General features: G+C 40.5%; 2 protein-coding genes across 2 annotated transcripts; one reads left to right on the top strand and one right to left on the bottom strand.

The window, feature by feature from the left end:
- Positions 1–6,972: 6,972 nt before the first annotated feature.
- LOC117433427 (T-cell immunoglobulin and mucin domain-containing protein 2-like) lies at positions 6,973–24,742 on the top strand. Its single transcript, XM_059007925.1, has 5 exons — positions 6,973–7,005; positions 18,669–19,047; positions 22,044–22,304; positions 22,471–22,514; positions 23,282–24,742. The coding sequence occupies exons 1-5, from the start codon at positions 6,973–6,975 to the stop codon at positions 23,402–23,404; spliced, it is 840 nt and encodes a 279-aa protein (XP_058863908.1). The 3' UTR covers positions 23,405–24,742.
- Positions 24,743–34,756: 10,014 nt separating this feature from the next.
- LOC117402118 (T-cell immunoglobulin and mucin domain-containing protein 2-like) lies at positions 34,757–48,268 on the bottom strand. The gene is made up of 5 exons (XM_059007924.1): positions 48,244–48,268; positions 39,881–40,219; positions 36,450–36,806; positions 36,125–36,168; positions 34,757–35,258 (listed from the first exon to the last, which is right to left on the bottom strand). Exons 1-5 carry the CDS (start codon positions 48,266–48,268, stop codon positions 35,139–35,141), a joined length of 885 nt encoding a protein of 294 aa, XP_058863907.1. The 3' UTR covers positions 34,757–35,138.
- Positions 48,269–58,439: the final 10,171 nt, after the last annotated feature.

Raw genomic sequence — 58,439 nt, 5'->3', positions numbered from 1 at the left:
CTGAACAATAAACAGTAACATGTAATCATAAGAGCTGTCTGTTACATGCTGTTAGATCAGGACTTCACTAATACTGAGCATGGGAGCTGCTGTTTCCCATTACAACTGTACACAATTAAAGGTGCGATCACCAATTCCATACACAACACCTGCAAAATATATAAACATGCTGAGTTCATTGCAGTCATCAGCTGCATAGATGAACCATCCAGCAGAATGAGGCAACAAACAAGTGAGTACAGACTCGACACACCTGGCTGTAAGATTGCACACAGTTACTGGTACACCGGTACTGGTACTTGAGATGAAAAGGTTGAAAACCACTGGTCTAAATGGACCCTGCATAATAACTGAAGGCTCTGGACAAAACATCTTAGAAATGTCTTCATGGAGAAAGAACAACATGAATAAACAGTTTTTGTCTTTTGGTGCCAGTATAACATTGCTCTCATATTTCAAAACAAAAGTATCTATTTCTGAAACGTCTGCTCCAAAATGATTTGTACCCATAAGGAACATGACATGACAAAGAATACAATCTGCATGGTGTTATAAATATCTCTGCTTTCTGCATTAGAAGTGTTAGTTTGCAAGCTGTAAATTATAGTAGAAGTTAAAACTTACAAGAGACTAAGTCAAGTAGACAGAGTTTTGGCTGGTGCCTTAATTACTGTACCTGACTCGTTTGTTCTTTCAGTGCTAAAATGTAATTAAATGCTGCCTTTTGCAATTACAAATCCATTTCACCCAAGAAGAGTTTGTTGCAGTTTGAAATATTGTGGAGTCTTCCCTGACATTTCACATATTTTACACTGTTAGATACATAATTCTTACAAACATGTTAGTGTAAAATGCTGCACCCTGTACAGTTTGTAATATAATAGTGTTTGTCCAAAGCTGTTAGTGCTCTGTAGGGAAATCCCTAAACAGCAATGTGCCTCCTACTTTAATAGAGGTTGTGAAGCACTGCTCTGAGAGAATCACTTACCTGCTGTGAGGTGAGCGCTGTTTAAGATCAGTAGCAGTGCCAGAGCTTGCTCATTGCTCAGAGCCATTCTCCTCTCTCTCTCTCTCTGTTTCAGCACAAAGTCCAGCACTTGGGTTAAACTCTATTTGTGTTTGATGCTCTCAGCTCTGTGACTGCATGAAATGCATATTTCCTGTACTGTTAGTTTTATCAGAATGATCTATATGTGTATTTTACACGCCTGCATGGTGTACTGACCACCTCCAGTTCCCAGTGTTGATGAAAATACTAAAAATCTACATTTAATCTAAGTCTTTTAATTTGCTTTGGTTTAATTCTGGACTGGATTTAGAAAGTATATTTTCCAATAAGGATTTAACAGCTTTAATCTGTTACAGTTTGGAAAGTCTTTCATGATCTCATGAATTCACTATTTTTTGTTCTGTTAAGGTACTTTTTGACTGGGTCGTTTTCACAAATCTTGCTAGTTAGTTAAAGACTGTCTTCTTTATTTGAGAATTACTGGATGTCTTTCAGAGAACACAAATATAGAAATGTCAAATACAAAGCTGAAAGGACTGTTTTAAAATAAATAGGCTTCCATTTAGATGTACTGTAGTTGGTTTTGTTGGTAAAGTACTATATTTTCAACAGAAGTATTTTAATTCAGAACGATATGATTCTGAAAATATCACTTGCAGTACATACTTTTAAATCCGGTAGGTATTGTACCAGTATGTAAAAAGATTTAACAGTATCCAAAGTCGGTATCCAAAGTTGCAGCATATAGTGCTTGATAAGGCCCTAATGTTACAGTTCATTTGCAAATGAAAATGCACAAAAGCAACTAAAGATCACAGATTTAAAAATATACATCATTTTATCTAATGCACAATAGGCAGATTTGCGCATGTTAAAAAAAAAAAAAAAGCAGCGGGCTGTGACGGATAATCAAATAAATTGTAACATTGAAGAGAGATGAGCTTTGTATCAGAAAACTGGTGATGGAGTCAGAAATCGCCTGTAACGGGTAAGTGCACTCATTTGTTTCATATAATATAAAAAAAAAATATGGGAATTGATTTGTTTCTTAATACAAGGACGGTAAAACGCGTGAGTGTCGTATATCCGAGTGCTGTCAAGTTTGTTTTAAATACTAATAATTAACACACACAATAAATTGGTGCGTTGGTAATTCATGAAGATTTTCTTGTGTGTTGTTAAGCATTAAGAGGTGAAGGGGGTGTGATTAACATGAGATATTATATTAGCTCTCTCTGCTCTATCTCCATACAAGGTGTGAAACAAGTTCTTTATCTCAAGCTTCACACATTCTGCAGTACGCCTCAGCCACAGTGTGGTCAGCTTAAGCCTCACGTCATCTGCTTTAAACGTTTAGGATACACGTCATGTGATAATATTAGAATCAACCATCAGTTCCGTGTGAAAGTATATTTAAACTTGAATTTATCAACTTTGTGAGAGTTTGCAATGAATTGCTATGGAATAAACCCAGCATGATCCCTCTCCGTCTAGCTGCCCATATGAAAGCTCAGCAAAGTTCAAGAACAGTTTTGTGTGGTAAATGAGAGGCAAAGAGGGATTAAAAAGCATGGTGAAGCACCGTAAACTGCGGCAGTACTGTGCAAATTCATCACGGTTGAACATTTTCAGTTTCTAATCATCAGCCCTTTTAAAAGCTTTCCGTTGCTGTTTCTGACACAGGGAGTGTATCCAGAGTGTCTGTTTTGTTCAGAGCAGCACAGGGCACACAGCAATCTGATAGTGAACACTGTTTGCAAAGGGAGAGCATGTGGGGGGAGATTAAGCAGAATTGTATCGCTCAAAGAATGTATAAAATATAACAAACATATGATATTATTATTATTATTATTATTATTTTTTATTTCTTCGCAGACGCCCTTATCCAGGGTGACTTGCACTGTTATAACACCAATTGGAAGTTCTTTGCTATTTTCCATCTGGATATTCACCACTGCTGTACATGACCTGTGTGATCCCACATTCTACTGACATAGCTGCTAATTATGCTTCAGGATCGGAACCTGTGCTTGTATTTATTTCTGCATACAAACCATGAGCGTCTTATATCCGGTAAACAGTCTCTGTTTACCAATGAAATGGTTCTGCCCATCATCAATGGTGCTGTGCTGTGCAGGTGTGTCTGTGTGTGTGTGTGTGTGTGTGCAGTGTATGTGCTGTGCAGTGTGTGTGTGCTGCACCGCCCTTACGTATTGTGAGCCCTGGCGGTGAGATGAGGTTCAGAGCTCTGTAAGCACATCATGCAACATATTCACACCACGCATGTGTTGCTCTTTTGCATAGTGGTTGAGACGCTCGCTTGTGGTGTGTGTGGTTACTGGTTTACACCCAGGCTCTGTCATGTTTAACGTTGCAAATCAGGTTCAATAATGAAAGGAAATATTGATTTTGATGTAAGCTGTTTAACATTAACGCCCTTGTGAGCAGCCATGTTCTTACTGTCAGCGATGACTCTAGGGACCGTCTATCAATTACAATACTGTTAGTACTAGGGACTGTATCAATTACAACACTATTAGTACTAGGAACTGTATCAATTACAACACTGTTAGTACTAGGGACTGTCCATCAATTACAGCACTGTTAGTACTATGTACAGACAGCAGCTCATTCACAGATGACCACGTCTTCAATGTCATATCATTGCAGCCTCTACACTGTTATATACGTCACATCCGGACTGATTGTGAAGTCGGTGCAGAGTTGTAGGCTGTCCTGCCCATATCGCTTCAGTCCATTGGTTCCAGGCTGTCACCCCTGATCCCTATCACAGACAGCCCCTGCTGGGCTACAGTACATGATGCAGCAATGTCCACTGATCAGAGCTCCTTGCACTATTCCTGGATGCGCTATCATTTGGTAGGAACTCAGCAACTGGATGATAGTGAGATTTAGATCCACATGACTTCAAGGGCTGTATTTCAGAAACATGCATGCATTGATAAAAACAATGTTGTTGTTGTTATCTATTTATTTGCAGACTCCCTTATCCAGACGACTTACAGTTAATACAAAATATCACAATACAAAGTATCGCCTTACAAAATATCACAGTACAAAATTACAGAATGACATTACAGTTAAGCGCAGTTAGAAAGTACAATAAATCAGTTGAAAAATAAGATCAACTTCAATAAGCGCATGTAACAGGGCGAGCAGCCCTGTACGTATTATTTATTTGTTTATTTTTAGAACGGGGTCTCCCCCTCCGCCCTGCAGTGTTATTTTGTATTGGCTTTGTGTTTTATGATTTAGTTGTATTTATTGACGGTGAAGCGCTGTGTGTTTTATTGTTTTTATTTTTTAAAACCTGTTCTGAAATAAATTAAAAACCTTGTGCAGAAGGTGACCATCTCCTGAATTAAGTGGTCCAGTGGTTAAAGAAATGGGCTTATAACCAGGAGGTCCCCGGTTCAAATTCCTCCTCAGCCACTGACTCATTGTGTGACCCTGAGCAAGTCACTTAACCTCCTTGTGCTCCGTCTTTCGGGTGAGACGTAGTTGTAAGTGACTCTGCAGCTGATGCATAGTTCACACACCCTAGTCTCTGCGAGTCGCCTTGGATAAAGGCTTCTGCTAAATAAACAAATAATAATAATAATAATAAGATGGTCACCTGCATAAAAGCCTGCAGCTCTCTGCCCTCAGTGTGGGTGTATGAGGAGCGAGAGTGGAGAGAGCGAGGAGAGAGAAAAACAAAACTAAAAATTAAGTATACAGGAACAGTGAAGGCTACAGCCCAGCCTGACCTTTATTTATTATTTTGTGTTTGTGACTTGTTTTTGTTTACCTATTTTATTTTCGCTCTGTGAGCACGTTTTTTTTTGTTTAAACCTTTGATTTATTTTTGTAATTAAATTAAACGGCGCAGTGGTGTAGCGTGGGAGAATTGATGAAGGGAAAAGACGAGGCGAGAAGCAGAATTTTGGATGAGCTGGAGCTGACGGATAGCAGAGGCAGGGAGGCCGGCCAGGAGGGAGATGCAGTAATCAAGACGGGACAGTACCAGGGCCTGGACTAGGAGCTGTGTGGAGTAGTCGGTGAGGAAGGGGTGGATTCTGCATATGTTGCTGAGGAAGAAGCGACAGGAGCGTGCCAGAGTAAAGATGTTCTGAGAGTAGGAGAGGGAGGGGTCGAGGGTGACACCGAGGTTCATGGTTGTAAGGTGGTGTTTGAATTAGCTGAGGTAGTGTGTGATTAGTACCAGGCGAGTGTGGTTAAATTGAATAGAAGTTGATTTGCTATTTGATTGGTTTCCACACAGTTTAGCTGCTGTTTTCCCACCCAGCTGTTATATTAATCACGCAGGCTATTTGTGCACCAGCACGAAGAGCCTCACAACAAAAGAGCCGGGAGTCTAGCTGTGGGAGGCCTGCGCCGAGACGCTGTTCGAATAGATCCCAACCTAACGGCGCTCTGGAAGATGCCATCTACTAGTCAGGTCTGTACCCTCCACCCCACCGCTCCCACTGTACCTATTTGTCTCGCCTGTCTTGCTATGACTCTCTCACATCCCTGTTCTGCCCTCTCTCCGCTGCTGCTCCTCCAACCCCTCTATCCTCATCCCTCTGCCTTTCCCCCCCCCCCCCCCCCCTCCTGCACACTCTCTGGTGCACTCTGGAACTGTCACTCTTCTGCTAACAAGGCTGATTTCATCTCTGCCTTTGCCTCCCACCTCTCTCTCTCGATTTCCTTGCTCTCACTGAAACCTGGCTGTCCCCCGATAACACTGTAACTCCTGCCGCCCTGTCCTCTCTACGTCCTGTCCCATACCCCACGTCTCACTGGACGGGGAGGTGGGACTGGTCTTCTCTCTCCATACTTACTCTTTTGTGTCCCCTCCAACCTCTCCTCACTCTCCTACTCTCTCCTCTGCTAAATGTACTTATTTTCAATCTGTAATCCAAGACTCCACTAACAACCCACGTAAACTATTCTCTACATTCTCCTCCCTCCTAAACCCTCCCCCCTCCTCCTCCCTCCTCTATCTCCCCTGATGACTTTGCCTCCTTCTCTTCTAAAATCTCAGATAACCGCAAACTCTTTAACACTTCTCCCTCCCCTGCACCCCCTCCTGCTCCAACCCCTACACCCACTGCATCCCCTACTAACTCACCCTCCTTCTCCACCTTCTCTCCCCTCTCAGACTCTGACCTCTCCTCTGCTCCAAGGTCACAAACCCACGATGTGTGCCCTGGACCCCCTCCCCACTCACCTCTTTCAAGCTGCTGCTCCTGCTCTACTTCCCTTCATCTCCTCCCTTCTCAACACCTCTCTCCTTTCTTGTCTCTTTCCCTCTGCCTTCAAACAAGCCTCTATCACTCCCCTCCTCAAAAAACCTATCCTCGACCCCACCTCCCTCCAGAGCTACCGTCCTGTCTCCCTCCTACCCTTCCTCTCCAAAACCCTCGAGCGGGCTGTACACGGCCAGCTCTCTGCTTTCCTGTCCAACCACTCTCTGCTCGACCCTCTCCAATCTGGCTTCCGCTCTGCTCACTCCACTGAAACCGCCCTTCTGTCTGTCACCAACTCATTAAACTCTACCCGAGCTGTCTCTCTCTCTCTCTCTCTCTCTCTCTCTCTCTCTCTCCGTCCTAATTCTCCTCTACCTCTGCTGCCTTTTGGATTCAAGAGGAATAGAGATAGAGATCAGCAGTGGGGAGGAAGAAAAGGAGATCTGATTTGCAGAAGTTGAGGTTAAGATGATGTGAGTGCATCCAGTAGGAGACAGCCGAGGCAGGTAGAGATACAGGAGGTAATGTCCAAGTCAGAAGGGGGAAAAGAGAGGAAGATCTGGGCGTCATCACCATAGAAATGATACAAGAAGCCATGGGAGGAGATGATGGGACCCAGGGAGCAGGTGCAGAGAGAAAACAGGAGGGTCCCTGGACTGAGCTTTGGGGGACACCTGTCAAAAGAGAGCAAGAGGCAGAGGGTGAGTCATGCCAGCACACCCGGTACGTGCGAACGGAGAGGTAGGAGGAGAACCAGACATGAGCAGTGCCGGAGAGTCCCAGGTCAGCGAGGGAGGACAGGAGAATAGATTGGTCAACCATGTCAAAGGCAGCAGAGAGGTCGAGGAGAATTAGGACAGAGGAGAGGGAGGCGGCACGAGTAGAGGGTTAGTGACGGAGAGAAGAGCAGTTTCAGTGGAGTGTGCCGGACGAAAACCAGATTAGAGGGGGTCGAGCAGAGAGTGTGTTGATAGGAAAGCAGAGAGCTGGCGATGTATCGTTCGCTCGAGGGCTTTAGAGAGCAAAGGGAGAAGGGAGACAAGACGGTAGTTCTGGACGGATGCTATGATGGCGGTATTAATATTTGTGTAAATCCCTCCCCCTCCCCCCCCCCCCCCCTTGTAATTCCAGCAGTTCAGATCTGTCCAAAGAGATGCGGGAACCTTTACTGAACCCCCAAATGCAGTGTTAAGCCAGTGTCTGTATAGAAGAAAAATCCTGTGCTAGTGATCTGCCACTTTGAGTGAAGTTTCCTTTCATTTTGCTGGACAGTCGTGGTAATGCATTGCTGGCCACTAGATGGGGCTGGTGCTTCCAATATAAACACTTTAGCTTATCTTGGCTTCACTGCATGTCTGTAAGACAGCTAGAACTGTAGAGCAGCTCAGGGGACAGCATCTTAACACAGACTTGTCAAAATAAATTGCTATAAAGAACCAGCATTGCAAACAGAATGGAAAAAAAAAAGCTACTTCCTAATCAGTTTCTGTTTTAGTCAGAGTCAGAACTATTAGGCTGTATTATTTTCACGGTTATCTTGTATTTCACGATTTCCCCGTATCTGAAAGAATAGTGGACATTTATTTGCACTTAAATTATTAAATGCAATGAAAAACATGATACAAGGTAAAGGGACAGAAAAAAAAGAGACTGAAGCTACTTCCTCTTTGCATTTCTTTTTAAAATGTTAGGTATAAAAAGACAAATCACTAATCTTGCATCAAATAAGCCAGACCTCCTTTTCTGCATCTCATTCATGAGAGCTGTGTAATCCATGCCATTGTTTCCTATTCCTTGTGTTGATTTTGGCAGCTGTCCTCTGCTTGGCACTCACATGCTCCTGTGCCTGCAGCCCAGCATGATCACCTTTGTATTTGCATAGCACTCAGACTTCACACACCCAGCAGCAAGGAGCACCAGCCGGGATAACACTTGGGAACATTCTGGACAAAGCATCTTTTTAATGTGTGTCTACAAAGCCAGCAACGTTTTAAAGCAAGTGACAATAATTCAAATGAAAAGACGTGTAGTATTGGACTTAAAGAACACTGGCAAGCCTAAAGCTTTATAACAAACAGAAGCAACACAGAATTGTTAATGAAACATGAATGCCAAGGATAAGAAAAAAGAATGACCTTTTATAAACCCCAATTTCACCTTTAACATGATCAAAATGCATGTTTGCTTAACTGTGTTTCTGTCAATACTGCACATTGAACCTGACACATTGAATACATGTGCAAGACAAGTAAGAAGTGATAAAGCAAGAAGACGGCATATACATGTTTAATGTGTGCCATTCATTGCTCATGAAATTGTATATGCCGCCTTCTTGCTTTATCACTTCTTACTGACAACAAATAAAACAGAGACCAGGTGAAAAGTGCTGTTCAATATAAATGACAAGAAGGTCAGTCCATGGATGCTTAGAATGGACTGAAAGATCAAACCTAAATCATGAGAGTCTGGAGAGCCGTGGGAGTCTTTTAGAACTGCGATTGCTACATGAAGGAAATGTTGCTGGGAAGCAGAAGTAACCAAAACCAAAAGCATAAGCGAGACAACCAACTGTTGAAAAAGGCAGTTGGCTACAGCAGTGACTGCAAACCTGCTGTCCAGGTGTGTAAAAATACACATAGATCATTCTGGTAAAACTAACAGTATAGGAAATATTCTTTTAGTGCGGTCACAGAGCTGAGAGCATCAAACACAAATAGAGTTTAACCTGAGTGCTGGACTTTGTGCTGAAACTGAGAGAGAGAGGAGAGGAGAATGGCTCTGGCACTGCTACTGATCTTAAACAGCGCTCACCTCACAGCAGGTAAGTGATTCTCTCAGAGCAGTGCTTCACAACCTCTACTAAAGTAGGGGGCACATTGCTATTTAGGGATTTCCCTACAGAGCACTAACAGCTTTGGACAAACACAAACACTGTTATATTACAAACTGTACAGGGAGCAGCATTTTACACTAACATGTTGTTTGTAAGACGATTATGTATCTAACAGTGTAAAATATGTGAAATGTCAGGGAAGACTCCACAATATTTCAAACTGCAACAAACTCTTCTCTTAGGTGAAATGGATTTGTAATTGCAAAAGGCATCATTTAATTACATTTTAGCATTGAAAGAACAAACGAGTCAGGTACAGTAATTAAGGCACCAGCCAAAACGCCTGTCTACTTGACTTAGTCTCTTGTAAGTTTTAACTTCTACTATAATTTACAGCTTGCAAACTAACACTTCTAATGCAGAAAGCAGAGATATTTATAACACCATGCAGATTGTATTCTTTGTCATGTCATGTTCCTTATGGGTACAAATCATTTTGGAGCAGACGTTTCAGAAATAGATACTTTAGTTTTGAAATATGAGAGCAATGTGATACTGGCACCAAAAGACAAAAACTGTTTATTCATGTTGTTCTTTCTCCATGAAGACATTTCTAAGATGTTTTGTCCAGAGCCTTCAGTTATTATGCAGGGTCCATTTAGACCAGTGGTTTTCAACCTTTTCATCTCAAGTACCAGTGTTTCCAACACCAGGTGTACCAGTAACTGTGTGCAATCTTACAGTCAGGTGTGTCGAGTCTGTACTCACTTGTTTGTTGCCTCATTCTGCTGGATGGTTCATCTATGCAGCTGATGACTGCAATGAACTCAGCATGTTTATATATTTTGCAGGTGTTGTGTATGGAATTGGTGATCACACCTTTACTTGTGTACAGTTGTAATGGGAAACAGCAGCTCCCATGCTGTGTTAGTGAAGTCCTGATCTGACAGCATGTAACACAGACCAGAAAACTAGTTATTTGTTGAGGGCAAGCATGGGCAGAAGTGTGGAGTAGTGGTTAGAGCTCTGGACTCTTGACCACTGGGTTGTGGGTTCAATTCCAGGTGGGGGACACTGCTACTGTACTAAAATAAATAAGTAATAAATAATAATAATAATAGTTGTGCTTCTTGTTGCAGTTTCAAAACTCATGGTTTGTCTTTGTGGTGTAAAAACCTGTCCATATTCAGAAACTGCTCGTTCTGCATCCACACAGTTTTTGGTGGAATTGACAAAAAAACAGAGTGAAATTTTTGCCATGTTTCGGAATCTGATTTCATACCTCAGCCAGAAATCAACAATATTGAAATTTCACGGTAGGCAGTCAAATACATGATTTCCGTGAATTTTCTGTGGCCTTATACAACGAGACACTAGTGATCCGTTGCTTGCAGCATCTGTGGAGTAGCGGTTAAAGCACTTTGTTTTTGAAATGGGCAGTTGTGAGTTCAATCACGTGGGGGATACATTGCTGCTTTACCTAGATTGGTCCAATAAAAAACCTGACTATAAATGGGTAATTGTATGTCAGAATTGTAAGTTGGCCTGGATAAGTGTGTCTGCTAAAAAAATCTAATAATAATAATATGCGTGTTTGGTTGGTACTTGGATGGGAGTGCCTGGCAATACCAGGTACTTCAAACTTTTCTTTTGAAGTTTTACTTGTTTAATTAACAAATAGTAAATTAAACAGCAAAAATGAGCTGATTTACTTTAATGTATTGATGCCAGCTCGTTGCGCTCGTCTTAAATAATTCCCACCTCGCTTTGCTCGCCTTAAAAAAGATTCCCGGGTCGCACAGGCTCGCCAGCTACTCACTACTATTCTCCACCACAGAGATAACACGGACATAAACAAACTAGATAGCTGCTTCAGCATCCAGCGTTCAAAGAATATCACGGACATTTGCAGAGTTTGTTTAGATGTTATAGTAATACAATAATGACTTGGATCGCATTATTGAGGAGTTTGGTGATAAAACGAGTGATCAGGAGATGATTTATAGGTATGCATGACTATGAAGAGGTATGTGAAAAATACAGCGAACAAGGGGTGGGGCGGGGCTGGAGATGCAGTACTGAGTGTCCTGTTGATATGCAGTGCCTTTTAAACCTGTTTTACTGTGAAATAAATACTTTTAAACAGCGCATCTAAAATAAACTGCGCATGTGAATATAAAGTGGACCTGACGCGCTGAATAAATGGACCGCAAAGGGTATTAATTGCCATTGAAATAACTGCATAAGAGAAGTCATAAATATATTTATTTCACACCTCCATCCCTGTTTTAATTGTATTTGGATCATTCCAGACACCACCTGATACGTGAGCGCAACAAACTCAGCAATGCATTGATCATTAATACATTTAAAAAACAAAACATCAAAGTCACAGCATGCATTATATTCCGGCCGGGACATTTCAATTTGATGAGAATAAGCAGAGTGTGACATTAACAGAAGTGACATTAAATTTGACTGTATTATGGCTACGTCTGTCTTCTTTTCATACATTTACACTGTAAAACACGAGGCTGAAGTTGGCTTATTCGCCAGCTTCTTATTCGCAAGCTTTTAAGTGCATAAATGTATTTGTTTACATTGAAGAAGTAGCTTTGAATTTAATTGGTTAAATCACGTTGGGCCATCGATTTCTCTGCTGGTACCTGACAAGGGGCAACCCCTCTGTAAGCTACGCCTGTAGTTAGCCCGGCCCAAAGTGGTTTAACCCGTTAAATGCAAGGCTACTTATTCAACATGATACATAAAGCGAATAAGAAGCTGAGCGATCGGCATATATGGCATGTTTGCCCGCTGTTCTGCTCCAGTAAACCACGTTGGGCCAGGATAAATACAGATGTAGCTTGCAGAGGGGGTGCCCCTCGCCAAGTACCTGCAGAGAAATCAGCGTCCCAACGTGATTTAACCCGTTAAATTCAAGGCTACTTCTTCACCGTAGACAAATAAATATCTCCAAAACCATTACTTTGGTCTAAATCGACACATTACTTTGGGGTCAGCAGTGTGAAGTAGTGGTTAGGGCTCTCGACTCTTGACCGGAGGGTTGTGGGTTGTACCCTTGAGCAAGGTATTTGACCTAGATTCAGTATAAACAACTGGATAAATTGGTAATTGTATGCAAACATAATGTGATATAATTGTGACAATTGTAAGTTGCCCTGGATAAGGGTGTCTGCTAAAAAATAAATAATAATTGAAATGCAATCTGCTGAACTATTTGCATTTGACTTGGTATTTGTATATTCTGAAATATAAGAATTTGCATTTGAATTTAAAATCTTGGGAAAGCTTAAAAATTATTTCAATTTTAATCACTTTTCAATATTAATGCTCATAATAAAGTAGAGAGACTTTTCAGGATTGCTGGTAAAATTGATCAACCTGAAAGATGCAAACTAAAGGACACTTTTGAGAACTTCATGTTTATTAAACACAACAAACAAAACAAGTAAAAAGAATAATTGTGCAATGCACACATATATAAATATATACATATATCTCATCATTTATGTCTTTTTCACAAACCTGGTCGGTCCTGTGGGGCCACTGTGTCTGCTATTTGTGTTCCAACTGAGTTCTCAATTATTAAATTGATCCCCCAATTGAACTAACAATTAGTGACTTAATGCAATGTTAGAAATAACTTGAAATATCCAACTCTTTGGCTGCTTTCACAAACCTGATCAGCACTAATCTTGGACTACCTTACCTGAGTTAACATTAGGTAGTCCTAGATTAGTACTAATTGAGGCCTGTGCAGCCAGCCATTTCTACAAATAATTCAAATGCTCTGATTAGACATTTTATTCATTCAATTGAGGGTTCAATTTGTAAATTAAAAAGCTCAGTTGGAACACAAATCAGCAAACACTGGGTCCTCAGGACCAAGACTGGGAAACACTGTTTTATGTAACTTGCTTCCTATATCGGTACATACCTGTTCATTATTATGAACTACGTGATTACTGTGTTTATGTTGTTATTATATAAACTGTTTTTCTTGTATGTCACCTTGGATAAAGGCCTCTGCCATATTCATGTTAATAAATTAACATTTGTTGTATGGGAAAGTATTTGAAGTCCATTTAGCATTTGTCACATATTTGCATTTGTATTTAGTTTGGTAGTAAAGGTATCACATTTGCATTTGTATTAAGCAAATTCGCAAGAACATTGACATTGTCCCTGCTCTCTTCAATGGGGCAATAGGGAAGCTTCAAGCTGTTTCCTACTATCTGGAAAACACAAGTATGCTCAAAACCATAACCATCAAATTTACCATACCTTTCCACGTTTATGCTCAAAGTTTGAAATCATGGATCGAGTCTACATTGTTCGAGAGCAGTTCCCAGTCATTGGTGCTCATGCAATCACCATTCACAAATGTCAGGGGATGACTCTAAAAACACTTATGATGGATCGTGGTAACTCCATTTTCTCCTATGGACAAAGTTTTGTTGCACTTTCCACAGTTACTTCCTTAAGAGGTATCCACCTTATCAACTTTGACCCCACCTGCATCTACGCATGTCAAACTGCAGTTGAAGAGTACCATCGACTCAGAGAGATTTATTGTCCGAGGTTGAAAAGCTTGAAGGAGACACATGCGCATTTCATTCAGCAGTGGCAGCGGTGTGGAGTAGTGGTTAGGGCTCTGGACTCCTCACCAGAGGGTCGTGGGTTCAATCCCCGGTGAGGGACACTGCTGTTGTACCCTTGAGCAAGGTACTTTACCTAGATTGCTCCAGTAAAAACCCAACTGTTTAAATGGGTAATTGTATGTAAAAAATAATGTGATATCTGTGAAATAATGTTATATCTTGTAACAATTGTAAGTCGCCCTGGATAAGGGCGTCTGCTAAGAAATAAATAATAATAATAATAATTCACCGAGCCATCAGTAATGTTCAGGAGCAGCAAAAGCCTCAGTCTTCTAAGAGAACATTGCACTTACACATCCATTCAGAGGCTTGAGCAACCCCAATTTCACCTCATGCTATGCAAATGCAACATTGCAGTGCCTTCTTCACTTGCAACCTCTGAAGGATTCATTAAAACACCGTCAATAAGAGGCTATCAGGAGCTTTGTTCACAAATAGGATCACTTGCCATCCACTGCATCTCTGACTACTGTGGATATTTGTCATTTCTTAGGAGAACCTTTCAATAGAGGTGAGCAGCAACATGTTGCAGTTTCTCACCAAATTGTCCGAAATTTGTCCTGAAGTATCTTGCATGGTTTCAGTCACAATAAGTCATGATATTCTATGTACTACATGTAACTACTGCTTATCAAACCGAGAGGTGTTGCATGTTTATCCTCTACATGTACCTGCTGGTACAGATTCCATGTGTTTGGAAGAACTAATTTATAGAAATGACAAATGGGCAATGATTCCTGGTAGCAAATGTAGGCAATGCAAAACTTCTCCAATCGTGAAACGTGACTTATTCAATCAGCAGGGAGACATATTGCAGTCTAACTTATTCTTTGGGAAACCAAACCAGACAGGACCGTTACAAAGTGACACAATGCTAAGTTTACTGAAGAGCACAATTACTGTAGACAACAGGAATTACCAATTATCTTCCATTATCATACACCAAGGACAGGGTGTTACTTCAGGACACTATGTGTCTGTTCTTGCTGTGGGTGCTACTGGAAAATGGGTGCATGCAAATGATGCACTTATTGAAGTCAAACCATGGCCAAGAAATGTAAACAAAATGTATATGTCCTTTTATGAAGAGATCTAATGCTTTACAAATGCCTTAGCCTAAGTTCATAAGACCACTATATCAAGGAGAATAATGTTTTTTTCCAGCATTAAAATGTGTTAGTATAGTACCCTTTAGCACGGACATGCATATGTACCTTTTGAACCATTTATAACATTGTAGTTTTGTACCTACGTAAATATCAATATATCAATACCTACCAAAATAGACATATTGTTTTTACTGTCCAAAAGTCCCTTCTACCATTATTTTACTTTCAAATCTTTTCTCATTTCTCTTATATTACTCATCAATGGGGCAATAGGGAAGCTTCAAGCTGTTCAAAAAAAGGTGCCAAGATAGAAGGAAGAATTGTGTGAATCTTGGACCCCAGCACCTTTCAATTGTGCCTGTTTGCTTGATGCTTGACAAGATTGGCCTAATTGCTTCTCCTGCGTTTTTCTAACTTGTTTTTTTTACATTGACAATGTTTTTTGTTATAGATTGAGAGGAAAGGTAGTTCCTTGTATAAGTTAGAAAAAACTACCGAGACTCTCTATACAGCTCAAAGAGTAACTGTTTTCATGTTGCAGCGGCAAAACTAAATCACTTAGAATTACCATCCGTACCAGTATCAAAAGTCTGAAACTTTATTACCTCAAATGTGAAAAGAAACGTACATACCTCTTATACACAATGAGATATATGTCGTCATATGAAATAATTCTTCTTCTTCTTCTTCTTCTTCTTCTTCTTCTTCTTCCGTCTGCTTCTTAAGGGTGTGTAGCGACTATTCAAACAGAAAAGCTAAATAACTGGACATCTACCAATCATGTGATTCCACATGTTGGTCAACGTTAAAACATACCAGGGTGTTTTATGTTTTAAAACAGCACATATCGCAAATATAAATATATATATATATATATATATATATATATATATATATATATATATATATCGTGGTTTGAGATTACAACATGACGTTCTTGAAGAGCACACGACCTTAGCCCGCTTCGCCACTGCGCAGTTGTTGAAATGCGTTCATTTTTTAATTTTACATCCAAGCTTGACCAGCTTTCGCTGAAAACAAATGTGATATAGATATTAAATACACCACAGCAAGCGCGTTGTCATATATTTTAGATATTTCATAAGTACAATCTGAGAGCTAAATTTAGCGAATGGCGTTTGTTCTTCTGCCATCGAGTAATCTGCAGTACATTTCAATTTTAATACCCTTCATTTTTTCTCAGCAGTACACTTCCTAATTACAGTCCAAGTATTTCTGTGTGTTCTGCTTTCACATTTCTTAAAATGCTCAGTTTGATAAATAAACGTTTTCCCTGCAGCAGCTGACCCTGTTTTAGTACAAACCTCACGCTGCATTACTGTTTATCATTATGGTGACGTCACCGTGCCTGCTTCATTGGCAGAGATATAATAACAGATATTATCAGCTCATCATCCAACTGGGGAATCTGCGGTGCAGTTAAATCATGCTTAAACTCCTGACGTTAAATAATGTAACCAAATCTATCTGGGATAGTTGCGGCTGCTAAACAAGATGCAACAGAAGATTAAAAAAAAAATCTTCGTGTATCTATAAAACTTTATTCAGGCACTCTACGATTTGACTGGCGAAAGATAACGTTGGTTCACAAAGACAACATTTTTCAGCTTGGAACGGTAACCTTTTCACTGTCTTATGTTTAAATTGTTGTTATGTTTAAAATGATTTTCTTCATCTTAAGTTTCCAAGGCATTTTGTTAATGGCACGTGTGCAACACAAATAACCTTCAGTGTATCACGAAAGTTGTTTCCATCATAAAATGAAACACTTTTTTATACAAATTTTTATTGGATTGTATTAATACTGTAGCGATCTTGGTTCCTGCAGGCAGGTGCCTCACACCGGGCGCGACAATCCACATACAGGGGGAGGGTGGGCGCTAACACAGGACCTCTCACACTAAAGCATAGCGCTGATACCGCTGTACAAAAGAGACGGCTCCCTTGCAAGGAGCGTATATCGGGCTTATGTCTGTGTGTGATTGTCACCTACCAGCCCTACTGCTGCCTTCCCACGTGCACGCTACAATACAAAGGGATATAAAAATACAAAAAGCATATACATTAAATACAATAATAATAATAATATTCATGTACTGTATAATCCTTTACATTATTTTGATTGTGACGCGGTTTTCTTTCCACTGCAGAGCGGTAAAGCGAAATTGTGCAGCCAGCTAATCTCAACCCCTGAACCTAACTGTGTTACTATTCAAGTAATTCTTACTATTATTTTAACACAGCTTTTTAGCGCCCTCTAGCGGCACTACATCCGATGACCATGAAAGCGCTTGATCCGGACCCACTCTACCTGTTGGGAGGCTGGTAGGTACCTACTGGCCATTCCTATGGGATGATTTTTGCTTGATAATGTCCCATTTAATCGACTGATCTCAATCAGATCTGGTGCTCAATTCATTGCATGCGTTTGCGAGATGTTGTGCATTTTGGGTATCCATAGCGGTGAGATGTCTGAAGCAGACAGCCCTTTTTCTGAGGAAGTCGGTTTTGAAAGAAAGCTCCGCTGCCATCTCTGACTCCAAGCACAAGCCTACCTTTTTGTTGTCCCCTTTCTGTTGAGCGCTGTCTGTCTCGTTTAGTTTGTTTGTGTTTAATTTGGGAACCTCCTGTCTGTGCTAGTGCTGTGTGCGTGTATGTGTGCGTGCGTGCGTGCGTGCGTCTGAATACCAGAGTGAAATGAGACAATGTATTCTTGATCTGAATGAGATGCTGCTATATTAAACTATGTAACAGTGTAATGCCTGAGAAAGAATGACTGAACTAAATTGAAACAATGTAACGAATTGAAGGATTTGACTGTAACTGACCGACAGCACTAGTTTGTGAAAATCTTGTTTTAATTATTTTAAAGAATTCGGTTTCCACTGGGATTCTGGGAATTCGTGATTATACACGTGCCCCAGTTTTAAGAGCAACTTTATTGGAACGAGTGCAATATAATGAGAACTGAAACGAACTTTGCGTTTTAAATAAATGTGATAATTTTTTTACATCCTGGCATTCTATTTCGTGGTGTGCTGTGCTTGGTCACACCTTCTCTTCTGGCCCAAATCAGTAGATGGATATAATATATTTCTGGGGTGCAGTTCCCCAGTGGCGTAGTCAGTCTACAATGCGCTCTACATTATTATCCAATTTCTGTAACTGGGCGGGTTTTACACAAATCTACAACAAAGTAACGTGCTAAAATAAACGTGTTAAAATAAAACAAACTAACTAACATTAAATAAAGTGACGTGGGTCACCCCGTCACACGGTGTTGGTATTATTGTCTGGTTTCACGATTGCATGTTCACTTATTAGCGCTTTGCTTTGTTGCTGTATCGTATAGTAAACAAACACAAGTGTTTATGTAAATGGCAGCATTTGTATTGAATAGCATCGTTTCAAATGTGAAAACAGGAGTGAAAAAGTCGGACCCGCTGTCAATATTTTATGCCTCCCCGATTTTTGGGGCCGCTACCGCTGCCCTGTCACAATGCTGCTGACTGAGTCTGAACCACATGTTTTTATTGTGTTGCTTGTGTTGTGTTTGTCCTTTATTGTTTTCCAGGACCCCCTTGTAAATGAGGCCTCAGTCTCAATGGGTAAATCTCCTGGTTAAATAAACAAACAAACACAAAATAATTGGGAACCAGGAAGCAGCCGAAACTTTTCATCGATAGCGTTGTCTTTGAAAGATCTGCAACGTCAAAAATACAAGGAAACAACCGAAATATCCCTAACAGAAGAATGTAGGTGTTTATTCCATTGAGTTTATTGTCTCTTCTCTCTCTTATAGCAGATTGCTCTGCACAAGACCATGTTGCTGTCTCTGGCTCAGCTGGGGGGAGAGCAGTTCTGCCCTGTTCTTACACCCCCTCCCCTGGGCAGGATGTAGCAGTCACATGGCATACATATCCAGATCAGAATTCAGTTCTATTAATTGACTCAAAGACCTCAGCACCCATCCCTGCACAGTGGAGCGGCCGAGTGAAGCTGTCTGATGAAGTCTCCTCTGGAAACGCCTCTCTGCTAATCTCTGAGCTCAGACTGGGGGACACTCGGGATTACCCGTGTACAGTGGAGATCAATGGGAAATGTGTCACTTACAGGAATGTTAAACTGACAGTTCAAGGTAACTATAATAAACTTGTTCTGGTTGGTGAGTACTTGATTAAGAATATGTGCTGAACTGCTGAAACCACTCAAGGTCCTGTGTGTGACTACATGAACACCCTGCCTTGTTTTCAGCACACACAGACAATGGGGTTTGTTTAAGGGTCATTTTCCTGCTGCTCAGTTAAGTTGCAGCTCTCTCGCTATGTTTTTTTCATGCTGAAGTGTTCATCTGCTCCACTGGCATTTGGACCTCTGCTAGGCAGATTTCAGGTGCAGTCCTTACTGACAACTTACTGACTGCTTGGGTTTAGATTTTAGATTTCTTTTGGTATAATTTCAAATAACATCCACACATTCATAACAAAAGCAAAAGTCCCTTCATTATCTCATATTGTAAAGCTCACAGATCATCTCAGTCAATCAGTTTCTAAGCACAGCGAGTTCAGTCATTATCCCAGATGTAAATTAAGTTAATGGGACTTTTAAAAGCTAAACGTCTAAAGCAGGGGTTCCCAAATGCGGTCTGTGATTGCACTGTCTGAGGCCGTCGTCAAATACTTCTAAGAGTTTTCTATATTTTCTTGGAATGAAAAGACCCGGGCCATTACAAGTTAATGTTCTGCTCAATATCGGTACAAGCTGCTATGGTAGTTTTACGAACATGAAAACAAGACCCACGTGCAGCCGGGGGGGGGAGGGAGGTGAGTGGATTCGGTGACTGCTGTCCCGAATGATCTCCGAAAAAAGTCAGCTGCTTAAATTCCACTCAAGCAGAAACTAGGGAAGTCCCTTGAAATCCAATAACACTAATCAGTCGTGGGTTTCATTAACATACTGTAACGAACCTCGGTTCCCGCATCACACAGGGTGAGGCAATCCACACACAGGCTTGAACCCGGGATCTCTCGCATTAAAGCATAGCGCCGAAACCGCTGTGCAAGAGCCGGCTGCTGTGCTTTAGAGAGGGAGGTCCCGGCTTCGCTCCCGCCCTCCGCCTGTGTGTGGACTGCCTCGCCCGGTGTGAGGCGCCTGCCTGCGGGAACTGAGGTTCCTACAATCCACACTATAATAATCACGTTAAGCCCTAAAATAACCTGCTTAATAATGTGAAACGCGATTAACGCGACTAAATGTGCTGAAATACAAAAGCTTACAAACTTTGCAGAGATCAAGCGTAACACTTCATAATACTACCCTAAAATAAATATTGTGTCATTAAACTGCGCGGATAAAAACAGTGCGAGTCGTGTTGATTGTGATTTACAGTGTTCTGTATTTATTCATTTTGGCGCTGGTTTGTAATAAAAAAACGGTATTTTATCTTTAATTTGAAAACATGTGTATGTATTTTTTTTAAAATAAGGAACCCCGATAGATCGCGGTAAACATACTGAATAACTTGGTTTTGCACATGAAGCGCTTTTCACATTGAGCAGTTCACATTACCAGGTTATTTTTTAGGGATTGACTTTATCACGTTAATGAAAACCACGACTTGTTTTAGGAAGTGTGAAGCATGATATCGGCGAAGTTTGTAAGCATTTGTTTTCACATTAAGCCACAGTAATATTTTTAGGATGTACCCATAAACATACACATCTGCTAAGAAATTAATAATAACATGCATGGCTGGTTTCACAGACCCGGATTAGTACTAGTCCTGGACACCCAATGTTAATTAGGAAAGGTAAACCGAGATTATTGCTAATCTGGGTCTATGAAACCAACCCTAAAGTATAAATGCAAACATGATTAAATTAAATCAAATATATATATATATATATATATATATATATATATATATATATATATATATATATATATATATATATATATATATATATATATATATATATAATCATATTTCAGAAACCCAAAAAGAAAAGGCAGTTATATTTTCCACATAATGGTGTTTAATTACCTGTTAAGCGGCCCTCCTTTAACAAAACTCTTGGGATCCTGCTCTAAAGAATAGGGCTTTAGAATCTTGAAACTCGCTTTTGAACAGCAACATACATTTCAAACAGCTTAAAACACATTTAAATACACACAATGTCTAGAACAGCATTAGTATCCTTTGCAGCGGCCATTACCTGTAGATAACTGACTTTGGGTTCGATTCACAGAATGTTTTTGTTGGCGTTGGTACCATTTCTGTCTTAATATCAGTGCTTCAGCAAATGATGTAACCTACACAGCTCAGTGTGTGTGCTTGAATTAGTGACGCAGTAATAATGGGGTGTAGTTTTCAAGACGCTTCTCATTGTTTTAGTGCCCTGTCCGGCCAGGTTTGTCCTGGTCCGGTTTCACCCACTCCCTGTTTTAATATACAGATAATACCTCTAAAAAAGTATTATCATGTGAAATTGTAATCACTTCATCTAAATCAGGGGTTGTTTCTCTGTGCCTCATCATGTAAGGAAAAAATCATTGACTATGGTTAGCCACCAGTCATACATTTAACACGACTGTTGCTTGAAAGTAACAGAAATACAACTTGAAAGAAAACATTTTTTTACAAATCACTCATGTAATAAACTTCTATTGGAACATGAATGTTAAAATGTGCTCCCTTGTTGAGCCATTTTTAGTTAAAGCAAAGGCATTTGAATACGTGCTACATTATCCTGATGTGCCTACAGCCAGCTGACACAGTAATAATGTGGTGTAGTTGTCAAGGCGCTTCTCATTGTTTTAGTTAGTGTCCTGTCTGTAAGAGGTAAGAGTCCCACTATCATGGTATAAAGGGTGGTATTAACGCTAAGTAATTATTCATGAGAGCTGATCAAACGACACGGAAAAAACACCATTAGGACGTCTGTGGATTACAGCGTGAGCAAGGAGTAAAGTTCGAGGAGTGATAATAACACACCTCCAGTCTTCACTCCAGTTTTACCACTGGGATGTGAAATGGGCCCTTTGTCTTTGGTGGTGATCAATTGTGTAGAAGGTACTGGGTGCTGTGTCAGATATTAAGGTATAATTTGTATGCAAATTCAATTGTGCTTACAGAACCTCCAAAGAGAGATTCAACTACTTCAAGAACAACAACGACCACAACCCCGACAACTAGACCATCAACAACCCCGACAACTAGACCATCAGCAACCACGACAACTAGACCATCAGCAACCACGACAACTAGACCATCAGCAACCCCGACAACTAGACCATCAGCAACTCCCGCTATCCTCTCTGCAGTAGCCGTCTCTGCTGTCATCGGCATCATAGGTGCTGCAGTCTTTGCCATTTTAAAGTACAAAAGGAGAGCAGGTAACAGATTAACCTTTTCATTTGTTTAACCACAACCTACAATGGGAGCTGTTTAAACCCTGCCCTGGATTTCTCAGCTCCGGTCTAACTGGACTCTATTGAGACAACACCTCCCCCTGCTTGTAAAGATTATTAACTCTTGTTTTGTTTTCCTTTCCATTTTCAGCGAATGCTAATGGGAATAACCAGAATGCTGGAGATCAGAATGCGGTAGGTACAGGACACGCTTTCATGGACAGTCTTCCTGTTTACTGAAGGGAGTAGGACTTGCTATAGAATGCAATGGCTTTGAGATGTTTGCCATGTAAATAGCACAAAAAAACATGAGAACATGAGGGACAGTAAAATTCAAGCAAGCATAGTAAATGACAGGAATAACATGGCTCTGGAAATGCATGTGGAAAGCACAGGAAGCTGTGATTGTACCAGGGGGCACTCTGTTAACTTGGTGGAATACAGTCCTAAAGATGGGAAGCTTGAGAGGAGGGTTACAATATTTCTGAACAGTTTTCTGGTACAGAGATAATGTTTTCTGTTTCTGATGTATGCATTGAAACTGTACTGAGGAAACCTGTTTGTGCAGGTTGTGTCTTTGAATGTAATACAAATATGAGAAAATAATGGGATATACAAACCAACATATTGCTTTAAAGTGGTATTTGATGAAAGGAAGGTTTTGTATTGGTTTGGAATTACTGTTTGGTGAAATAAAAACAAATCCTTTTAATTGAACATGGCCATTTCACAATGTTAGTTAACAAACAAAAAAAAGTGAAGCTGTTCAACTGTCAAAATGCAAAGCAATAGATGGCCATGGACAGCAGTCTCCCTTGTGGCTGGTCAATAGTAGTGCGCATCTCTCGTTTCAAGCTGTATTGAACAGGCTGTATGATGCTGTCTTATTAATGTGCTCTCTTATTAATGAGCATGATGGGATCTTATTAATTTGGTGTCTTATCAATCTGTCTTCCTCACAGAGCTCAGACTTGGTTACCTACGCTGTAATCGATCACACGAGACAGCCGGGAGGAGCCCCAGTCCGGTCAGGGGTCAGTGCTGTGGACAATACGGAGTACGCCACTGTCCAGATCCACGGATAGGACACGTCTCACCCAGCCCCCAGGGATACAAGAGAGCTTCAAAAACAAGATGAACCAAGGACTTGACTAACATTGATTTACTGCAGCGCTTCAATGAATCATACCAACTCTGATGTGAACAATAAACACAGCTAGCCACTAACAAGCAACTACCTGACAATCTTAATTCGATCTTAACCATTTCACTGCCACTGCTAATAGAATGCTGTGGCCATATTATTTCCCCCTATTTTTGGGAAGTATAAAATTCCATGTTAAAAGGGTTTTAAATCTTACCTGTTCATTCGCTATGCAGGTTGCACGTGTAGTTTTGAAAGAAGCACATGTTCTATAACAAGCATGCTTTTTCCTTTTTAAAAATGTTATCATACTGGTACCATACAGTAGTGTGCAAATGTATTAGAAAACCTCAAGATTTGTAATTGATATCCTTTATATACCTACCTGCATGAAAACCTGGGGGTGAGAATTTCAATTTTCAATCAGTGATATAGAAACAATAAAGACTCATGTGTGAAAATGTTAGACCGCTTTGTGCTTCAATTAGGCATCTTAAACAACTTCTAAAAAGTGTCATGCATTTTATCATTTGTGGCTTTGTGTTCTTTTTCTCTTACTATTTAATAAATTGCATGTGTGGCCTATTAAAGGCATCAATTAAATAAGACAATCACTGTTGGTTTTGACAATTTCCAGTGGTTTGATTTCCTATGCACAACAAATGAACACAGCAGAAGCAATGGGGTGTTGTAATCCAGGTGCACACTTCTGTACTAGTTTGCATGCCTTACTTTGGATACACACACACCAGTCCCAAGCTGAGCTCCTGCAGGTGGTGTGATCCCAGCCTCAAAGAGAAGCCAGTCCTCCTCATTGCAGTGTTCATCCACATTGTTAATGAGAGCCTTTACAGCAGGAGATCGCTCACCAGCAGAGATGCGTCATGAAAGAGGCCACAGGGCCTCTTGCTTCATTACTGCAAGCCCTTGAATGCATGCACGTGTAGCAGGGAGGGAGTAGGGGGGGGTTAGGTAAGCAGTTGAATTCAGGTCCCGAGCCTCGCTTCCTTTTGCACCTGCTCCGAGACAGGCTGCTGGGTGTAAAACTTGACTGCTCTGCTGGATTGGAGAGTAAAGCAATACTTCCACATTCAAACTCTTTTGATTAGATTGTATAGGCCTGTGTTCATTTATTTCACTTTGAACAAACACTTGTGCTTGCTAAGGTTTGCTAGCTGTCTTCTCTCATCCTTGTGGCAGCTGTGATGTACCTTTAATGCTTATCCCATCAGACCATGTGGAATATTAATAAACATAGCCATCGCTGCTTTGAACTGGGGTTACGTTGCTGTTTTTCTTCAAAGAAAAAGTACGGGCTGGGGGGGGGGTTCAAGCCAAAGGAGGCTGAATGGCTGAGCAAGCTGTGAGAATGTCTTTTGTTTAAAAACAAGCACTACGTTAACCCAGGTTTTGCTGAACGTTTAAGTCTGTTTTTGCTCAGTTACGATTTCAATGGTAACTTATATGTAGCCTTTCCCATTTATAGTACTGTTTTAAAGACTTTAGAACTATAACAATATGAGTATTGCATTACTGTGCTGTATCCTTGTATTATTCACCAGATTGAGGCTGTAGATAGCAGGTGCACACATTTATTAAAACCATTGAAAACTCATTTTCAGAGTTACAGACATTTCAGACTTCCGGACAGCCTCCATTCCCAAGGTGTTTGTAACTCTGAGGTTCTGCTGTCATTTCTGTGTATGTTCTGTCTGTGATCTTCCTCTTCATGATTAAAAGAGGGGGTGGGGGTTAGGAAGCTGTCAGGTCCTTTAGCAGCTTCAAATTGGCACCACACATTACCTCACGGTCCATTTGCTCACATGTCTGAGTAATGACCTTTATATAGTATAGAATAGCAAAAGTTGTAGGACAGTAATGAGCAAGCATATCCCTGCCAGTGAAGCAGGGAGTGGGAGCACTGGTCCCTTCCCAGTACCTGAGATCGCATTTCAGATGTGTTTATTTATCCAGGATAGAACCCCGGAGATATACAGGACCAGCACAAATGATGGCAGCAAATGATTTGCAGCACGCTGGGGCTGGTGGTCGTATTGCCCACTTTTCCTCACTCAGACCCTTTACTTACTAAATATCTTGGTATCCTGAATGTTTTAATGAGCACGACATCGCACAAGTAGAACGGTCCCCTGAAATGTTCTCCTTTTTTCTAGGAAAGCAGTACAGCTGGGTATAGGGAGTTTGTTGCTGGATAAATTCACTCCGACTACTTGCTCACTAAATATCGTGGTATCCCCGAGTAGCTACTTGTCTCCTCTTTAAAAATACGCACACATCTTAATGAGCAATCCGTCTCACAAGTTCAGTGGTATCTTAAATATGATTCAGTTACTAACAATGCTGAATGACTGGGTGGAGCATTTGTTCTCTGTTTTACACAAAACATTATTTTCCTGAGTGGCGACTCTGCCGAGACCGGTACAATATTCAGTGCAGTGTTGTCCTTGGCAGTCCTGAGCCAGAAACCTATTTCTGAGGGTAAAATGAAGAGAAGACGTCACACCCAGCCATTCCGCATTGGTAGGAAGTGGATCATATTTGGGTACTTGTGGGAGAGACTGTTCATTAAAATCTCTTGCATGTTTTTAAAGAGGAGACGATTTTCTGTTGAGGGGTCCTAAGATATGTATTGATATTTAAGGGCTATGCACACCGGAATAAAGTATGCAGACCGCGAGCCAAGCGAACAACACGAATACAGCACGAGGACATAAAAAAGACGACAACTGTGGCGTCATGAAAAGTAAATACTGTCTCCTTTTGTGGAGACGAAATCAAATAAATAAAACAAAGAAATAGAGTATGGGTACACAACACACTAAAACAAGGACATTTAACAGTGTTTTTATGTGATCTGGTTTAACATGTAAAGTATTCAAAAAGAATACATCTACATATATTTATTTGGAAATATTGAAGACATTGGTTTAATGTAATATTCTTATTGATTTTCAATTTTAATAAAATCTTGTGTGAATGTGATTATTATTATTATTGTAATGAACCCTCTCTGGTTCAATATTAATTATACCTGTAGCTATTCTGCTGCCACCACCTTTTTTTTTATACCGGAGGGTCCGGTGGAAGAATGTGAACAAACTTGACAAGGCAAACCTGTATCACAAAAGAGTAATTTTTTTATTGTAAACAATTATCTAAAAACCATCCAGTAGGCTATTCTAATAGTTCAGCTCACAGGGCAGGAATCTGAGGATACATCTCAGTGATCACATGCACACACACAACTGTCCTACAAAAGTATTTATCCAGAAAATTCACACAACACACAGTGCAAATTCATAATTCGAATAAAATATCACACAAGGAACAATCAAATACAGCAATACAATATGTGCAAACTACACGCCAAAAAATACATGTATAGAGATCGATTTTAGATCAAAGCAAGAAGAGTATCGTCAACCACCCACCCTGGATCCAATACAGTTCATAACTATAAAATGGGATGGTAGGTAAGTAAGAAACGTTTAGAAACTACAAGGTTTCTTAAGCAAACACGAGTTATTTGAAGGGGGAAATGATAAACAATAGTCCGAGACTGATGTTATTCGCCCTCTGTCCAAAAGCGTAATTTTACAGAAATATGAAACCAGTGTGTGGCGCTCCCCGTCACTTTGACTAAAATTGAGGTGACTTGAAGAGATAGATATACCATGAATTTTCAAATTCTCTGCTATTTCTTGCCATATGGCGTCCTTCTTTTTATTGTCTTTATAACCACTGTCACTGGCATCATAAAGAGCATTATATTTTTCGACTTTAATAATCACATTCTCGTTGATGTCCATTTTTATTATTATTATTATTATTATTATTATTATTTCTGTGGTAATCTCTGCGTGAGCGAGTGTCAGTCTGACAGCCACTACCTTTGACTTTATTTCTCGCTTCGTTCTGTCTCCTGCCGGTGAGATGAGAGATGAGGTTAACCGCTCTAAAACCACGAATGCAGATGAGCCCGTCTCTTTTGCTTTGTGGTTTAGACGTCTGCTGCATCTCATAACCAAAAGCCATCCAGGACATCTCCAGTATGAGACAGCGAGAATCATTCACAATGCCTTCTCCTCTGGGTTATTTAAAGGGGCTGTGCCCCACATACAGGCTATGGGCACATCTGTGGCTCCACGAGTATCTCCTCGTGCAGTGATAATGCGCACCTCGTGCAGTGATAATGCGCACCTCGTGCAGTGATAATGCGCACCTCGTGCAGTGATAATGCGCACCTCGTGCAGTGATAATGCTCACCTCGTGCAGTGATAATGCGCACCTCGTGCAGTGGTAATGCACACCTCGTGCAGTGATAATGCACACCTCGTGCAGTGATAATGCGCACCTCGTGCAGTGATAATGCACACCTCGTGTAGTGGTAATGCACACCTCGTGCAGTGATAATGCACACCTCGTGCAGTGGTAATGCGCACCTCCTGCAGTGATAATGCGCACCTCGTGCAGTGGTAATGCGCACCTCCTGCAGTGATAATGCACACCTCGTGCAGTGATAATGCACACCTCGTGCAGTGATAATGCGCACCTCGTGCAGTGATAATGCGCACCTCGTGCAGTGGTAATGCACACCTCGTGCAGTGATAATGCGCACCTCGTGCAGTGATAATGCGCACCTCGTGCAGTGGTAATGCGCACCTCCTGCAGTGATAATGCACACCTCGTGCAGTGGTAATGCACACCTCGTGTAGTGGTAATGCACACCTCGTGCAGTGATAATGCGCACCTCGTGCAGTGGTAATGCGCACCTCCTGCAGTGATAATGCACACCTCGTGCAGTGATAATGCGCACCTCGTGCAGTGGTAATGCACACCTCGTGCAGTGATAATGCACACCTCGTGCAGTGATAATGCGCACCTCGTGCAGTGGTAATGCGCACCTCCTGCAGTGATAATGCGCACCTCGTGCAGTGGTAATGCACACCTCGTGCAGTGGTAATGCACACCTCGTGCAGTGAAAATGCGCACCTCGTGCAGTGGTAATGCACACCTCGTGCAGTGATAATGCACACCTCGTGCAGTGATATGCACACCTCGTGCAGTGATAATGCACACCTCGTGCAGTGGTAATGCACACCTCGTGCAGTGGTAATGCACACCTCGTGCAGTGGTAATGCGCACCTCGTGCAGTGGTAATGCGCACCTCGTGCAGTGGTAATGCGCACCTCGTACAGTGATAATGCGCACCTCGTGCAGTGATAATGCGCACCTCGTGCAGTGATAATGCGCACCTCGTGCAGTGGTAATGCGCACCTCCTGCAGTGATAATGCACACCTCGTGCAGTGATAATGCACACCTCGTGCAGTGATAATGCGCACCTCGTGCAGTGGTAATGCACACCTCGTGCAGTGATAATGCGCACCTCGTGCAGTGATAATGCGCACCTCGTGCAGTGGTAATGCGCACCTCCTGCAGTGATAATGCACACCTCGTGCAGTGGTAATGCACACCTCGTGTAGTGGTAATGCACACCTCGTGCAGTGATAATGCGCACCTCGTGCAGTGGTAATGCGCACCTCCTGCAGTGATAATGCACACCTCGTGCAGTGATAATGCGCACCTCGTGCAGTGGTAATGCACACCTCGTGCAGTGATAATGCACACCTCGTGCAGTGATAATGCGCACCTCGTGCAGTGGTAATGCGCACCTCCTGCAGTGATAATGCACACCTCGTGCAGTGATAATGCACACCTCGTGCAGTGGTAATGCACACCTCGTGCAGTGGTAATGCACACCTCGTGCAGTGAAAATGCGCACCTCGTGCAGTGGTAATGCACACCTCGTGCAGTGATAATGCACACCTCGTGCAGTGATATGCACACCTCGTGCAGTGATAATGCACACCTCGTGCAGTGGTAATGCACACCTCGTGCAGTGGTAATGCACACCTCGTGCAGTGGTAATGCGCACCTCGTGCAGTGGTAATGCGCACCTCGTGCAGTGGTAATGCGCACCTCGTGCAGTGATAATGCGCACCTCGTGCAGTGATAATGCGCACCTCGTGCAGTGATAATGCGCACCTCGTGCAGTGATAATGCGCACCTCGTGCAGTGATAATGCGCACCTCGTGCAGTGATAATGCGCACCTCGTGCAGTGATAATGCGCACCTCGTGCAGTGATAATGCGCACCTCGTGCAGTGATAATGCGCACCTCGTGCAGTGATAATACGCACCTCGTGCAGTGATAATGCACACCTTGTGCATTGATAATGCACACCTCGTGCAGTGATAATGCACACCTCGTGTAGTGATAATGCACACCTCGTGGCTATAACACTAATTCTGGTAACAATGCAACCTTTTTGATTTTGTAATGTTGGTAAAGAACATATTCTGTATGTTGAACGTTTTTGTTTGAGTTTTGGATCCTTCGAAGTTGCATTTCTGAACTCAGTAAAATAATTGCAGATACGCAACTGCATGGCTTGATGTGTGCTTTATGCCATATTATTCAGGTCGTAACACAGTGGCGCCAACACTCAGAGTTAAATACTTATAACTTGTTTAAACCAGAAGGTCTGTCAGTCATAAACTATGCTTTTAATTGTTGTTCTTTTTGTTTGTGATTGTTAATTGTCTTTGCCGGGCTGAGAACTGAAATAAATGCATGTTATTTTATTAAGTTTTCTAAAAACAGTAGACAATGATATTTATAATTCCGTACTTCATGGTGACAAAAACTTGATTTACACGCTGGTGGAGGACACGAATGGGGATTATAATTAGAACATTCAAATATTTATTAATGATTATCAATCAGTTACAAACATGTCTTAACAGTGGTCAAACACACAAGGGACTACAGAAATAAAACCCAGGTAATCCAGATAAGATTACTGAATGAAATGAATCAATCTTCTGAATCATTGTATTGAACTGATGCCCCACATCCTATGTAAGTCCGCTATGTTCATATTACAGATGCCTGATCCATGTTTTCTGTTGTCTTTGTTCATTCTTATAGGGCGGTTTCAGAAGGTCCAATGGTTCAAAGATCCCTTTGCTAACTGTAAGCAATTCTCATACAAAATACATTTCCTCTACTACATATTAAACCTTTTCAACCATATTTTTTATTTGCAAAAGGCAGGTGAGTAAACAAATCACCCAAACAAAATATTATTCCTCATACAAAACAAAGGTATAAACATCTGGAGGTCATAGAACTAATTAAATAATTCAAACCAATCTTACCTAATATATATTTCCATCATTCCTTAGCTTTCATAGTGTCCTATATGAAAGTTGAATTCAGTTTTGAAGTGTATTTTTTTCAAAGCTATTTGTATAGAAGCTATATTGCTCACTCTATGCAGATACTTCAATGCTGCTCTTCTTGTTCTGTGTTATTGTACTTGAAGAGGTCATGAAAGGGAATGCAGTCAACATTAAAACCCGCCAGTCATGGAAACGCAGTGCTAGGATACTGGGAGGGGGAGCCAATCTGTGCAGCTTCTGGGATTTCAAGTTTTTCAAACACTTTCAAACTCATTTTCAAACTCATTACTATCTGCCATGTGGCCAACCCTGGACTGCTCTGGACACCAGGAACTGTGATGAACTAAAGTGAAGGGGCCACCGATGTGTTACACAGAGTTCCTGAACTTTCATCCCAAGTTCATTTTGCAACAGGAAATGTTTATGTCAGCAACAAGCAAGCATGTTGCTGGTTGTACTGGAATAACCCCATGCCCAGGAGCATAGTAAGACACAAGGCTGTAGGCAGAGTGCCTTAAGACCCTGGAAATGCGGTTATTCCAGCACAACCAGCACCCTGGAATGTCTTATTACCCTTATAAAATGGGTTACTAGCTTTTAGAAATAAAGATATAGACACATTTTTATTTAAAAATGAATATAGGTTTATTTTTTCCTAAATATATTACTACGCTAGGAAAAATAGTACTGTAATGGACCTCGCTGGTTGCCCATTAGAACTATTAACGCACACCTGAGTTTTGTTAAGGTAAAGCAGTCGGTCGGCAGGTGCCGGTGATCATGATTTGATTGCCTGAACTTTAAAAAGGGGACTAGCGCTCAAGACGGGGCGTCTGACCGGGATAGAGTGCTCTGTGTGAGCATTGGGATGACTAGTCTGTAAGGGGACTGACTTTGAGAAACCAGGGGAGGACTCTTTTAAATTGTTATACGATTGCTGTATTTCTACTTTGTAAATCTTGGTGTTTTATTGATCTTAACCACATTTAAATTCCAGACTGTTACACTGTATTTAATCACTGTGTGGATCTACAGGGGACAGACACGCTCACTGCAATCCTTGTATAATTAATAGTATAATTAATCTAGCTCAATTGGTCTAATTTATTGGTATGGTCTAAGATCGCTAACTGCTCTGTTTTAATTAACTATACTAATAAATTGTTTTCCCTGAGTTGCTGTTCTTGGTGTCTTTGTGGCGTGACTTCATACGCTCTCCCTTATTCTATAAATACACCTAACTACCGGACCCTCCGGTTAAACAAAGGTTGTGGCAGCGGCACGCTATTGCATATTTAATCCAGTAGCAGTGAACGAGCAGGTTCATTACAGTACCAATAAATGTAACAGTTCCAATGAATTTAACAGATGAACAAAATATTTAAAAGTTCAAATAAATTCAATAAATTTGCAGAATATTTTCAGTATTTGCCTCAAATTAAATTATATACATTATTTTGTGTAATTCATGAAGTTGACTGTACCAGAGAATGTACAGTTTTCTAAATTAAATGGCTGGTTATGCAGTTTGACAGATTGCACAGTAGGTGGCAGTGTTTGGTGAGTAGGGGAGTTTGTTTCTGCCTTTTGTTTTTCTAGTTGATAATGATACTGCACAGAGGAAGTAACTCCAGGACTCCCTGGTTGTGTTCTAATTCATGAAAATGCGCCCTACGAAGTGAAGATCGAAGGGCGGAAGTGGACGGCCGTCATGTTAAGGGGTGTTCCAATCCATAGTGAACATAAAATGCTCCCTTCGAAGGGGCCTTCAAGTGGGCGTTCCCGAAGTGTGCAAGCACTGTACACTTCTGCAGAAGAGATTTTCTTTTTATAACCCACCAATGAGCTAATCTCATCAAACATTGCGTCTTAAAGACAGAGCGCAAAAATGGAGCCAGAGAAGACAGAGTTTGTCTACAAATGTAATTGGCAACCATATAACACAACAATATTATAATGCTTCTTGTGTCATATAAATTACACTCATGTGATTCTTGTATGTGTCCCCGATAGATCAATAAATCAATGTTCGAGACGAATTTATTGCGTTCTCTTAACTTGCTATTGTCAATACAAACAAACGAATAGCAAGCTATGTTACTCCGTATAGATGAGACCTTGAGGGATAGCTTGCTAACAAGCTAGTTGGCTGTATTGCTAGATAGCTAATTTGTTCTCGTGAAACAGCTTTTTTCAACTCATTTATTTTAATTATTACAGGGACATCTTAATATTTATATTCACTTTAAATTATTTGAATTTTAAATGTATATTTACATATCTCAGTTGTCTTGGTTAGTATTATGTTGTGTACATAATTATATTGCTGTTAATACAGAAGATAACTTGTATGTTGGTATTGCTGCTTGGCTGAATCTCCCTTAAGAAAAGGAATAATAATTGGAATTACATTTTTAACTCTTTATACGCGGGTTAATTCTGTCTAGTTGTACTGTTTTCACTTTATTATGTATATCTTCTGACTGGTTTATACTACATATACGTTCTCCAGGTCAAATGAAAGTCAACAAAATTAACTTTAAAATTGTGTAAGAGACAGTGTTGTACATAAAGAATACACATTTCTAGCGCTGACAAATGAGGACGCCTTTCTCTGGCTGTGAGTGATGACGCTGAAGTGTGTTCCAATCGAAACACTAAAATCCGTAGCATATTTTAAAAGAGGAGACAACTAGCTACTCAGGGATACCATAATATTTAGTGAGCAAGTAGTCGGAGTGAATTTATCCCGCAACAAACTCCCTATACCCAGCTGTACTGCTTTCCTAGAAAAAGGAGAACATTTCGGGGGACCGTTCTACTTGTGAGATGTCGTGCTCATTAAAACATTTAGGATACCAAGATATTTAGTAAGTAAAGGGTCTGAGTGAGGAAAAGTGGGCAATACGACCACCAGCCCCAGCGTGCTGCAAATCATTTGCTGCCATCATTTGGGCTGGTCCTGTATATCTCCGGGGTTCAATCCTGGATAAATAAACACATCTGAAATGTGATCTCAGGTACTGGGAAGGGACCAGTGCTCCCACTCCCTGCTTCACTGGCAGGGATATGCTTGCTCATTACTGTCCTACAACTTTTGCTATTCTATACTATATAAAGGGCATTACTCAGACATGTGAGCAAATGGACCGTGAGGTAATGTGTGGTGCCAATTTGAAGCTGCTAAAGGACCTGACAGCTTCCTAACCCCCACCCCCTCTTTTAATCATGAAGAGGAAGATCACAGACAGAACAAACACAGAAATGACAGCAGAACCTCAGAGTTACAAACACCTTGGGAATGGAGGCTGTCCGGAAGTCTGAAATGTCTGTAACTCTGAAAATGAGCTTTCAATGGTTTTAATAAATGTGTGCACCTGCTATCTACAGCCTCAATCTGGTGAATAATACAAGGATACACCACAGTAATGCAATACTCATATTGTTATAGTTCTAAAGTCTTTAAAACAGTACTATAAATGGGAAAGGCTACATTTAATTTCCATTGAAATCGTAACTGAGCAAAAACAGACTTAAACGTTCAGCAAAACATGGGTTAACGTAGTGCTTGTTTTTAAACAAAAGACATTCCCACAGCTTGCTCAGCCATTCAGCCTCCTTTGGCATGACCCCCCACCCAGCCCGTACTTTTTCTTTGAAGAAAAACAGCAACGTAACCCTAGTTCAAAGCAGCAATGGCTGTTTATTAATATTCCACATGGTCTGATGAGATAAGCATTAAAGGTACATCACAGCTGCCACAAGGATGAGAGAAGACAGCTAGCAAACCTTAGCAAGCACAAGTGTTTGTTCAAAGTGAAATAAATGAACACAGGCCTATACAATTTAATCAAATGAGTTTGAATCTGGAAGTATTGCTTTACTCCCCAATCCAGCAGAGCGGTCAAGTTTTACGCACAGCAGCCTGTCTCAGAGCAGGTGCAAAAGGAAGTGAGGCGCGGGACCTGAATTGAACTGCTTACCTAACCCCCCCTCCCCCTCCCCCTCCCCCTCCCCCTCTCCCTCTCTACACGCGCATACATTCAAGGGCTTGCAGTCATGAAGCAACTCTCTGCTGGTGAGCGATCTCCTGCTGTAAAGGCTCTCGTTAACAATGTGGATGAACACTGCAATGAGGAGGACTGGCTTCTCTTTGAGGCTGGGATCACACTACCTGCAGGAGCTCAGCTTGGGACTGGTGTGGACTATTAGCAGTGGCAGTGAAATGGTTAAGATTGAATTAAGAATGTCAGGTAGTTGCTTGTTAGTGGCTCGCTGTGTTTATTGTTCTCATCAGAGTTGGTATGATTCATTGAAGCGCTGCAGTAAATCAATGTTAGTCAAGTCTTTGGTTCATCTTGTTGTTGAAGCTCTCTTGTATCCCTGGTGGCTGGGTGAGACGTGTCCTATCAGTGGATCTGGACAGTGGCGTACTCCGTATTGTCCACAGCACTGACCCCTGACCGGACTGGGGCTCCTCCCGGCTGTCTCGTGTGATCGATTACAGCGTAGGTAAGCAAGTCTGAGCTCTGTGAGGAAGACAGATTGATAAGACACCAAATTAATAAGATCCCATCAAGCTCATTAATAAGAGAGCACATTAATAAGACAGCATCATACAGCCTGTTCAACACAGCTTGAAACGAGAGATGCACACTACTATTGAGCAGCCACAAGGGGGACTGGTTTCCATGGCCAATCCATTATTTTGCCTTTAAATTATTGTCACCTGTATTGCTGATATTAATGTTGTAGTACAAGTACTGTCCACCAGGAGGGGCTCGGTCTCACATTTCCAGTTAACAGTTGAACAGCTTCACTTTCTTTTATTTAGTTAACTAACACTGTGAAATGGCCGTGTTCAATTAAAATGATTTGTTTTTATTTCACCAAACAGTAATTCCAAGCTAATAAAAAGCTTTTCTTTAATATCTGCCTTTCATAAAATAACATGATAAAGCAATATGTTGGTTTGCATATCCCATTATTTTCTCATATTTGTATTACATTCAAAGACACAACCTGCACAAACAGGTTTCATCAGTACAGTTTCAATACATACATCAGAAACAGAAATCTCTGTACCAAAAAACTGTTCAGAAATATTGTAACCCCTCCTCTAAAGCTTCCCATCTTTAAGACTGTATTCCAGCAAGTTAAGAGAGTGCCCCCTGGTACAATCACAGCTTCCTGTGCTTTCCACATACATTTCCAGAGCTTAGCCATGTTATTCCTGTCATTTACTATGCTTGCTTGTATTTTACTGTCCCTCATGTTCTCATGTTTTTTTGTGCTATTTACATGGCAAACATCTCAAAGCCATTGCATTCTATAGCAAGTTCTACTCCCTTCAGTAAACAGGAAAACTGTCCATGAAAGCGTGTCCTGTACCTACCGCATTCTGATCTCCAGCATTCTGGTTATTCCCATTAGCATCCGCTGAAAATGGAAAGGAAAACAAAACAAGAGTCAATAATCTTTACAAGCAGGGGGAGGTGTTGTGGAAATAGAGTCCATTTAGACAAGGGCCAAGAAACCAAGGGCAGGGTTTGAACTGTTTAAACTGCCCCCTACAGGTGAGACTGTGCCTTTACAAGCAGGGTGGAGGAGGTGTTGTCTCAATAGAGTCCAGTTAGACCGGAGCTGAGAGATCCAGGGCAGGGTTTAAACAGCTCCCATTGTAGGTTGTGGTTAAACAAATGAAAAGCTTAATCTGTTACCTGCTCTCCTTTTGTACTTTAAAATGACAAAGACTGCAGCACCTATGATGCCGATGACAGCAGAGACGGCTACTGCAGAGAGGATAGCGGGAGTTGCTGATGGTCTAGTTGTCGGGGTTGCTGATGGTCTAGTTGTCGTGGTTGCTGATGGTCTAGTTGTCGGGGTTGCTGATGGTCTAGTTGTCGTGGTTGCTGATGGTCTAGTTGTCGGGGTTGCTGATGGTCTAGTTGTCGGAGTTGCTGATGGTCTAGTTGTCGGAGTTGCTGATGGTCTAGTTGTCGGGGTTGCTGATGGTCTAGTTGTCTGGGTTGTGGTCGTTGTTGTTCCTGAAGTAGTTGAATCTCTCTTTGGAGGTTCTGTAAGCACAATTGAATTTGCATACAAATTATACCTTAATATCTGACACAGCACCCAGTACCTTCTACACAATTGACCACGGCCAAAGACAAAGGGCCCAATTCACGTCCCAGTGGTAAACCTGGAGTGAAGACTGGAGGTGTGTTATTATCACTCCTCGAACTTTACTCCTTGCTTCCGCTGTAATTCACCATCGTCCTAATGGTGTTTTTTCCGTGTCGTTTGATCAGCTCTCATGAATAATTACTTAGCGTTAATACCACCCTTTATACCATGATAGTGGGACTCTTACCTCTTACAGACAGGGCACTAAAACAATGAGAAGCGTCTTGAAAACTACACCACATTATTACTGCGTCACTAATTCAAGTACACACACTGAGCTGTGTGGGTTACATCATTTGCTGAAGGGTATCAGCACTGATATTAAGACAGAAATGGTACCAACGCCAACAAAAACATTCTGTGAATCAGACCCAAAGTCAGTTATCTACAGGTAATGGCCGCTGCAAAGGGTACTAATGCTGTTCTAGACATTGTGTGTATTTAAATGTGTTTTAAGATGTTTGAAATGTATGTCGCTGTTTAAAAGCGAGTTTCAGGATTCTAAAGCCCCAGTCGCTTTAGAGGATTAGCTTTTAAAAGTCCCATTAGCTTAATTTACATCTGGGATAATGACTGAACTCGCTGTGCTTAGAAATTGATTGACTGAGTGTCACAGGGTGACTTAATGTTTATAACTTATTTTTTTGTTTTTTTGCACTTTTATTCTAGGTATTTTAAAGCACCTCATAGGATTATTGTATTAGTTTTATATTAAAGGAAATGAAAGTTTAGGAACCATTTGATTGCGAATAACAACCACGTTTATAATATACAAATGTTTTGGGAGACTTTCATGATATGATTGAACGTTTGTTAATCGTTTTGCAGCTGCCAGAAGTATACACAGTAAGACTGCACGAGTTATTTGAGTGAGTTGTTTTGAACACGTTTTATAAAATGTTATATTGGTTTGGTATTTTAAGTTCGATTTTGCTTTATTTGGAGTGAATTGTATGTATTATATTTTTTTATTATGATAGTATGTACACGTTTTTTATTAAAATTGGTCTTACCTTGTGCCTTGGTATGAAACAGCGTCTAGGCTGGGAAGGAGCAGAGAGCGAGTGATGTCACTTCCAGTGGGAGGTTTTAAGCAAGTTCCGCAATGATGCTGGGAAATGTAGTTTGTACAAATACTGTTAATGGGTCTTGCCAATTGATTCGCTCTGGATAGTTAAGGGAGGAGTTTGATGGATATAAAAGAGCGGAGATAGAGACAACGGGGAGAACTGCGAGAGACAGGGAGTGTGCCACAGAAGAGAGCCAGAGAGAGCCAGAGAGAGCCAGAGAGAGCCAGAGAGAGCCAGAGAGAGCCAGAGAGAGCCAGAGAGAGCCAGAGAGAACCAGAGAGAACCAGAGAGAACCAGAGAGACGGCAGAGGAGAGCTGCAAGAGCCACAGGAGTCCCTGAGAGAGCAGAGACGTGGAGAACAGAGACCGGGATCCAAGAGGAATCTTCAAGACTAAATGAATTAGTAGAACAAGCAGGCTGTACTGGAGAGTGGACTTAGGACCAAAAGAGTGCAGTTTAAAAGGGAAGTAACCGGACCACTTTTAATGATTAGTACATTGCCTAATAGGGTTTATGACCCGCTTGCTGTTTAGGGACCCTAGTGCACCTTTATATTTTCTCTGCTAGAGTGATACCTGTGTTTTTAAAAGGAGATAAACCCAATATTTGGTATTTGTCTGCAACTTGTAATTTATGGTTTTTACACCTGTTCTATTGATATAAATATCTATGATAGAGAGTGGTATTTTTGGGTGTTGCATTTTAAATTGCCTGTGGCTATAGGTTGTGCTCTTAAATATATGGATTGGTATAGTTAACTATATAAAGAAGTGTATTTTAATCTCTGAGGTGTTCTGTGTACTGTATAATTGTGAGTCACTCAGTGCTGTTGCTTTTTTTTGTCTCCAGGGGGGGTGCCTGCCACATCCAGGGAGGAGCTTGGCACCAGTGTGGGGGGGCACTAGCTGCACCTTTTCCTGGAGCGGTTGATGAGGATCCAGTGGTGGTTATTGTGATTTGGTGGCCTGAAATCCATTTCTTTTGTATACTTTGGCACCCTAGCAAAAGTAGTGGGTGCTTTATTATTTTCTTTTGATACTTTGTGCACTAGTAAATTGGTGTGTGCTTTGTTTTTTTATTATTTTTATTTTTGGTAACCCCTGGTACTATAGAAATTGTATTATCATATTTTAATGATTTTTATAAGGATAAGAAACATTGTTTATTGCGAAATGGTACAACTGTTTGCCTTTGTCATGGTCGATCTGTTCCGAGTTCCAACTGGTCATAATTACGAACCTGTGTTGTTTTTAGTGTTGCTAGGGTCCTAGTGCCCCATATATTTAGTCACTAGGTGGCGTAGTTGGCTACTGTTTGAGCTTGAACCCCAAAAGAGTGTCCCGTGACATGAGAAGATCCGTGAACTTTACAATATGGGATAATGAAGGGAATTTGAACACACAGCTTCAATGGTAAACACAAGGGTTTGGTGTTGGCAGCCCTTCTCAGGTTCTGTATTCTAGTTTGTTTTTGTTATGAATGTGTGGATGTTACTTGAAATTATACTGCATGTTATGATTCTACCAGAAACCCCTGTGTGTTAATCCACAGTGAATACATTACACAAAACAACCAAATCAAAAGAAATCAAAAATCTAAACCCAAGCAGTCAGTAATTTGTCAGTAAGGGCTGCAGCTGCAATCTGCCTAGCAGAGGTCCAAATGCCAGTGGAGCAGAAGAACACTTCAGCATGAAAAAAACATAGCGAGAGAGCTACAACTTAACTGAGCAGCAGGAAAATGACCCTTAAACAAACCCCATTGTCTGTGTGTGCTGAAAACAAGGCAGGGTGTTCATGTAGTCACACACAGGACCTTAAGTGGTTTCAGCAGTTCAGCACATATTCTTAATTTTGACACAAGTACGCACCAACCGAAACATGTTTATTATATTTACCTTGAACTGTCAGTTTAACATTCCTGTAAGTGACACATTTCCCATTGATCACCACTGTACACGTGTAATCCCGAGTGTCCTCCAGTGTGAGCTCAGAGATTAGCAGAGAGGCGTTTCCAGAGGAGACTTCATCAGACAGTTTCACTTGGCCGCTCCACTGCGCAGGGATGGGTGCTGAGGGGGTCTCTGAGTCAATTAATAGAACTGAACTCTGATCTGGATATGCATACCATGTGACTGCTACATCCTGCCCACGGGTGGGGGTGTAAGAACAGGGAAGCACTGCTCTCCCACCAGCTGAGCCAGAGACAGCAACATGGTCTTGTGCAGAGCAATCTGCTATAAGAGAGAGAAGAGACAATAAACTCAATGGAATAAGCACCTACATTCTTCTGTTGAGAATATTTCGGTTGTTTCCTCATATTTTTGACGTTGCAGATCTTTCAAAGACAACGCTATTGATGAAAAGTTTCGGCTGCTTCCTGGTCCCCAATTATTTTGTGTTTGTTTGTTTATTTAACCAGGAGATTTACCCATTGAGACCGAGGCCTCATTTACAAGGGGGTCCTGGAAAACAATAAAGGACAAATACAACACAAGCAACACAATAAAAACATGTGGTTCAGACTCAGTCAGCAGCATTGTGACAGGGCAGCGGTAGCGGGTGGGGCCCCAAAAATTGGGGAGGCATAAAATATTGACAGCGGGTCCGACTTTTTCACTCCTGTTTTCACATTTGAAACGATGCTATTCAATACAAATGCTGCCATTTACATAAACACTTGTGTTTGTTTACTATACGATACAGCAACAAAGCAAAGTGCTAATGAGTAAATATTATTATTATTATTATTATTATTATTATTATTATTATTTATTTATTTCTTAGCAGATGCCCTTATCCAGGGCGACTTACAATTGTTACAAGATATCACATTATTTTTACATACAATTACCCATTTATACAGTTGGGTTTTTACTGGAGCAATCTAGGTAAAGTACCTTGCTCAAGGGTACAGCAGCAGTGTCCCCACCTGGTATTGAACACACGACCCTCAAGAGTCCAGAGCCCTAACCACTACTCCACACTGCTGCCCTATGCAATCGTGAAACCAGACAATAATACCAACACCATATAATAATAATAAATCGGACACTACTATGCCTACTGTCAACCAACAAGCTTACTTAGGCCTAAAAAACGCCACGGCATTATCAGACTTTAAATTATGACGGGAACCCAAGTGTTGCACATTTGAAATAAAGCACTTTACGCACATGTATGTTTGATCCCCCCCCCCCAGAATACCCCAAATGTTTACATTTAGTACAGCAATTGTTTCCACAGAGAGGAATATAATAAATAGAAGCAATAACTGCAGCTCCTGTGCCTTTCCCTGTGTGTATGTAATCCCAAATATTAATAAAGAATGAGAAATAACATGAAATGCAGTTTAACTGTGTGTCAATATCACAATATTATTGTTGGTAACTGAACAATAACAACAACAACAACAACAACAACAACAACAACAACAAGTTTCCTCACCTCGATTACTTTCATAAGAATTCCATTCGTCGATCTTTCATCCTCGCATCACGCTGCCATGGAAACAGCCTTTGCTCTTGAGGTCTGGAAGTAAGGTTGATTCCATTGAAATGCAGGCCAGTCCAGACAGTCTGTTTTGCCCCATTGTATTCCACAGGTAGGTTTTCATTCTCATCTAGCATGAAAATGAAGGTTCTGCTGACACGCTAGTCACTGGAATGGTTGGCATTAACTTCAGTAGCTTACACACTTCTGGTACGGTTTGTGAAAGATCGTTCTCCTTGATGAATTGCAATAGCTCTCCTGGTGGTTTATGGAAAGCTGCATCCTCGTAGATATACCGTGCAGTTCATTCTTCAACCTTTGTCTGAAACAGCATCCTTGTCTCATCAACGGGAACCCCTTTGCTTTTAAGAAGTCTTTAGAGAGTCCAAGATCAACAATCCGGAAGAAGTCAAGCTTTTTCATGTCAGCAAACCTCTCTGATAGCTGACAACGGCAAGTCAGAAAAGATCACAGCTACGTTTACAAAATAAACACATGTATTATTTTAAAAAGAAGGATTCGTCTCACTATGATTCATTGCGTTTTAATGTCAGAATCGGTGCAATATTACTGTCAGTTGTCCAGGTGAAAGAACACGGTAAAAAAAAAAAATTATAATAATAGTAATAATATCAAATAAAATAAACACAGTAGTGACTGTACAATCCTACTAATATTTATTATTAATAGTAACATATACTTATAGCACTGTATTTATTTATTTATTTCTACATGTATTTATTTATATATATATTTATTTATTTATGTATTAGTATATGTATGTATGTATTTTTCATTTTGGCATAACATAGCCTCCATAACCGAAACTATAATTCAATACAATATACATTTTTAAAAAAAAATCGTGTACATTAAAATTATCTCTCTATCTTTCTATCTTCTCCTTTCTCCGTATCTCATGAAACACGCGCCTGTTTTGTTCTTTTCCGCCTTTACTACATTTCAATCACACCTGTCCATTGACGGCAGAAAAGTGTTTCATTGCTTTCCTTGTATTTGTGTTTCCCGTTATATATCACATGGAAAGGGTTTCTGCTCCTCTTGGTCTTCTTGGGGAATGCAGTGCTTTTTATTATTATTATTATTATTATTATTATTATTATTATTATTATTATTATTATTATTAATTTCTTAGCAGACGCCCTTATCCAGGGTGACTTACAATCGTAAGCAAATACATTTCAAGTGTTACAGTACAAGTAATACAATAAGAGCAAGATAAATACAATGACTTTGGTTCAAGCAAGTACAAGTGTGACAAAATACAATTCAATAATACAGCAGATAACAGTGACAGTGATAGTTACATCAAGATATGATTAAAAACAAAATACTACAGATTAAACACTTGGCAGATTACAGTACCCTGAAGTACAGGATTAAATGCAGTAAAATAGGGGGCAGATAAGAGCAAATAAAGCGCATTTAAGGAAGGGTGATAGTGTCCCAGGGGAAAAACAGAGGAGTTCTACAGGTGCTGTCTGAAGAGGTGAGTCTTAAGGAGGCGCCGGAATCTGGTCAGGGACTGGGCGGTCCTGACATCTGTAGGAAGGTCATTCCACCACTGCGGAGTGAGGGTGGAGAAGGAGCGGGCTCTGGAGGCAGAGGAGCGTAGAGGAGGTAGAGCCAGTCTTCTAGTGCAGGAGGAGCGGAGAGGTCGAGTGGGGGTGTAGAGAGAGATGAGGGTCTGGAGGTAGCTGGGTGCAGTCTGGTCAAGGCATCTGTAGGCTAGTACAAGAGTCTTGAACTGGTTGCGAGCGGTGATTGGTAGCCAGTGGAGTGAGCGGAGTAGTGGAGTTGTGTGGGAGAAGCGAGGCAGAGAGAACACCAGGCGGGCAGCGGAGTTCTGGATGAGCTGGAGCGGACGGGTGGCGGACGCAGGGAGGCCAGCCAGGAGGGAGTTGCAGTAGTCTAGGCAGGAGAGTACCAAGGCCTGGACCAGGAGCTGGGTGGTGTAGTTGGTGAGGAAGGGTCGGATTCTTCGGATGTTGCTCAGGAAGAATCGGCAAGTGCGTGCCAGAGTGGAGATGTGCTGGGAATAAGAGAGGCAGGGGTCCAGGGTGACTCCAAGGTTCTTAGCTGAGGAAGAGGGAGAGAGTGTGGTAGATTCCAGAGGAACAGAGATAGAGAGATCAGAGGAGGGGGAGGAGGAGGGAAAGAAAAGGAGGTCAGATTTAGAGAGGTTGAGTTTGAGGTGATGCGAGTGCATCCAGGAGGAAATAGCAGACAGACAGGTAGAGATACGGGAGGAGATGGTGGAGTCAGAGGTGGGGAAGGAGAGGAAAATCTCAGCATCATCAGCATAGAAATGGTATGAGAAACCATAGGATGCGATGAGGGGGCCCCAGGGAGCGGGTATAGAGAGAGAACAGGAGAGGACCCAAGACTGACCCTTGGGGTACTCCTGTTAAGAGAGGGTGAGGTGTGGAGGTTGCTCCACGCCAGGTTACCTGGTAAATGCAGTTGGAGAGGTAGGAGGAGAACCAGGCCAGAGCAGTGCCAGAGATCCCCAGGTCAGCGAGAGAGGATAGTAGAATAGAGTAATCAACAGTGTCAAAGGCAGCAGAGAGGTCGAGGAGAATTATTATTATTATTATTATTATTATTATTATTATTATTATTATTATTATATTTTATGTATATGCTTTTTATTTTTATATCCTTTTGTATTAATACAATCCAAAAAAATTTGAATTAAAAAGAAGTGTTTCATTTTAAGAAATGTGAAACCAGAACACACAGAAATACTTGGGACTGTAATTAGGAAGTGTACTGCTGAGAAAAAAAAATGAAGGAAATTAAAATTGAAATGTACTGCAGATTACTCAATGGCAGAAGAACAAACGCCATTCACTAAATTTAGCTCTCGGATTGTACTAATGAAAATATCTAAAATATGACAACGTGCTTGCTGTGGTGTATTTAATATCGTAAATAGCAGAAAAAACTCACTGCGATTAAAATGTGTTTTTACTGAACAATAAACAGTAACATGTAATCATAAGAGCTGTCTGTGTTACACGCTGTCAGATCAGGACTTCACTAACACTGAGCATAGGAGCTGCTGTTTCCCATTACAACTGTACACAATTAAAGGCGCGATCACCAATTCCATACACAACACCTGCAAAATATATAAACATACTGAGTTCATTGCAGTCATCAGCTGCATAGATGAACCATCCAGCAGAATGAGGCAACAAACAAGTGAGTACAGACTCAACACACCTGGCTGTAAGATTGCACAGTTACTGGTACACCTGGTGTTGGAAACACTGGTACTTTAGATGAAAAGGTTGAAAACCACTGGTCTAGATGGACCCTGCATAATAACTGAAGGCTCTGTACAAAACATCTTAGAAATGTCTTCATGGAGAAAGAACAACATGAATAAACAGACAGTTTTTGCCTTTTGCTGTCTGTAACGGGAGATCTGTGCTGACTGTCGGGCGCATGCATGGTAATGCAAGAAGAGGGCAGCAGCCTTGTAAGATCCACCTGTTAGTCATGGCGATGACACGGAGAGGTGGGGAAGAGGGTGTGTTGGCTTTCCATTTCTCTGAGTGGCTGAGAGGCGGGCCTTCGGGGATTGCTCGCCCCATAAGTACTGCGCTTGGTTATGCATTCAGGTGGCCGTGATTGAGAATTCCCAGAGATGCTGAGACCAGGCAGGAACGCCAGTGATTGGAGCAAGAAAACAGGCGAGCACAGCTGAGGAAGACAGCCAGCTTAGAGAAAGAAAATAATACATAAAATAAATTGTTTAGTACCTGAGGGAATGTGTGTGACTAGAAGGGGAACCTTGGCCACCCCAGTGTATAGTTCATAGCACAGTGTAGGACGGAAACCCGAGCTGACCGGCTGAGCGGCAGTGGGGGCACTACGTAAGCAGCACCTTTATTTTGTAGTTTTATTATTGTGTTTTATTTTCCCTTTTCATTTCGCCTTTTGTTTTCATTATTATTTTGAGCACCTGCGAGTGCGCCAGCATAAACCTGACTGTCTACCTGTGTTGGTAACCCTGTGGTCCTGATTACCTTTGCCGGTATTCAGGACACAGACAACAGCGCCCGCTGCAGACCAAAATAAATCAGTGCGCCGGAGTGGCATTTCAACTATAGTTAAGAACATAAGAAAGTTTACCAATGAGAGGAGGCCATTCAGCCCATCTTGCTCGTTTGGTTATAAGTAACTTATTGATCCCAGAATCTCATCAAGCAGCTTCTTGAAGGATCCCAGGGTGTCAGCTTCAACAACATTATTGGGGAGTTGGTTGCAGACCCTCACAATTCTCTTTATAAAAAAGTGCCTCCTATTTTCTGTTCTGGATGCTCCTTTATCTAATCTCCATTTGTGACCCATGGTCCTTGTTTCTTTTTTCAGGTTGAAAAAGTCCCCTGGGTCGACATTGTCTATACCTTTTAGAATTTTGAATGCTTGAATCAGATCACCGCGTAGTCTTCTTTGTTCAAGACTGAATAGATTCAAATCTTTTAGCCTGTCTGCATACGACATGCCTTTTAAACCTGGGATAATTCTGGTTGCTCTTCTTTGCACTCTTTCTAGAGCAGCAATATCCTTTTTGTAACGAGGTGACCAGAACTGAACACAATATTCTAGATGAGGTCTTACTAATGCATTGTAAAGTTTTAACATTACTCCCCTTGATTTAAATTCAACACTTCCCACAATATATCCGAGCATCTTGTTGGCCTCTTTTAGACGGGTTCTATATTTTCGGGTGGTTTTAGCAAAGCGCTGTTTATTTTATTTATTTTACATAAACACTTTAGTCAGATAACAGAATATCTCTGCCATGATTGACACAACAACACATGGAATCAGAAGCAGAGTAAGACGCATACAGACACAGCCCTTAGAGTTTGTTTAGTCAGCGCTGAGCCTCTAGCCCTCATCGTTGAAATTAGGAATGATTTTTGGAAGTGTTTCTACTCATTGTTGAGTTTATGAACACACCCAATTGCTCGTGCACAGAGTCTCAGCGGCATTAGTTCATTTTTGATTGATTGTTTATTGTTGTCCAGTGATTATAATCGACAAAACAGGATTACATTGCATTCTATTATTTCTATAATTATAGAATAATATTGACATAATGATGAGTCAAAGGGAAATGTCATATATGTTTGCCACAGCACGTGGAAAACAGAAGAAATTAAACGACAGCGAGACAGCAAGGAGGGATTGACTTGCGGAAGAAACTATTAATATTACTTATGCCCAGGTAACATTATTTATACATGTATGCTCTAAAGAAAAGGTACCATGGATTTGAAAATGGGCTGTAGGCTCATGTGCTGTGTGTTTTCGGATTTCAATTTGACCCTATTTCAATTTTTGATTCTGTAATCCTTTTAAATTCAGTTTTTTTTTAATATATATCTCATTCCTGGTATGCACAAGGTACTTTACAGCACGTCCTTTGCCTGATCGGGGTGAATAAGGCATTATTTAAATGACCAATAGTATTATACGGTATTGTAGTTCTCACAGAATATCATTTAAACACCACAATGGTACCGGAATGGTATTTAAAGTGAAAGTTGCTCTATAAACTCTGTGTTGTCTTTCTCACAGTGGATCAGCAGAAAATGAGATTGAAGGTGATCTACATTATTAGATACATTCTGGTTGAAATGTACTCTTAGGATTACTGTTTTAACATTGCTTACATGCATTTACCTGGACAGAAACCATTAGGCAATGCTATACATGAAAATGAATGGATTTCTTTTTCTAATACATTTTTGCCATATGCAAATATTGGTATTAGTTTGGCAAATAAAAGGTTATTTTCATGCATGAAAAGGGTTCAAACATACCTGCATACAGCGACTTGGGGTGAGTGATCTTTTGATTATTGCGAGCCAACCCACAAAGCAAAAACATTAGACTTACAGGCTGGGGTTGACAAATTTGCCAGATGAAAGCAAGACGCCACCCCCTTTTATTTTAGTTTCTTCACGACTGTGTAAACGTGTTATTAAAGCTTTGCTACATGTTTCTACTTTTGACATTCACAGGAATGGGATGCTTATTTAGCTGCTGATGTTCACTGGTTTATATTTGATACAAAGTGTCATTCTTTGTGGGAAGCAGGTGTATCAAACTTAACTCAAGGTTGCATGTATCAAATCTGGTGAGATCTAAAATAAAGAGTTAAACTGCATTCTCACCCCTGGCTCTTATTGTGAAGACCATGCAATACATGACAGTTTTTCTTTTATTTTTTCAATGATCTGAAATAAGAGCAGTCTAATGTCCCTGGCTGCTACTCTAAAACAATTTTAAATAATGGTGTTGTACCGCTATTTGTTTAATGTAGCAGTAGTTGCAGTATGGAACTGACTTTTTTCAAATGTAACCTAACTGGGACATCGGAAGCTGGCAGCAGAACATTTCGCTTTGCGTGAAAGCCTTTTCCCACTTTTAAAAAACAAATGCTTCAGTGAAAACAATGACCGTAACGTTACACACTTTATTACAATAAAATGAGACTTAGTGGAGCGACATTTTCCATTTTGTTATAAACCAGTGCCATGCTTTAAAAATACTTGCGTTGCACATTTTGACAAAGCGCAGCATGCTATCTCGTTGTAAACTGGCCCAATTACTGCCTGTTTATCCTCATTCATGATGCTATTTGGGACAGAGAATGCTCAATGCAGCACTTTGCAAATATAGTGTGGTAATTGATTAAAGTTTATGTTAGCTGTCTCTGCTGTACCTCCATACAAGGTGTGAAAACCCATATCCCGGCGTCACTCCTTGTTTAGGGGCTCTGCATCTTAAACTAGTTCTTTTTCTCAAGCTTCACACATTCTGCAGTAGACCTAAACCACAGTGTGGTCAGTTTAAACCTGCGTCACATGGTAATAATAGAATGCCATGGTTTCCATAGTTATAGTTCAGCACTGTGAAGATGCCATGGCAACAGGCCATTAGCATGAGATCATTTTAGAATGCTCCAAAAGGAGATGGTAAAATCTCCTGTCCCTATCTCAGTGGTGTCCTGCATTAGCATGCCATGTGTAGAAGCAGTACAGTTCACCTCTAGTCTTTCTTGAGCTCTATTCACTACATTCCTTGTGTTCTTTGATGTTGGTGCCCCAGAGCCACACTTCCTCTTTTAGAAGCTCTGTGCTTCTAGTATTTGAACCTGTAAAAGGCCTGTCCTGCATTTAGTACAAAGGATAGTTTGACTTCTGCAATCTGTGCTGCTAAATGCTTTGCTGCTACTTCCTCAATTGGGCAATGCTCAAGTCATGCTGGTCTAAGCATATTCACACTGTGTTGGGTTTGGCTTCTGTATATAGACAAGTGTAACAGGAAGGAGGCTGGGTGTGAACCAGCGACCACAGCAAGCATCTTAACCACTGCATGTGTGGTTATACTTTTAACCTCATTGGGTTATATATAGGGCTCACCCTTTAAACAACAATGCATCAAACAACACTGCCTGTTACACTCCCCCCCCCCCCCATAATATGAAGGGCCGTTAGGGACATCATTCAAACTGACGCTTCATACTGAAATATCATACCCTACATAGTGAAATCACACAGGGTCAGCGTTAGCACCCGGGCAACCACCCAGGGCCCCGACGCCAGAGGGGAGCCCACACACATACAGAAATGAAATTGCAAATATGTAAATTGACTGTTTCTGTCTCAGCTATCCTACTCAAGCAGCCTAGAAGGCTAGAAACGTTTAATTTTCACTAAACTATGCGTGCAGTGAAACTTTTCAGATCTCCCCTTTTTTCTTTTCTTTTTCCCTCCTTGCGTCCTGTTCCCTTGGTCCTGCCTCTTCTAACTCCCTATTGGCTTCTGTCCTCCCCAGTTTTTCGTAAAGCAGAAAGCTATTGGCTGATCGACATAAAATTATACAAATGTGCCAGTTAGACATTCTATACTGCAAAAAACTACAATAAGCCCACTGTCAAATTCTCTATATTAAAATGATTATTACTGTAAAGTGCGTGTTCTATTTTTTGTTAATTGTATACTAAGTAGGCTACAGTAAAAAAAAGAAAATGCGTAAAATCAGACACCGAGAACTCTCTGAGCTGCGGCAGCAACCGGTGGGAGCATGGCCTCTGGATTGTGTGTGTGTGTGTCTCTGTCTGTGTGTGTGTGACAAGCGGTTACAGAATTGGAGATTAAATATAGCCCCTATGCCAGCAGGGAATTACACCCCAGAATAATATAAAATAATTTAGGTTAGGATGATTGTGTGTAATTAATATATATATATATATATATATAGCACACAAGTTATTTCAGTAGGGGTTTCACTGCGAGTCCTCTCCATAGAATAAATGCCAGTTCACACAGTATTAAAAAGCAATAAGTTTATTACAGATAGAAAATTTATACTTGAGGGTGTATAGAGATAGGCAAAACCAGTACAATAACTGTTTGCTTGAGTAATGAGGCAGATCAGTTTCCACTGCCTGTGCTCAACCCAAAACAAACAACAAGAACGAAAAAACAAAATCTCTAATAATAAAAGAAACACAGCTAATCCAGTGAGTTAATATTCAAACGAAAATTCAATAATAAAACAAAACAATTCACATACTAAACGTGCATTTACACTCACAATCAGTGCTGTATCAAACATAAATAAAAATGAAAAAGTTGAAACTAAGCTACGACAGCACACTGCAGCGAGGTAAAACTAACGGTTTAGCTTCAACAACACTTCTCTACCAATATATACATATATGATTTAGCAGCAAAACGTGTAATTTAGCAGCCAGAAAATACATCAGTAACTATAATAGGATTTAACAGCAACAATATAAATTGGCAATAATACACATTAACAACTATAGTGCAATTTAGCAGCAATAATAACATTTACAGCAATCTTAACAATACCAGTTGCCGTGCAAAAGCAACCTTATAGTAGACAGAAAACTTTAATAATCCGCCCCCTCAAGGATATCTCATAAACAAATATCTAAAAACAACCCCAAAAGTAATACACATTTAAAACAAGCGTGCCGGCCGTGCACAAAGTAATATACACTTATTTGGGCAGCATTTGATTTTTTCAGTGTACCGATGACAATAACAAATTTAGTGAAAGCCTACTTTGGAGATTTGCAATTTAGTTTTTCAGAATTCAGCACTACATGGCAATGCCTGGAAGTTGGAATAATGGCAGGATGCATCATTTCTCCACTGGCTTTTACCATGGCAATGGAAGTAATCATTAGGGCATCAAAATGGGTAGTGGGAGGAGAGCGCTTGGCTTCTGGAATGCGACTATCACCAATTCGAGCATACATGGATGACATGACAACCATGACTACAACAGTAGCCTGCACTAATCGGTTATTGGGCAAATTAACCAATAACATTGAATGGGCATGAATGCAATTCAAGCCCACAAAATCAAGGAGCATCTCTATAATTAAAGGTAAAGTAGTAGATAAAATGTTCTTCATTAATGGTGAGGCAATACCAACAGTGTCTGAAAAGCCACTGAAAAGTCTTGGGAGATGGCACCACAGGGATCTAAAGGACACAGTTCATGTGGGAGAAGTTAGACAACAAGCAGTGGAAGGGTTGAAGAGCATAGACAGCTGCGCTCTACCAGGCAAACTAAAACTCTGGTGCTTTCAGTTTGGTCTATTGCCGAGGTTGATGTGGCCACTGACTGTGTACGAGGTTTCTTTGGAACAGAGCAGGATCAGTTTTCTCATCAGGTCAACATATGATGTTCTCCCTTCACCACATAACTTAAACCTCTGGGTAGGAGAGGATCCCTCATGTCCTTTGTGTTCATCACCTGCAACATTAAGGCACATTTTGACAGGATGTAAGGTGGCTCTTAGCCAAGGACGGTTTACTTGGCGCCATGACCAGGTGCTGCGATGTTTGGCCTTAGCATTGGAAGACAAGCGTAACATGACCAATAAATTGCCACCAGGTCCATCAAAACATTACACACAAAAGACAACATTCCACCGCCCAGGAGAGCAACCACCAAGAAAAGGTGTTAAAACCAATCCTTGCCCAGGACAACTGGAAGATGCTAGAGACTGGAAAATGCTGGCAGATGTTGGCCAATGGCTTATTTTTCCACCTGAGATTGCCACCACTAACCTTCGACCAGATATTGTCTTGTGGTCTGGATCAGCATGCCTTGTTCACCTGGTAGAGTTAACAGTGCCATGGGAGGATGCTGTAGATGAAGCTCATGAGAGGAAGAAACTCTGGTATGCTCAAATAGCCGCTGAAGCGGAACAGCGAGGATGGAGAGTCCGGGTTTACCCAGTGGAGGTGGGTTGCCAAGGATTTGTGGCACACTCTACAACCCGGTTTCTCAGAGATGTCGGATTCAGTGGCCAAGAGTTACGTCGCACAGTGAAGAACTTATCTGAAGCAGCAGAGAGGAGCAGCAACTGTCTGTGGTTGAGACGGAAAGATTCTGGCTTGGGATCTCAAGCACAATAGAAAGAAAGAAACGCTGATGTACGGGTACATAAGCTGGGCTGAGTTGAGTGGGGGACAGAGGGGGGTGATGCTGGGATGCCAGAATCACCGATGAGCCCTCTTGAGGTGTCGTAGGCTAGTCGACGAAACACCGAGGATGGAAGGTGCCCACTTGAAGACCCCAGAGATGTACCCTACTTAGCTTAACGGTTATCATGCTGATGCGCTGGGGAGACCGCACTGTGGTTGATCCCCGGAGCCAGCATCGCATCCATTGTGTGTGCTGGAAAGCTTATCCCTGGAGCCAGCATTACACTTCAGCCATCAACACCAGACAGAAGGATATCTACATCATCATAAAGAAACGTAAATGGATGGAGACACAGATGGATCACATTAGTTTACTGTAAAGCTAGGTCTTAGTTGGTGCCTATACTGGCGAGAGCCGTGTTCAAATCAGCATGAATTTTTAACATCTACTTTCGTGTAATGGAAATCATACAATACAGAGAAAAACAGAAACTATACAGAAACTGCGCAGCATTAGGAAAATATTCATAGGTGAACGCAGCCATAGTACAAATGAACAGGCTGACAGCGTCAAGCATGAAAACGGGAGGGAAATGTAAGCAACTAATAATAAATATAATAATAAACGTGTGTGTGTGTGTTGTCATTTTATTAGTTGTTTTCTGTCTGTTTTTATCGGTTATCTTCAGTGCCTTACTTGAATAAATGTATCAGAGGGTGCGTTCACGGAGATAATTATGTGCAGAAACTGACCAATTTAGCCAATGATCTTCTATGAACTGGTCAGATTCTGCTCAGAATCTGCGCATAATGATCTGCGTGAACGCACCCCAAATGTTTATTATTGTTATGTCAGCTTGTCTCAGCCCCACCAGGTTTGTATTTAGGCAGCGTGGTGACGTGGTTGTGGGTTCTGTCGTTGGTTCCACAGAAAGGGGGTGTAATAAAGAGCCTGCTGTGTTACTGCATTCCTGACCAGCGTCTTCATTACGCTATTTCACACTGTACAGTTATGTGTAAAATGTAGCAGCATGATTTATTTTGTGTTACCGGTAGGCTAAAGTAAAAAGAAAGTGCTCTACAGGTATTAATTTGATTTTACTACTATAAGGGTTGGCACAGTTGTGGCAACCGCCACACAATGTGCTGCAAGAAGCGCAGCACCTGCACATTCTGAAGTGAATGCCAGTAAGCCTGGCCAGGCAGTCTAGTTCACTGTCAATGCATCTTTTTCAGCTCCATATATTCTTTTTGTTGTTGCCTAGTTTTTTACTTTGGCATCTGGTATAATTCATTTCTTGGTACGCTTTTATATTTGGGTTATTACGGTAATTTTCTGACAATGCATGGTTGTATTTGGCCCCGTCTGCTATCCGTAGTTGGGAGCTCCTTACTGGTAAGGTATTAAAGCACAAAAAAAAAAAAAAGCCAGGTCTGGGGCTGGTTTTTCCTTCTATGGGTGAAGGAAGAAAACGTAGTTAGTTTCCAAAACCTTATAAAAGTGTTAGTGTGTGTTTGCGTGCAACAATTTTTGGCGTTTAGTCAGACGCATTTACTTTTTTTTGCCTCCCGGTTTCAATATGTGTTGGATAAGAATAGCGCTTCAAACAGGCAGTTATACTAACACGCAGCTGGTTTGTTTTTGAAGTTTCACGTGCAGTTCTAACAAGCCATCGGTTTGATTGATTTGTTTTGCTACTTTGGAACATTGTTACATTGCTACGCACCAAGAATAAGTTTCCAGCGGGATATGAATTGAAGGACTACACAGCGGATTCACTGTGACCGGGTGAAATCAATCCTTTTTTTTTATTTCTGCTGGATATTGGATATTACAAATATATATTTTTGAATGGCCGTTCAGTTTTTGTTTGAAGAGCGTTTTTTTGTTGTTTTATTGGATCTCTCTGTTATTTTTTGGTAACTGTATTAGACATTTTTTTCTTTTCTTTTTTTTTTTTTGTACTTTTTGCTATAAGACCGGGATATTAAACATTGATGTGCAACTATTTCTGTATAGATGTAATGTGCAGCCGTGTAGATTTTTGAATAAGCAGTCTAATTATTTAGAGGCATACCTTTTTAGTTTGCTTCTGTTTCCTTTTCTCTTCTTAAATCTATTCAGTAGTGTTCTGTAATAATGGTTTGCAAATAATGGTCTGTCTAAATATTATGTATGTAGCTATTAAAACACATGAAATATAAATTTCTCTTTTCTACCAGCTGCAATGGTTGGTTTATTTAACATTGAAAGGGTGGTTTATACTTGAAAGTTTTCTGATACTATTTAAGTTATACTACACTGATTTCTCCATGTACACACATTTCATTACTGCTATATTTGCTAATAGTATATCATAAACAGATCCTGTTAAAGTTTACTCTCTTGCTTCCCGTGAAATCCTTGTTTTATGCTGTACTGATTTACTTGCTGGGGCTGCAGTATTTGATGTTTTATGCTTGGTGTCAGTATACACCTAAGTGTTTAGTTATTTTATACTAGTGTCGCAGGTGACGCTGAACTAGTTATTCCGTGTAGTAAAACATTGGACTCCTTTGCATGGAGGATCTCAGTAAGCTACAGTGCACGGTTCATCAACTGATTCAGATTCAGTTATGTTAAGTCTGCCAATTGATGATGTAGGGCAAGGCAACAACTGAGTGCCCAAAAATATGAATCACAGTGAGTTTTGACCTCCTTTAGAATTCTGGATGGAGCGCATACCTTGCAAAATGACCCGGTGTGAACAAAATGAAATATATAGAAATAATATGTACAGCTAAACGTGTCCAAGTATCTTATAGGAATGAAGTCAGACCATGGAAATCCACACCTGTGCTGGAGAAACATTGGATCAAGGGACTTCTTGTGGAACCAACCAGAGCTGAACCCAGCACAGAAGTTGAATCCTGCTGGGAACGTGGGGATATGCTGGATATGGACTAAGCAATTTCAAATATGGAATGAACTTTGAATAAAAATAAAGTATTAGAGGGTTTTTGTAGGAGGGATAAAGAGAGAGTATTCTTGTACCGCCAGTAGGTGGCTCTCTTGTTCCATGAAACAGGTCAGTCTACACATGTTTTATGTAATGAACGATTTACCACTTGTATATCTTCAGAAAGCATGATGCTTGATAAAAAGCACCATTCTAGCTAAAAAGTGAACATTAATCTACAAATTTATGTTTCTTAAAAACAAGATAAGACAGAGATTCTTTACAAATTAACATTAATCCTTAAACAGCCAAAGTCTTCAGAAAAAAACCTGTCTCGGCTGGATTTTGTATGAACAAAGAACAGGGTCAAGCCTAGTTCAGTCATTATAAAAATATAAGAGTCGAATGCAGTTATACTAGCCTGTATTTGGATTTAAATCTTAAAGGGAATCACCAAAGAAATAAAGTGATATTATAAATTCTAGGAGCAACTGTTAAACTGAAGTAAATTAATTGAAAGATTATCTTATAATGAAACAGGTTCAGTGCTAATTGACACTGTTTATAGTTCATAATAGTTAAAGAATAGTAATTAGACACAAAGGTATTATAAATTAATAAAATAAATGATTAACCCCTTTTTTAGACAGCATGATATTTGAAACTAAAAATAATTATTTGATTTCATAGGATTAATAGTATGTTTTAAGTATTTGCTATAATAAGAAAACATATTTAAAAAACTGACAAGTATTATTGCTTGTTCATAACTTTACTGTAGTGATAAGAAGATTAAAAGCTGGAGCAGTATTCGATTTAATTAAATTGGAAAGTGGTACAGATTATTTTTCCTTCTATTGAACAACAAGACCTCTAGACATTATGATATTCATTGAATTATAGAATTTAAAAGGTGTTGTGTTATGTTTTTGTGTTAAGTTTGTAATAATATACTATAATGTACCTTGTTATTAATCCACTATACTATTGTCTAATGCTTGTAGATGGAGTCCTTATAATGTGGTTCTTTGAAACTGCTGCATTGCAAGGGGGGCCTCTCTCCTTATCTAAAAAAGGAGGAATGTCCTTGGGTTCCACTTCAGCAAAGCTGCAAGTCTTATAGATTTGGAATTTAAGGTTTATGGAATTAGTGGTTTAGCACAGATAAGAATATATCTTGAAATAATATGCAAAAATGATGGCTTAACAGACATTTATAGGTCATAAATCTAAAAAGTGTTTGCACAGACTCTGGATTTGGAAAAAGCAAGAGACTGTGGAAAACTGCTGGGAATAGCATATTCAGAAGTCAGGTACAGGTCAGAGCCTGGTTAGTACATTTTTTAAGGGATAAATAATTCTAATGAAAACTATTACCACTTAAACTTAGTGAAACTAATTGACTTAAATACTGCATGAGACAATCTTTTGTCAAATACTCTGTTAGACAATGGTATATGGAATTAAAACTGACTCATTAACAAAATGATGAAACAACACGAGGTTAAAAGAAACACATGCCTTTAATTTAGCATAATATAATCAATTAGAAGATAGTCACATATTAAGAACATCTCTCATATATAACACATATAATAGTGTTTTGCATGCACATATAAACAGTAGTGTTTTTATATTATATTATAAACCAAGATCCTGGGAACTTTGGTTCACTTAACTTTTCAGATAAAGGAGGGGCTCGGAGGAAAACAAGGAATGAGATCATAGAGTTGGACAAATGTGAAGTCTTGAATTTATTGAAGTACATGACACCTATTAATTCTGAAAAGTTAGTCCGGATCTTTTGAAAACTATTATTTGTAAAAGGGAAAGGAGCTGTCTCACCTGATTAATGACTGGATTTAATTGAGGCGTCCCATGTATTCCAATGGGACGAAAAGCCTATATATCTCCTGGGTAAATTACAATGGATTACCACACTCATCCCAGACAGGGTAAGGTGGTCCATCTTCTGCAAACCAAAACACAATTGAGCTGATAGAACGCAGTTTCATTTGCCTGGTGAAGACAGTCATATTCCTTTATGATTTATATTAAAGGGTAAGCATTAATCAATTATTATTTTATCTCACATGTATTGCATGTATTGCTATAAGGGACTCACGCTATGTTTAGAGAATAGGAGAACATTTGTTGAATGTGCTGAAATAGGCTACTGGGTGTATTTAGTGTCGTGGTCGTGGCCAGGCCTGCAGGCTGCACGAATACATAAAGATGTATTAAAGTGTTAACGTTAATATCTGTTAAGACACTGGACTGCCCAGTGCGTCTGTCAGCTGGGGATATGAAGTAGCCTGTAGCTACTCAATCCAATATTTAACTGTTAATAAACCGAAGGAGTACTGATCATACTCTGATTCGTAAAAAAACACTTTAGATTCATGAGTCTCAATTTCTTGGGTGCTATATTAGTCATCTAGATATATTGTGGGTCCAGTGCACGAACACTACCCCACTAGGAGTAATAACACCTCTGTCTTCCTAACGTCTCCCCTGAGATACGAGTGTGTGCTGAGCAAATAAAAAGAGTACATAAAGAAATCTGAACCCGCGGATTTCGTGACAGTTGGCGCCTGGGCCGTGGGGCCCGCAGATAAATGCTCCGTATGGATGACTAATCAAGAAATTGTTTTTTATTTTTTATATCGACCTATGTACAATTAAAATAGTTTAACGTTTTAAAACGAATATTAAAACCGTTTAAACATTTTAATTCCATAAAGTAGTTTTGTAAGGTAAATTACGTATGGGCATTTAAAATCCGGAAACCGGACGTCATGCCACGCCCTCAGATGCGGTGATGTTAAACGTTCACAAACCTTCCGGTAATAAAGTCTAGCAAATAAAAGAGGATAAAAAGAACACGCTATTATAGATAAATAATAGCTTAGGTTAATTGGTAGGATCTATAAAAGGAGAACGGCTCAGGAACTCCTTGCAATGGATGGCAATGTGGAAGATAGGGAGCAAATAGTTAGATAAGATATTTCAGAGTATAACTAATAATATGGATAAAATTAAAGATGAAAATACAGTATAAGCTTTAGACAGATGTGAGGTAAAGGAGGAGGAGTTTCAATTTTCCTGCTGTGGCTGCTACTGCACCAACTCGTAAGTATAATGAGGAGGGGGTCTTGGAGAGCCCAGCGAGCAGGAATGCACAGAGAGCAGACCTAAAATAACATAGAGTGATATAGCAGACGTTTAATTTTTAACCCATTAGCAGCAGAAGCAGTTGAAATTGTGATAGAGAAGGTAGAAGATTATTTAAAATATTGAAATTAATAAAATAATACAGAAAATAAATAAATAATTAAATACAATTAAATGAAAATAAATAATTAAATTAAATAATTAGGATTAAATTAAATTAAATTAGATTAAGGATTAGGGTATGAATTTGAGAAAAGGTTAACAGTATCTCTTCCCTGAAAATGAAAATGAAGACGAACAACTAGTTATAGGTTGTGATAGAATTGTTTAAT

Source organism: Acipenser ruthenus, chromosome 36 (assembly GCF_902713425.1).
Source record: "Acipenser ruthenus chromosome 36, fAciRut3.2 maternal haplotype, whole genome shotgun sequence".
Lineage (NCBI taxonomy): Eukaryota > Metazoa > Chordata > Actinopteri > Acipenseriformes > Acipenseridae > Acipenser > Acipenser ruthenus.
The sequence above is the reverse complement of the archived record's forward strand: the minus strand, read 5'-3'. Positions and strand labels throughout refer to the sequence as shown.

Bases quoted from the DNA above. Each gene is read 5' to 3' on its own strand.
- LOC117433427 (XM_059007925.1), top strand. From the start codon at position 6,973: ATGCCAGCACACCCGGTACGTGCGAACGGAGAG. The intron at 22,305-22,470 runs GTAACAGATTAA...TTCCATTTTCAG, and splicing joins AAAGTACAAAAGGAGAGCAG to CGAATGCTAATGGGAATAAC. The intron at 22,515-23,281 runs GTAGGTACAGGA...TCTTCCTCACAG, and splicing joins ATGCTGGAGATCAGAATGCG to AGCTCAGACTTGGTTACCTA.
- LOC117402118 (XM_059007924.1), bottom strand. From the start codon at position 48,268: ATGGGTTTTCACACCTTGTATGGAG. The intron at 36,807-39,880 runs GTAAATATAATA...TTGTGCTTACAG, and splicing joins TGTTAAACTGACAGTTCAAG to AACCTCCAAAGAGAGATTCA. The intron at 35,259-36,124 runs GTAGGTACAGGA...TCTTCCTCACAG, and splicing joins ATGCTGGAGATCAGAATGCG to AGCTCAGACTTGCTTACCTA.